The sequence below is a fragment of the Herpailurus yagouaroundi genome, unplaced genomic scaffold, assembly GCF_014898765.1.
Source record: "Herpailurus yagouaroundi ecotype Mexico unplaced genomic scaffold, PumYag 162, whole genome shotgun sequence".
Classification (NCBI taxonomy): Eukaryota; Metazoa; Chordata; class Mammalia; order Carnivora; family Felidae; genus Herpailurus; species Herpailurus yagouaroundi.
The window spans coordinates 59,395,130-59,456,077 of record NW_024412403.1 but is presented as its reverse complement, the minus strand read 5'-3'; the positions used below and the strand labels follow the sequence as shown (position 1 = coordinate 59,456,077).

Sequence of the window (60,948 nt, the reverse complement as noted above, 5' to 3'; positions counted from 1 at the left end):
TTAAATCCTTCTCCATTAAAGTTACTCATTACATTCTACAAAGTACAAACACACTAAGATTTACATTTGACATGTAAAAAATAAAGAGGAAGAAGGGAAATTCACCTATTTTGCTAGTTTAAGGAACTATCCTCAAAATGGCACACCAAGTTTACAATAAATGCACCCTCTAGTTAAATAAGAAAGCAAATTCACATTTTCCAGAGTCCTGGATCTCAAAAAGACCAAGGCAAATCTGGCCTGACACGCACATTTGGACACAACCCCATATACAATAGCCCCTCATACTGATGTCCACCCACAGCCAATTTAACTGAGACACGGGGGCTAAGACTCTTATTATATGATCACAACACTCTCTCTTGGAAAGTTTCCAGCAAATCAATTTTCCCCACAAAACAAATACTGTGCTTCCTCATGCTAGGCAATTCTGTACCCACAGATGATCAACACAGTCACTAATGCTCCCCTCAGCCTGCAAACAAGTTGGCATTAAGCCTCCAACAGTTTCTTTCCAACAGAGAGTTGGAAATTGCTTCAAACCATCTTCAATAAGATAAACCATCATTGCCTGAAGACACGGAGTTTTATAGGAAGGCCAGTAACATTGGACAATAAAAATCCCGGGCGTAGTATCTACAGCACAGGGCTAGGCAGCCTTAATGTTTCTCGGGTGGAAGTGTGACAAACTGTAAATTGGCAAAACTATCCCAAACGATAGCTGTGTGTTCAAACCCCAAGCTTATAGGGACCCACTTTCCAAAAGTGGGGTTCAGGAGTCACGGGAGCAATAAGAAGACGGGAAATAAACACGTGTGGTATTTCCGTAGCCATACATAACACAGCGATAGCGGATAATGTGGCCAAGGCCGGTTTGCAGGTCACGAAATAGACACAGAACTCTGCCGCTCTGGTCTTGTCCAGTGCCTTCCTCACAGTCTTGCTTGGAGGTAGATCAAATATCACATCGGGAGTGGGGGAATGGGAGGGGATTTCAGAGAGCGAGGGGCTCAGTTGTCCCTCACCCCTGCCTACCTACTGTGTTCTCTTTCCACCTGAGGAGATCCCGCCTCAAAGGTCACCTTTGCACTAAAGAGAAAGTGTCCACATGTGGGTGGGGGCAACTAGTGCTCCAAGAATAGCAGTAGCCCTACGTGGCAAGCTCCGCCCACCTACCCCGTTACCCCCCACCCCACCCCACCCCCAACCCCACTGCGGGCTTCCTGCCTCTGTCAAGGCTGAACCCAGCCGCAGTAGCTCGCAGGTGCTGTTTTGCTGGAGACGGAGCCAGACCTCATAAACGCAGAATGGGGGGGAGAGGCCATTGCCAGTCCTTCCACGTTAATTCACAGGATCCCTTCTGGAAAATGACATGAATTCTCTCATCCCCAAACTCAGTGGAGCACTGCTTTCAGATACAGACTGGTATCCACCGCTTCATTCTGAAAAGAAAATACAAACGGAAGTCATTAATTTTTTTAAATCATGATTATTGTACAGATTTATGCTTTCATTTTATTTCACTGGGTTCGAAAATAAACTCTTATGTAAACTTGAAATGCCTATAAATCCCTAACAGAGGAAGTTTTCTCTTCAGTCAATACACACATGTATCTCTGAATGCTTTTCTTTCGTTTTTTTTTTTTTCTTAAATTTTTATTTTTATTTGATTTTGAGAGAGAGATAGCCCCGAAGTTGGGGAGGGGCAGAGAGAGAGAGAGAGAGAGAGAGAGAGATCCCAAGCAGGCTCCACACCATCAGCATGAGCCGGTTGCAGGGCTCGAACTCACCAACCAGGAGATCATGACCTGAGCCAAAATCAAGAGTGGGACCTCAACTGACTGAGCCACCCACGTGCCCTAGAATGCTTTTCAAAACGCAGATAACCCGTTGCTCATTTGGGTATGATTCACGATAACATTTTGTTGAAGCCTTTTGGATGCTGAGGACATTTAAATGATGTCCGTTTTCATAATCTATTAGCCTCTAGCTAATAGATATCTACTAGCCTCTAAATTTTCAGTGTGTTAAATGGTATACAATAGACTGTGAGCAAGTCTGATGAGGGAAATGGTGTGGACCTGGCCTGACCAAGGTGGAGATGCCCATGCAAGGACCTGAGGACCATCACATGGAGGGTCCGTGCACTGCCACAGGGTCCTCACAGTTGACATTTGGGGCTGGACAAATCTTTGCAGTAGTGTAGCAGGATTCTCTCACAGAGTCGTGACACTGAGGCTTTTCTTTCCAGGAAGCAACTTCACCCATGCCGGCGCCGCTTAGCTGGGTTCGTACCCGAAGCACTGAGCCCCGAAAGGCAGGTAGCGTAGTTTTTTATATACATTTTCTATTTCTTTGTCTCCCTATATGGTCACACACAAACATGCAGCCTGATTGAGTGGTCTCATGCTATAGGGTCAGGAGGGATGTTGTCACGCATGCGTCTAGCCAGGTTGCCTTGAGGTTTTGATTTTTTTGTTTTTCTCCCCCACAGGGGAAAAACCTCTACCACAGTAGAGAGGGGCCCTGTGCCTTGTAAGATGGTCAGATGCTGGTATCTAGATGCTAGATGCTAGTATCTCATATACGCACCCAGTCGTGACAACTAAAAACATCGGCAGACATTACCAGCTACCCCGAGGGGGCGGTGGAGGGGCAAAACTGTCCCCACTTGAGAATTAGTGCCTCTTGGCTAAACTTTCCAAGATTCCTGGAAAATCAATACACAACCTAAGTGATTTTCCTAGATACCAAGCAGTCCTGTCAAAACCGGAACGCACACGTTGGCTCCTCTGCCGGCAGCCAGCTCATCAGTTTACCCCCAAAATGTGCAAACAGGATTCACTCTTCTCACTGCCTGCAGCGTTTTCCTCTTTTCTCTCACACAAATCTGGCTTTTGCCTTCATTTAGTCTAGCTGAGTCCTTCACATATGCGAAAACAGTACAAAATAACTACCCCAGGTCAAGATGTCTAAAATAACTCGTGCTGCCATTTTACATTTGTAAAACAGACTGACCCCCGCCCCATCCCCAGGCCCCCAAACACCCATAAAGTGAAGGAGCTCAAAAATAGCGGAAGGGGGAGGTGAGATCTAGTAAAGCAGTTCCCTTACCCTTGAGGGCGGCATGCTATGTGACCAAAGTCAGACGGAGAAAGGCAAAATGTTGCACAATCTCACTTACACGTGGAATCTAGGAAAAACAAACTCATAGAAAAAGAGACCAGATGGGATGCAGAGGGAGAGGGCCGGGTGAAGGTGGTCAAAAGGCACAAACTTCCAATTGTAAAATAAATAAGTTCTGGGGGTGGAATGTACAGCATGAGGGCTAGAGTTAACACTGCTGTGTGGTACCTTTGGAAGTTGCTAAGGGAATCAATCCTAAAAGCTCTTATTACGTGGGAAAATATTTTTTTAAGTTTACATATTTTGTGAGAGAGAGAGAGAGAGAGAGAGAGAGAGAGAGAGACTGGGGAAGGGGCAGAGAGAGAGGGAAAGAGAGAGAATTCCAAGTAGGCTCTGCACTGACAGTGCAGGGCTTGAACTCACGAACTGTGAGATCATGACCTGAGCCAAAATCAAGAAGTCAGACACTTCACCAACTGAGCCATCCAGGCGCCCCTGGAAAAAGAATTTTAAGAATCATTGTTCTTTGGAGTGGCTGGGTGGCCCAGTCAGTTAAGTCCTGGCTTCAGCTCAGGTCATGATCTCACAATCCGTGAGTTCGAGCCCCCCATCAGGCTCCACACTGTGCAGAGCCTACTTGGGATTCTCTCTCTCTCTTACTCTCTCTCTCAAAATAAATAAACTTTAAAAAAAGAAGAAGAAGAAGAATCATTGCTCTTTGCAGAATTGGAACAGCATCTCTGTGGGAAACTGGTTGCCCAGAGGATCACGGGAGGCAGGTGGGGTAACCCTCAGACCCACAGTGCGGTGAACATGGAAAACTGGTCTAAGAACACATGGGGTCTCACTGGGTCCCTCCCAGGGGCCTCTGCTCAGCCAACCTATCCCTGACTGAGTTCGTCCCCTCCCTTAGCCTGCCTGCCTTTTCGGGGTCTCTCTTCTTCCTTCCTCACTCTTCTCAAATGGTCACTGCGTTGTCTCCCATTGGACTGATACACTCCTGAGGGTATCAAATGGCTCAAACACTGCACATGCATGCTCTAGAAAGTGGACGCGGGGTCATAGAAACCCCCCACCCCCAGCAGAAAGGTCTGAGAGGAACAATGATACAATCTCCTGCTTACTCCTGGCTGCATCCTTTGGGCACCTGCCGCCGTCTGGCCCCGGGGATATGTCTCTAAGGCCATCTGTCTGAGCTCAAATTCTTCCCAAGCTCTCCCCAGGCTCACAAGCCACTGCCCTCTGAGTGGCCCTCCCACCCTTATAACCCTCTCAATTTTTTCTCACCCTCCTCTTCTACTTTCCCTGCCTACCTTTGGAAAGAGCTGGTAACCACCAAAGTACAGAGGGGGCTCGGAAAATCGAGATCACTCATGACACAGCAACGGCCACCAGATGCATCTCAGGCAGCTGCACCTCCCTTCTCTCACCTCTTCATACAGCAGGGGGTTGAAGGGTTTCCTCCCTTCCTTCCTTCCTTGCCTCCCTTCTTTCCTTCCTCCCTTCTCTCTCTCTCTCCCTTTCTAAAATTCCTGTTGAGGGGTGCATAACCTCTTCACCCTACACTTGGATGCTCTCTGTCTGGCCCACAGACACACTTTACTTATTCAGGTAAGTAAAACTGCTCTGTGAGGAAGCAATTCATTCTCAGTGAGCTTAAATTTGGCCCTCTGAATATCATTCATTCTACTTATTTGGGAAAAAGCAAGCTTTAAGAACTGCTTTATATAACTCTACACGGTCTTAAACAAGGATTAGCCTACTTTCACTTCCCGTCATCAGGAAATGCCAGTAGAATAAACACCCCTTCTCATACTATGTAGGAACAGGAGTACTTGCCAATCTGTCCTGCTCTTCTGATTCTAGGCTGGCTGGCACCGTGCCTGGTGCTAACTACATCTCCTAATTTGCCTTTTTCACTCATTTAACTGGCATTTACTACTACCGGTGTGCAGAAAGTATTTCCGGCGGATCGCAGATGATGAAATATACAAGATGGTCGGCATTATGGGCTAACTAACAAGGGCCCGGGCCCCTCCAAGCGAGGGATCAGGGTGGGAAGTGAGACCAGAGGTCAGGCCGAAGCTCCCAGTGCAGACGCAATGGAGGCGCGTCTCCAAGGCTTGTGGTTACTTCTCCTCCCCACCTTCCTTTTCACCGGGTTTTGTGCAAAGTCTTAAAAATTCTCAGGTTCTGACAAGCAGGGTGTTTTCCGTGCTGATGAAAAGTAACATACCAATGTTCTCATTCCACTCTTGGTTTCAAAAGTAGATGAGTAAGTTGATTAACTTTCCAAAGAGACTGATTTGCCCTTTCATGCCCCTCTGTTAATGTAATAGACTCAGTGGCCTTCAACAGAAAAAGGAGATCGGTTTCTCATACTGAGATAATCTTTCAATGATTTAGCGGTATCATTCGTTCCAAATTCAATACTTCTCTTGTGAAACCGTGGCATTTTCATGAAGCTCACTAATGATGTTGCAAAGTGGGATATGGGACTCCAAATGTGGGTGAGCTACAACAGGGAAACATTTAGCCTCATCTTTACAATTTAATTATTTTTTCCCACCTACTCTGTCTGCTCATGGAGGCAGGACCGTGTAACCTCCTCCATGGAGCGTGAACATCACTTGCGCAGAAATCAAACCAAACCAGCTGCCCTCCATCTGGTTCACTTACTGAAGGTCACAACTCTGCCTTCCTGACTTCTTCGACTTACCGTAGAGCAAGAGGGATGCTGGATCAAGCCCCAAAGTCTCACAACCGGACACTCTCTGATCATGGAGATCCTGTAGTAAAATGCCCAGCACCAACTCTTTATTCATCATATACTTCATAAAACTGTCATCTTCTGAAGGAACCCCAAATTGCAGGTGGTAGGCTACGGTGGCATTTTCACTGCTGAAAGGCACGCCAAACAGACACAGCAACACAGATCAACAGCATCACACTGCAACCCAGGAAGCTGACTTTAGCAGGACCCTCTTTCTAGTTCCTCATGTTCCTCCAGTACAAAAAGGCAAAGGGCACACTGTCCTAGAAGAACCCTCTTCTGTAATCTCGCTGCAGAAAGTTGAGATGACCCTAACCTCTTCCTTCCACCTAAAACCCATCCTCTAGGAGACCCCTGGGAGAGGCCCTTGAAGGGAGAGTCGCCCTCCAGCTATTGTCAAGGACGATCCAAGGGCTGGCCCATCCTCTGCCCCAATACCAACCTTTTATCCCCTGAGGCAGGGAAGCCCTGTTCTCCTCTTGTATTCCCTTCTCCACATCCTCACGCTCCACACTCTCCCTGCCCCAAGTGACTGCCACAGCTGTTTGGTTTAACCAGTTCATTCCTTAACCTACAAAACGTCTGAGGTAGGACGCAAAGCTCCCTGCCACCAGCTGGCTCCAAAATTCCCGAATTCCCACCGGCTGCCCTGTGTAGCGGCAGCATATCACAGCTCCAAAGTGAGACCTGTTTTCTGTCCAGTTTCCACCTCCCGAGCCTCTCAGCTTTGCAACTCTCAGGAAAGGGACCTAAGGAAAAGGGGTCTTCATCTTCCTGGAACATTTTTCCAGTCCCAAAATGAAAATAATCATAGGGCTATCTTCGGTTAATTAGTAGCTTACCCTGGCTGGTTAAATGCTACCTCGACATACAGGTTTTTCAAAGTTATCCGCATACTTTGGTTCAAGAAGGCCCCGATTAAGAGCCTGCAATAAAATAATTAAGAGGTGGCCACATCTGAGACTCTCACCCTAGGGCAGTTTTTGACTGACCTGCCTGCCGCTCCCGGGAGCCTGGATCAGAACGCTGGTCCTGCTAAGGACGGGGAATGAGCCCCCTCTTGTGGCCAGAGGTCACATAGGCCACTATTCTCGTATTCATGTGGCTGCCGGTTTATAACCCGTGACAGCCAAGCAGTGTGCCAAACTCCGCAGTTCGGATGAACAAAATACCATCAAGACTGTGGAGAACCTCTCGGTTTACGCGTGCTGCTACGGATGGGCTGCAAAATGCATGTTCAGGCTCTCGGCCAGAGACACAAGTGTGCAGGTGTCATTACTTGTTCCCCGTGCTCCACCTGCCAGTTACTGCTATCCATGGTCAACATCAAGGTTGACCATTGATAGCACATCAAGCTGCACATCAAGGCGTACAGCCACCCTGCACTCCCACAGGTGGGCAAGGTCTCAGGCTGGCTAATGGAAAGGATCACAGGCTGACTTTCAGAAGACTAGACCAGAAGTTTTTGAAAGAGAGGGTTGCCCTGCCTAACCCAGCCTGGCTAGCCCAACCTAGTCCCACCACATCAGGTCACCCACTGGGGGAGTTTACATTAAGGCTAGATCTTGAGGGGAAAGGAGGGATTTTCAGGAAAAACAGAGCCATGTGGGCTTCGCCTCAGCTGCCCACTATTAGAGTGCGCCTGGCAACTGACGAACCAAAGGCCATTTTCGCAGGTTCCTGTTGGGCTGGGGCAGGACTGAGGTCACTATCCCGTGTAGACACAAACCTGGCTGCCAGGGGTCTCTGGCTGTCTCCTGCCCGCTAGCGGCAGCACCTTTTGGGGGACAATGGTTTTTGTTTCTTACTCATCCCAACACTGTTAAAACGCTGCCTGGACCTCTTAAAATGCAACAAAAGTGCTTCCCGTACAGAGCTCCTCTACCCAAAATCCTAAAGTCTTAGATTTTTCTTTCAAATAACTCGTAAAAACAAATTCTCTAACATTTAATCTTCAGATTTCTAGCCACATTTGGTTCAACCTTCTAATGTTTTTGTTTTGTTCCCTCCAATGTCTACCCCAGCCCATTATGCAGCCCCACCTCCTCTAAACCCATAATATGGGGGCTGGATTCTCAGAAAGACCCTTCAGGCTGAGTGTCTTTCCTTTCTCAGCTCTGTCTTTAAATTGCAAGTCGGGGCTAGTATATAGAGGAAAATGTGCTGGGCTTTTTTATCGGCATTTTAATACCAGTAATTTGTGATTAAAACGAGCAATGTCAAAGATGTAACCGTAAGGTGATATGCACAGTGGGGGGTCCATAAAGAAAGAGGGATGGAGTTGTCAAGGCAACCCGCCACTGTATGCAGTTTCAGACTTCAGGTCCCTTTTGGCCCTATCCCGTTGTGCTATCACCTCGGTAGCTTCCCCCCTGTACTAATGCTTCCCCCCCTGTACTAAGATTATGGCCTGGGAAATTTATAGTTTGAGAAGCAGGAATCCCAATATAATACTATCTCTTTTTTAAGGTAATACTATCTGTGATGGTCACATTCCAGAGATATCTTAAGAATAGTGGATAAGAAAGCTTTGTCATGTAAATCTTCTCCTAACGATACAAAAAAATAATCAGATGACACCCCTACACACATACACCTTTTATCTAGGTTCTATAGATAGAGACAAAAATATTTAGGATTAAGAGATATATAAAGAAAAACTATATATATGCATGTATTTACTATACATGTATAATATATAAAGTATATATGGTAAGTACATGAATAGAAGAAATCACACCAAACTGTTGATGGCAGCCCGTTCAGTAGAAGGGAGCAGAACATACCATGTGTATGGAATTGACTAGAACATGCAATATCCAGGGGTAGTAGGTGGGGTGGAAGGAAACGGTAGACTTTTCCTGTATGAGATGTCTTTATATTTTTAATATTGTATAAGGAGCATAGACTCCTGTATTCCTTGTGTTCCTCAAAAGCAAAAGCTAGTATCTGGATTATACCATTTACATCACGTCACTATCTGAGATCTATTTCTATTCCTACCCCTAGCTTATTGGAACATCTGCAGGAATGGTTTACCTGGGAGTGGCTTCTCCTCTCTTCCATGCGACCCTGTTGAGTCATATAATTAATCAGGGCTTCACTTCGCTCCTTTGTAAAATCAGGGAGTTGAGCTAGTAAGTTTCCAAAAACCCTTCCAAAGCCAAAGCCATCACATCCCATCATCAGTTCCTTTTGTGCTTTGACACTCAGGAAGTCCTTCTAGACAAATGGTGATGGGGGTTGCTTTCCAGAGAAAGAGCAACGTGGCACGCTTCACATTCTTACCTGAAGTCCGTAATTTCCACTGAAGTAAAGTAACGACTCAGAGACGGGGATGAACTGTACACATCTGTGAGCTAAAAAAAACAGGAACAAGGAAAACAACCACACGCGTTACAGATGGATCATATTGCGTCTGTATCACCTGACAAAGCAAAACCCCCATAGACAGAGATTCCACACTAGGTAGGAATTCACTTATCCAGAGGCTCCGGACCGAGAAACAGGAAGGTGTGGGCCTACCCCAACTGAAACTCAAGCTAACACTCATTTAAAAGGAGCAAGTGGCCAGGCTGGGATTTTCAACATCTCTTACGTGTTGTGCTGACCCCTGTAGCCTTCACGCTGGGAGTGGTCTGCAGCCAGAGCCCAACAAACCCCAAGACCCCAGGCAGGAGACAACACGGCAGGGGCTGGGACGGTGGCAGAACAGGCCACCCGGGGCCTGGCACAACACTGGACAAGGGCTTCTTCTCTCCTTTCCGCAGAGCTTTACTGTGAGGAGAAACAGCCACGGAAGCCACAGGAATAGCACCTTCCCCTGGGTAATGGGACCAAATGGAGCTGGCCTCAAATTGCAAAGATACAGAGTCCTCGTTTTATGCATGAAATACTGCAATCGCACACAAAAAATGGCAGCTGTGTTCCCAATACCCAGGTTTCGTGACTTCACATTTTCCTGTACTTAGTTCAGCCCTTTATTTCAAAAACAAAACAAAGCTAAACCGCCTCCTACACACTATTTTTCCTCCCTCCCTTCCCCAGTACGAATCATTGTCCACAAGTCGGCGCGTATCCTTTTCACGCCATGTTTTTCCAAATGTAATAGTTCCTTGCGTAACATAACAATTCATAATTACTTTGTGTTTTTATGCAAATAAAAGGTGCCATAGTCTACACGTTCTTCTTTTTTTCACTCCAAATTACATTTGATAACTCCCCATGATGGTACGTAGAGACGGAGGTCATTCACGCTAACTCCTAACTCTTGCGGAGTCACCACTGACTGAATGGTCACTGAATGGTCACACCGACCCTTCCATCCCCCTATGATGGCCATGTGCACTGTTGGCACGAATCTCCTCTTATCACAAACCATGCCCAAGCAATCACCCTTGAACATTTCTGCGCCACTCTTCTTGTACGTGTAAAAGTTTCCCTTGAGTCTGCTCTCCATCCCAGCAAGTGTGTTACATTTCCCGCGGCCTTGCTGGCACTTAGCGTTACCAGGTTTCGGGGTTTTTAATTATTGCCAATCTAAGGGGTACAAAATGGTTTTCCATATGCATTTTTACTAGTGGGATTGGAGAATCTTTTCATGTGTGTTTACGAACTCTGGGATTTCTCACCTTTGAATTAGTATCGGTTTCCTGTCTTTCTCTTGGGTTGCCTGTTCCTTGGCGGTATCTGCAACTTCTGGATCTGGAATGTTTGGTGTTATAGTCTAAACGCTAGCTGGTGTTACATTACAAATGCCTTCTCCAAGCCTTTGATTAGCCTTTTCCTCACATTTCAGACATAGGAATCCTAGCCTAAAAGCAGTGCCCTGAGGGGAGCTCCGCTCGTTTTGTCTCCCACCTACTTCCCAACAGAATCTCCAGGCGCTTACATTTCCACAAACGTGCCCACTGAATTCACCTGGTGCCAATTCAATCTCCTGAAGGTGGAGCGGGGGGGATCAGAGCACCTACAGTTTGTATGCCTCCAATCTTGTCACTTTTGCCGTGCTCTTTACAAGAACCTGACATAAGAGGCATTACTACCTCTTCCCCTTTCATTAATAAAGGACACAGCTTTCGGAAAGGTCATGAAACCTGCCCAAGGCCACTCTGCTCACAAAGAATCCAGTCCTAGGTGTTACAGACACTAAATCCCCTCCTCCTCACATGTTACCACACTACCCAGTGAGGATGAAGCAAGAAGGAAAGTGTCCTGAATACCAAGGAGGAAAGAAGCATAAAGTGATAAGAACTTCAGAAAAAAATGACTAGGTCATCTTACAGTTGTTGAGCCTCAGAGAAAAGAAAGCTGCCAACAGGTCCATGCAAGAAGTAAGAAGGTGGCTCTCACAGGGTTGCACAGAACAACAGGAAGGAGGAAGAGGAGGAGGAGAAAGAGGAGGAGGAGAAGGGGGGGGAAATGCTAGCGATGGTGTTCTTTCCACGCACTTCCTTACATACACACACACACACACACACACACACGTATTATGGAAGAGATTATGTCCTTCCAGCCTTCTCTGTTTCCTCTCTCCTCTTCCTTTTTAATCCTTAGGGCCTAGTACTATTTTGCATATAGTAGACTCTCAGAAAAAATGTCATTTAAATAAATACATTTATTTTTGTTTATTTTTTAAAATGTTTATTCATTTTTGACAGAGAAAGAGAGAGAGAGAGAGAGAGAATGAGTAGGGGAGGGGCAGAGAGAGAGGGAGACACAGAATCCGAAGCAGGCTCCAGGCTCTGAGCTGTCAGCACAGAGCCCAACGTGGGGCTCGAACTCACCAACTGTAAGATCATGACCTGAGCTGCAGATGGATACTCAACAAACTGAGCCACCCAAGCACCCTTTATTTATTTACTTTTAAATGTTTATTTTTGAGAAAGACAGGGGAGGGGCAGAGAGGCAGGGAGAGAGAGAATCCCAAGTAGGGCTCCTTGCCGTCAGTGCATAGCCCCATGCGGGGCTTGAACTCACAACCGTGAGACCATGACCTGAGCCAAAACCAAGAATCAGACACTTAACCAACTGAGCCACTCAGGGGTCCCCTCAGAAAAAAATTTTAAGCTAAAATTTTATGTTAAGAGCTGAAATGGTATATCAGATCCCTTTTAGTGTCCGCTCTATGATTCTGATTCTTTTTGGTGACACGTCCCCTGCTGTCATTAGGACATGTTCACATATCTAGGAGCCGTTAACCACATTACTTTGGCCCAAAGAAGTGAAATGAGGGACCTCTCACCCCTTGCTCTGGTGTCCCACGCTGTGCCTATGAGGCTGGGTGCACCCTGAGCGAGGCGCCCAGTGAGCTACCAGAATTGGGCAGAGTCGCTAATTCGGGACCAGGGAGACAGCTTCCCTGTGTTACTGGAGAAGCCACTGTTAACCCCTGCATCAAGCACACAGGCCAGGGTTAACACGACATGCACGTAACAGGCTGGCTTAAGCAGAATCAGGGCCCCACCTGCAAGAGAAGAAAACTCTGGCAGTAGGATAAGCGAGAGGCTAGGAAAATTGTTTAGAGAAGCAAGACAATAAAGCAAAAGCGAGGACATGGTGTTCCACTGTTCATTCTCATTTACCTTCCGTATCCGGAAACTTCCAGAAGTTGGCCTGAGTGAATGAAAGGAGTTTTTGACCTAACAGTAAGACTAACATCTCATGGGGCAGCTGGGTGGCTCAGTCAGGTAAGTGTCCAACTCTTGATTTCAGCTCAGGTCATCATCTCATGGTTGTGAGATCGAGCCCCACGTCAAACCCCACAATGAACCCCACATCAGGCTCCCCGGTGCTGGGTGCATGGAGCCTGCTTAAGATTCTTTCTCTTCCTGCCCGGCTGGTGTGCCCTCTCTCTTTCTCAAAAAAAAAAAAAAAAAAAAAAAAGACTAATATCTATAAGTTGCTCACTTTTGTTCCTGGACATATTTGGTTGGGACACCAGAAGGCAGTAGCTTTTTCACTTCACTGTGCCTTAACTTGTATCATCTTGCAAACCAGATAGCTCTTTTTTTAAAAAAAAAATGTTTTACAGAGATGGTGCCTGGGTGGCTCAGTAGGTTAAGCGTCTGACTTCGGCTCAGGTCATGATCTTCTGGTTCTTGAGTTTGAGCCCTGCTGTTTCCCTCTCTCTGTCCTGCTCATGCTCTTTCTCTCTCTCTCTCTTTCTCTCTCTCTCTCTCTCAAAATTAAACATTAAAAAAAGCTTTTTTTAATGTTTTACGGAGTTGTTTATACGCATCTCATATGCACCTGTGGGTATACAGGGAATGTATAATGATTTCCACTGATCCCAGAAGGAACCAGCTCAAACTGGCCTGTAAACTTGCCCCAGGGATCACGCCAGTCCCTGTTCTGGCACTACACAGTGATGAGCTAAAAATACCTGCAGAGGGGCGCCTGGGTGGCGCAGTCGGTTAAGCGTCCGACTTCAGCCAGGTCACGATCTCGCGGTCCGTGAGTTCGAGCCCCGTGTCGGGCTCTGGGCTGATGGCTCAGAGCCTGGAGCCTGTTTCCGATTCTGTGTCTCCCTCTCTCTCTGCCCCTCCCCTGTTCATGCTCTGCCTCTCTCTGTCCCAAAAATAAATAAACGTTGAAAAAAAAAATTAAAAAAAAAATAAAATAAATAAATAAATAAAAATACCTGCAGAATCTGCTCATGTCTGGCTCTGTGCCAGAGATATGGCTCTAAGGTGAATGATTAATATCCATTTCCCTTTGACATCAAGAATTCAGTCTGTAACACGTGACATGTGCAGATGCTGAATCATTTCATTTCTGCTCGGCAAATGCAAAACCCCTTGATGAAAAAAACAGTCAAGAGGAAAAAGGCAGGAGGCTATTCACTTGGCCACTTGCTCTGGAATCAGGTGGAAGAAAAGGAGGGAAGGGGGCTTGCAGGTAAGATTTAAACAAGGGAAAGAAGGAAGAAGAGAAGCCCAGATAATCATCCCAGAGCACAAACTCCTGTGACCAAAGGCGCAATCAAATATCATGCACCTCAGTACCCAGAAACGAAGTCGGGGGTGACCGAGAAGGAATCTCTTCCTGTGGGAGCCTTCCTAGGAATCAAAGGGAAACCAAAGGAGGGTGACTCACACCATTCAACCTATCAACTGCAGATAAGCATGTAATGCGTGCCAGGCTGGTCTTGCTTACACTCTCTTAGCCTATACTTTCCTGGGTCTGGCTGTGAACCCAACCAACCCTCCAGTGTTTCTCCATCACCACACACAAGGGCTCAAATGAAAGGTTGACCATGTCAGCGAACGTTAAAAATTTTCAGTGCCTGGGAATGCAAGCTGGTGCAGCCACTCTGGAAAACAGTATGGAGGTTCCTCAAAAAACTAAAAACAGAACTACCCTACGACCCAGCAATTGCACTACTAGGCATTTATCCACGGGATAAAGGTGTGCTGTTTCGAAGGGACACATGTACCCCTGTGTTTATAGCAGCACTATCAACAATAGCCAAAGTATGGGAAGAGTCCACATGTCCATCGATGGATGAATGGATAAAGAAGATGTGGTATGTGTGTGTGTATGTATATATATATATATATATATATATATATATATGGCGTGTGTGTGTATATATATATATATATATACACACACATACATACAATGGAGTATTACTCAGCAATCAAAAAGAATGAAATATTGACATTTGCAACAACGTGGTTGGAACTAGAGGGTAATATGCTAAGTGAAATTAGAGAAAGACAAAAATCATATGACTTCACTCATATGAGGACTTTCAGAGACAAAACAGATGAACATAAGGGAAGGGAAACAAAAAGAATATAAAAACAGGGAGGGGGACAAAAACAGAAGAGACTCATAAATATGGAGAACCAACTGAGGGTTACGGGAGGGGTTGTGGGAGGGGGGACGGGATAAATGGGTAAGGGGCACTAAGGAATCTACTCCTGAAATCATTGTTGCACTAGACGCTACCTAACTTGGATGTAAATTTAAAAAAAACAATAATCAAACAAGGTAAAAAAAAATCCTACTTCTGTTACGGTTTCAAAAGACACTGAAAATCAATACGTACATAGTGACTCAATTTGTAAGGTCTGTGAATAGATACAAAACAAAATAAATTTTGGATACTTTGAGGGAAAAAAAAATTTTTTTTCCGGTGCCTTGCCAAAGAATAAGAAAACCACACCTCGCCTCTGCAAATCCCCACCACATGCTGCTGTGCAGTGTTCTCCACTCTTTTATCTAGAACACTCCTGCCTCATATTTCAAGACTCATCCCGAGTATCACCTCCTCCAAGAGGCCCTCCAAGCCTTCATCCTCACCTCAGGTAGTTTAGAGGCCCCTCCTTTGTGCCTTTAAAATATTCTATATGCATCTCCACGATAGAACATATCGCCCTGTTTTAGAACTATTGAATTGCTTCCTCTTTTTGGACTGTGAACCCCCACTGAGGGCACAGACCTTATGGCTCTGACACTTGGCAAGCTGTCTAGCACATCAAAGACCCTCAGTGACACTACAGGTTGAATCAAATGTAAGACCAGAGTGAGGAAACGGAACACTGTCCTCCAGGACGCATTTAGCTGGAGACCAGAGCTCTTCTGTCGGGCTTTACACTACAGAAAACCCATTTCTAAGCATCAGTTTCTGCCAAAACCCAGACAAAGAATCCAAGCCTGAAGCTACTTACTTGAGAGCCCAATGCCAGCTCTTCTCCAAGAACCCACATTCTAATGCTAAGGACTCTGTAAATAATGCTTAAGATATAATTACCCTTTTCCTGAGCTGGTGAGGCAACTCCTCCTCGGTAACACAGTCCTCTGGAATCTTTAGCTCGACCAAGAATGTTTTATTTGATGATAATTCAAGTATTTCGTTTTCATCTTCATCGATGTAAGTTGCTAAAGAGGGCGGGGATTAAAAAGTAAAAGTAAACACAAGCTTAACATAATAAATTGTTCCACCGGCCGCTGCAGAAAGCCAGGAGCATTCATCAAGGATAAAGCCCAGACACCGTAAGCAGGCACAACCAGAAGTGCTGTGTCTTCTTGGTAATATCAAAATCTCAAATGGAGGGGACTTGCCTCCATTATGACAAAAATTTTGTTTGTGTGTTTTACAGCAGAAGAGGTCCCAGATTCCATCGAATACAAACAGGGCAAAGCCGGTGGGGGTGAGTGGGAAGAAAATGAATTCCTTTGTTAAACTGAACCTGCAGCCTTAGCTATGTACGTGGGTGTCCAGGCAGGTGCTGGAAGGGGGTCTGCCGGGTAAACGGTGGGTGATGGGGGACAGGGATTGGCAGCAAGGAACTTCAGTGAGTCCCCTCCATTCTGGGCTGTCAAGGACCATGCTGAGAAAGGGACATCACATCATGGACCAGAACAGCGCAGGCCCTAGACATGAGCCGGGTCTTGACATCACCCAGGATGACAAAAGGTGGGCACGAAGCCATCACTCTGCAGTCTGTCCCACCCAAGAGAAAGGTCGACGCATTCTGTTTGTAGAAGGGAGGCAAAGTGTACTCAGAGCCTCAGGGCCTTGCATCCTGGCCAAACGTGTGACTGCCTGCACTCTAATGACGGTGAGCTAATTGATTTTGAAGCAGTTAAAGCCAAAGGAAAAACACACAAAGCCAGGCGCCAGGAGCTAGAAGCTGTCACTCATGGTGCTGCCTCTGCTCCCCGGGCTCCGCGTGGGCCTCACCACTGGGCCCACGAAGGAACCACCCCTCTGGCCCTGAGAAAGGCGTGGGCGGTAGAAACGTGTGTCTGCGCTGCCTCAGACCGTCCTCTCAGATCCCAAAGTGCAGACATAACAGAAGTGGCCTCTTTTACTGGACTCTGAAAAGGCCATCAGTGTATGATGGAAGGGCCGGTGAGAAGAAGTAAGAATCCTGATATTTACTCCCTGACGGAGTTGAGGAAACGGGAGGCACGAGGAACGAGGGAACGTGCAGAAAAGAGATCACGTGGCCCGAGATGACCAGCTGAGAAAGGCCTGCTCACGCTGGCCCCTCACTGGCCTCTGGGAACCTGGATGTGGGAAGGGTTCCCACCTTTCCCTCTGAAGAGGGGCTCACCGTGCCTCAAACGGTTGGTACAAACAGTGTGGCTTATGCTGAACACCTCCTTTCCTTCTGGGCATCTAGAATTTTGGTAGGTACCAGGCAAAGGCTGCCTATGGGAACAACCCCAATAAAAACCCTGGGCACTGGAGCCTCTAATGAGCTTCCCGGGTAGACAACACTTCACGTGTGTTGTTACATCTCATTGCTAGAGCATGTAAGTGTGTCTGTCCTGAGGTTTGTGCCTAGTTTCCTCTGGATTTTGCTTTATACCATTTTGCCATGATAAGTCGTAATCATCTCTATGACTGTATGCTGAGTCCCATGAGTTCTCCCGGCAAATCACTGGATCTAGGCGTCATCTTGAGGGCCCCCAACACAAGGAATTATCTCTGCACCCTTGTTTGTTGTAAGTCATTACATTCATTTGTCTGACAATAAAGTTATGTCTTCATAGCTGCAAACTTGCCAAGTACAGGAAATTGTAGCAAAACAAGAAAAAAATTACAAATAACCCCTTAATCAACAACTCTTCCCCCCATATTTTATTTAAAAAAAATTTTTTTAATGTTTATTTATTTTTGAGCGAGAAAGAGAGACAGCGTGAGAGGAGGAGGGGCAGAGAGAGAGGAAGACACAGAATCCGAAGCAGGTTCCAGGCTCTGAGCTCTCAGCAGAGCCCGACATGGGGCACGAACCCAAGAGCTTTGAGATCATGACCTAAGCCGAAGTCAGAAGCTCAACCAACTGACAGCCACCCAGGCGCCTTCCCCCCCATATTTTATATAACATATTTTAAGTCTCCATGAGAAGACTATTGCTTATTTGTCTTGATTCCGTTGTTAGTTGTTGTTGTTAACGTAACAAAAGCCGTTTCCCCTGGTGTCTGGAATTCTTGCCAAAGACTATTCTAATGGCTGCATAATGTTCATAATTGGCTCACCATTTCCTTACATCATATTTTTAGCATTTTCACTTTCCACTGTAATAATGCTGTGATGGGTACCTTTGATCTCCACAACCACCAGGTTACGTTTCCATAGCAGATATCACTGCCCTGGAAAGGACCAGGGAAAGCCAGAAAATGAATTCAGGATTCACACAACTGCTGAATTCAAAGACTCTTAAGAAGAGACACCAAAAGAGGTCTCTAATCGGAGCTCCAATGACATACACGTATATGATCCAAATAATGAATCTGTATCAACACCTGGCTAAAATAGTTGTGTCTGTTAAAATAACAATACTAACAATGGACTTATCCAGTCAGGAGAGTTTTTATGCCACTACTGAGACTTCATCTGGACAGAGAAAAAGTGTTTAAAAAAAAAAAAAATCACAAAATAAGGACACCTGGGTGGCTCTGTCCGTTAAGCATCCAACTCTCAGTTTCAGCTCAGGTCAGTTTCGTGAGTTCGAGAACCACATCAGGCTGTGCACTTGACGGTGCGGAGCCTGCTTGGGATTTTCTCTCTCTCCCTCTCTCTCTGCCCCTCCCCTACTCACACTGTCTCTGTATCTCTCAAAATAAATAAATAAACTTCAAAAAAAGTCACAAAACATACAAAGAATGCTGGAGACACACAAAACAGCTCTTTGTCTGGAATATAAGAAATGAGGCTTCAGAGGGAGGCCCTAAACGCCAGATGTCTTCAGGAGATGATGGAGGTTGTTAAACGTCTCCCAGGAAGAAGTGGAGGAAAATCTGATGATGGATGGGAAGAAAGGGAACTGGGAGGGCCGAGGCAGACAGGCCACTAAACACAAGATTGGGAGAGATTGATTTTGACTGCAGGCAGTGGAACTCAGAAGGAAGGAGGGAGGGAAGGAGAAAGCCTGAGATGGAGGAGACGGAGCTGGCTTTAATGGTAGCCAGACTTAGTTTGAACCTTGGTGTTGGCCAATATTTATTACTCATGAGACCCGAGTCAGTCACGTAAAATCTCTGAAGCTGTTTTCTCAGCAGAAATATCAACCGCTCCATTGTGGGAAATGGGAAAGATGGAAATCAACACATACAAAGGACCCACCGCAGCAGCCTGCAGGAAGTGGACAGTCACTGATAAAGGCACTTGCCAGTGCATTATCAAGGCACTGCCAAGGAATGACCGGATGAGACTGGGTAAGATTTGACTACTCCCTTTGGGGCGCCTTGGTGGCTCAGTCGGTTAGGCGGCCGACTTCGGCTCGGGTCATGATCTCGCAGTCCGTGAGTTCGAGCCCCGCGTCAGGCTCTGTGCTGACCGCTCGGAGCCTGGAGCCTGCTTCGGATTCTGTGTCTCCCTCTCTCTGACCCTCCCCTGTTCGTGCTCTGTCTCTCCCTGTCTCAAAAATAAATAAAACGTTAAAAGAAATTAAAAAAAAAAAAAAAAAGATTTGACTACTCCCTGGACGCAGGAGAGACGAAGAGATCAAAAAACAGTTCCAAGATATCAAGCCCAGACAACAGAAAGAATAGCTACTGTACTAACCATTACCTACACTCAGCTGCACACTTGCAGCTTTAATTCTCATGTAATTCTCAAATCGACCTTATGAGTTAAATATTAATGTTTTCATTTTATTTATTTTTTTAAAGTTTTTATTTATTTTGAGAGAGAGAGAGAGAGACAAAGCATGCACGCGAATGGGGAAGGCGCAGAGAGAATCCCAAGCAGACTCCACCCTGTCAACCCCAGAACCTGATGTGAGGTTCAATCCCACGAACCACAAGATCATGACCTGAGTTGAAATCAAGAGTTGGACACTTAACTGACTGAGCCACCCGGGCGCCCCTAATGTTTTCATTTTAAAATGAAGACACTGGGGGCACCCGGGTGGCTCAGTCGGTTGAGCATCTGCCTTCGGCTCAGGTCTTGATCTCACAGCTTGTGAGTTCAAGCCCCGAGTCGGGCTCTGTGCTGACAGCTCAGAGCCTGGAGCCTGCCTCGGATTCTGTGTCTCCCTCTCTCTCTGCCCCTCCCCCGCTCATGCTCTGTCTCTCAAAAATGAGTAAGTATTAAAAAAATTTTTTAAAGGAAGACATTGAAGCTTAGAGAAAATCCATAATTTGTTCAGGTCAGGTTGAGCTAGTAAGCAGTAGTATCAGGATCCACTTATAGACTCAGATTCAGAAATCATTTAGATCTTACAAATGTGGAAACTGAGGCTAAGAAGGTTGAAGAATTTGCCTGAAGTTGCACAAATGGATGGTAGCAGAGCTGGAATAAACAGGGTCTCATGAAACCATAGAGGGCGCTAACGGGGGAAGGGGACACAAACGAATAGTGGTTTCGTGTAATGATGGAGACAATCAGGCGGAGATCTTTCCAGCCGAGAGTATGACTCAAATTCAGGAAAAGAGTGTGGATGCAGATCTAGGAGTCAGCTCCAAGAGGGGTGGCTGCCGCCTTGGGAGTAAATGAATTCCTCAAGGGAAAGGATGCAGAGTGTGAAAAGTAAGAAGGTTGAAGACAAGCCTCAAGTACCACATGTGGAGGCCAAAGGCAGAAACAGCAGGAGACACGAGGCCCAGGAGTTCTGTAGACCCACAAGAGCACAACGCACTCAAATAGGCTACAAATAGGGCAGAGATGGGGGAAAGGCCACTGGGCTTCATGATCAAGCAATTACAGGTAACCTTGGGAAGAAGGAACCAATGGGTTAGGAGCAATCAGGAGGCAAGATCCAAATGCAGACCCCTATTTCTAGAAGTCTGCCAGTGAAAAAAGAGAACGAGAAAAAAAATCCTAAAATGAAGCAGCAAGATTCTGAGGGAAGAAAATTTTGAAAGACAGACAATGCCAACACATTTGAAGAGGCTCAGGTTGAAAAAACCCTGAAGATGCTTAGGCAGACATGGAGCTATCTAAAGATCCATGGGTTAGGAGAAGCTGGAGAGGATCCCATGGAGAGCATAAGTGAAGCGGTTGGTGTTGGGAAGGTGGAGAAACATATGAGATTTGAGGGAAAGAGAAAGAGGTGAAAACACAAAGAAACTTCAAGGGACTGGGCCTACAGATTTGCCACTAAGTTCCTGCCCCCAAAAGCCTTGCTGGTTTATAACTTGCCAATGCTGTCTGTCTAGGATTTTCCCATCAGTCAGCCTGCACCGGGGAGCACTGCCCTGTGCAACCTGTCTGCCGACACATTGCGACAGTGTAAAATGTGGCTCTTATACCCAACTCAAAGGCAAAGCAATTCATTCAACAAAACATTCAACACACGCCACTTCTGCTGAAGTCTCTGCTTACATCTTTGACAATTACCTAGATATAGGAGAGAAGAAGGGATCAAAAACAGTTTCAAGACATCAAGCCTGGACAACAGGAAGAATGGCTACTATATACTAAGCATCATGTACAGACACTCGGCTATGCCTCGGTAGGTGTAATTCTCATGTAATTCTCAAACCAACCCTATGAGTTAAATACTAATGTTTTCATTAAAAAAATTTTTTTAATGTTTATTTATTTTTGAGAGAGAGAGAGAGAGCCAGCAGACAGGGGACAGAGAGGGAGGAGACACAGAATCTGAAGCAGGCTCCAGGATCTGAGCCGTCTCACAGAGCCTGACGCGGGGCTTTAACTCAAGAACTGTGAGGTCATGAGCCAAAGTCAGACACTTAACCGACTGAGCCACCCAGGCGCCCCAAATGTTTTCATTTTAAGATGAAGACATCGAACCTTGGAGAAAATGCATAATTTGTTCAGGTCAGGTTGAGTTAGTATCTTGGAACCACAGCATTCCTACTCACGGAAAAGCCTGTATGTAAAGAGAACAAAGAAGTCAGGCAGAAATCCGTGATGCTGGAGGATATCACATAAAGGTCCCCACAGTGTTAAATCTGATCACCTTTAAAGTATATTTCCGGGGCGCCTGGGTGGCGCAGTCGGTTGAGCGTCCGACTTCAGCCAGGTCACGATCTCACGGTCCATGAGTTCGAGCCCCGCGTCAGGCTCTGGGCTGATGGCTCAGAGCCTGGAGCCTGTTTCCGATTCTGTGTCTCCCTCTCTCTCTGCCCCTCCCCTGTTCATGCTCTGTCTCTCTCTGTCCCAAAAATAAATAAATGTTGAAAAAAAAAAATTAAAAAAAAAAAATTAAAAAAAATAAAGTATATTTCCAAGTGTCCACCTACCTGTCACAGTTTGGCTTTTGTAACATTTAAAATACTTTGCCCAACCCAGAGTGTCATTCGTAGGGTGTTCTTCAGGTCTCTCCCCTCCCTGGCTGGGGCAAATCAAAGAGAACCCTGGAGGGTGCTTAAATGATCCTCCAAATTATCCAGAAAGAAGATGACTTTGAGCCCGGGGTGGGGGGGGGGGAGGGGGAAGGGGGGAGCCTCCCCCCCCTTTACCATTTATATCAAGGAACTTACAATTCTTTAGAGAGAAGAAAAGAATCCATCATTATCTCTTCCCTCAAGAGCTAAGACAAAACCAAGCCTCCAGACGCAACACAATTCCCTGGGCTCTGCTCCCAAACGCGGCCACTTAAAAAGATTTCACTGTTTACCATAAGCCTGGCAGAGTGCTAGCCTCTTCTGCACAGTGTGTGGGCAGCCCCGGCTCAGTGCTATAAGCAGAGCCATGACCCTGAATTTGCCACCACTTCAATGGCAGGGCAAAGGCAAAGTGGCTGGACAGCCCACCTGAGGGGCAGGCAGTAAAGGGTGCACAACCTGCAGAAAATTAACAAGAACAAAACAGACCATAGTTGATGGTCATTCTTAACAACGTTAGTGACAAGGTACACCTCCACAGTGGACACCTCTCCGTGGGTACCCCACTGTGCCCTCCTCAGGTAGTTACCCCTTCCATCGTGGGACCTGCTTCGTGTCCACTTCTGTGTCCACTCCGGCTCCACAGTCATTAACACCTCTGCCTCTGAGCCTCAGTCTGTGTACTACGGAGCCCTGAGACAGGACACTGAGGAGTAGGAGAAAGGGAAGAAGGAGGCAAAAAAATGGCAAAAGCAGCTCAGGAGGAACCTCGCTTTTTTTTTTTTTTTCCAAAAAAGCTTTTAATGTGTATTTATTTATTTTGAGAGAGACAGAGAGAGAGCAGGGGAAGGGGCAGAGAGAGAGGGAGAGAGAATCCCCAAGCAGGCTCAGTGCTGTCAGCAACAGAGCCCCACACGGGGCTCGATCTCGAGAACCATGAGATCATGAACCACGAGATTGTGACCGGAGCTGAAACCAAGAGTCTGACACTCATTCACCTGAGCCACCCAGGGGCCCCTGAGGAACCTCACTTCTTTTTTTTTTTTTTTTTTTTAACGTTTATTTATTTTTTTGGGACAGAGAGAGACAGAGCATGAACGGGGGAGGGGCAGAGAGAGAGGGAGACACAGAATCAGAAACAGGCTCCAGGCTCTGAGCCATCAGCCCAGAGCCCGACGCGGGGCTCGAACTCACGGACTGCGAGATCATGACCTGGCTGAAGTCGGACGCCCAACCGACTGCGCCACCCAGGTGCCCCGGAACCTCACTTCTTAATGAAGCCAGACAGCCATATGTGCAGCCCTTGACTCTCCTAACACTGTGCTTTTCCAAGCGGGAGTATTTTCCACACAGAGCCCAGAAGTTCTATGAATTTGATTCCTTTGCTGGGGCTTGGCAATTAGGCAATGACCAATTCTTAATACTGTCATCCCAGAAGTACCTACAGAGCTCGCTCTGGGTGAGGCCGGGGCCGTCATGGAGGGAGCCCTGTCCCTGCCCCTTTTCCCTATTGCAAACTCCCACCGTCACCTATTATGACTCTCCCCAAAGGCCCAAACCCCTGAGGGCTGAGGTGCCAAGTAAAGTAAAAGTAGGGCTCTGATTTAAAACATGTGAAAGTTTGCAAATCTCTCTACAGCATTAACATTTTTAAATACGATTTTACAACCACACTGAGAATGAAGCTTGCACTACACGTAGTATAAAGCTCCTCCCTGAATATTATCCTATAACTCACGTGTCCCCTGAGAAACTGTGGAGGGAAGTGCAATCCCTGCCTCTGCAGATCACTGTTTGTGAGTTGAAGAGATTGGATGATTTTTGAGAATGGAAGACAGCTCTTGGGTCTTGTGCTTTAGAATCCTGAATATTAAACCAACTGGACCTGAAGCATCATCCTTTGCTAGAGGCCCCAGATGCCAAGAGACAAATCGGCCAACATTCAGGGTAGCACCACCTAATTGTGATGGGACAAGGCTGCATGGCTCAACCTCAGTTCAACATCCACGTGTGGGAGTTAATGGGAAGAGGGCATATGAAGGCCCACCCCAAAACTGCTGTCCTCAGCATGATGGAAGGGGTGTAGCACCTACCTCAAAACCAGCCCATGGCCTCCAAGGATCACCCATCCCACCTCAACTGTGCCATAAGTAACTAAGCAAACATGGTGCCTGCCTGAGAAACATGCTGGAGGTTGGCATATATCTTTCAGCTTTCCTATTCCTTCAGGGACTTTAAACCCTTGAGACAGGAGAGGAGGAGGTCGGGAAGAGGAACATGAGGTGAAGGGCAAGTGGAGTTCCTGAAGAAAATCCCAGGACGCCTTCTGGAGAGACTCAGGGGATCCTCAATCTTGCTCTCACCCAAGACTGGGTTTACTAAGAAGAACCCAACTCAACCCAAATCCTTGTGGAAACCAGATCACCCTCAAGAGTATCCCAACTCCAAAAATCTCCCCAAAAACAAGAGTCCAGGACCAGATGGCTTTCCAAGGGAATTCTACCAAACATTTAAGAAAGAGTTAACACCTATTCTCTTGAAACTGTTCCAAAAAATAGAAATGGAAGGAAAACTTCCACATTCTTTCTATGAGGCCAGCATTACCTTGATTCCAAAACCAGACAGAGACCCCACTAAAAAGGAGAACTATAGACCAATTTCCCCGATGAACATGGATGCAAAAATCCTCAACAAGATATTAGCCAACAGGATCCAATAATACATTAAAAAAATTATTCACCACGACCAAATGGGATTTATACCTGGGATGCAGGGCTGGTTCAATATCCACAAAACAATTAACATGATTCATCACATCAATAAAAGAAAGGACAAGAACCATATGATCCTCTCAACAGATGCAGAGAAAGCATTTGACAAAATACAGCATCCTTTCTTGATAAAAACCCTCAAGAAAGTAGGGCTAGAAGGAGCATACCTCGACATCATAAAAGCCGTATACGAATGACCTAACACTAATATCATCCTCAATGGGGAAAAACTGAGAGCTTTCCCCCTAAGGTCAGGAACAAGACAGGGATGTCCACTCTCGCCACTGTTATTCAACATAGTATTGGAAGTCTTAGCCTCAGCAATCAGGCAACACAAAGAAATAAAAGGCATCCAAATCAGCCAGGAGGAGGTCAAACTTTCAACTTCGCAGATGACATGATACTCTATGTGGAAAACGTAAAAGATTCCACCAAAAAACTGCTAGAACTGATTCATGAATTCAGCAAAGTTGCAGGATACAAGAGTATCCCAACTCCAGAAGAAGTATCCCAACTCCCTGCCCCTGCAATCATCCCCACTTACAAATAAAAACAATTTTCTTCTTTCCTATTTTAAAACTGAAATGATTGTCCACTGGAGGGTCCTATATTTATGCATCATGAAAACCTTAATATCAATAATCATAAAAAATTAGCAACTATTTAAAAACACTTTAAAATGGTGTGGAAGACTACATCACACACAGTAATTTTAAAAAAGTGTTCATAAATAATTTCTTTTCTTTTTAATGTTTACTGATTTTTGAGAGAGAGATAGTGCACGAGTGGGGGAGGAGTAGACAGAGAGAGGGGCAGAAGATCCAAAGTGAGCCCTGTGCTGACAGCAGAGAGTCTGATGCGGGGCTGAAACTCACCAACCATGAGATCATGACCCAAGCTGAAGTCAGATGCTCAACTGACTGAGCCACCCAGGCGCCCCTCACAAATAATTTCTAATGAATTGGCAAAATGGTCTCAACATGGCACTAAAAATCCTAAAGGTAGGCCACAAGATGATTAAAAAAAATCTTTATCTCAAATTATTTTAAAAATGCGAGAAAAGGATAGAAGAAAGTATAATGAAATATTAATAATATAGATGGGCTTCATGGGTAACTGCATATGGATTATTTTCATTTTCATAATAAATAATAACTAAAATAATGTATGTAAAGGATATAGTTAGCACCATGTAAGTTTTGTTTTGTAAACACATATAACACAAATATAATAAACAGTTATTTCCAAAATAAATTCATGACATTTTATACATTCATGGTTCTGTTGAAGTTTTAAAGATGCTTTCAAATGGGCTATTCATTATTTATCATTATAATAATGTCCCAGGTATATCAGATGAAGTACAATAATTATTTTAGCAAACAAATGATAAGGAAAAATATTCAAACAGCAGGTGCAGAGACACAATGAAATATAAGTTAGTGTTTAAATTAACACTTGAGAAATTTTCAAGATCCGGTGGGCAGAGTTTAAAGTAAAATGTTGGTCTCCACCCTTCTTTCAGAGCTTATAAAACAAACCACAAAAAAAAAAAAAATATGAAATAAAGCAAACAAAGAAACATGTATAGCTGCCACTCATACCAAATCCCAAACCAGTTTTAAATTCATATTATAAAGAAACAGCAATCAGCACATCTTTCATATCAGAAACAAGTGTAAGTCATAAACATTACATAAGTTCTTAAAATGCATCAACTTAGTCCTACTTAAGTCCTCTTACCTCCAATAAGACATAAGCTTATGATGATCACTACAATGAGACCTAGGAAAACAGAGGCAATGACCATCCACAGTTTGCACTTTCCAATCAATTTCTTATTACAGGAGCTCCAAGGGTTCTCCTTGTTAGCCTGGAAAGCAGAGGGACACTGTGAGGCAGTCACTGGTCTCAACAAGCATTTCTGAATGCTTACCAAGGGCCAGTGATACAGAAATGAAGGCAGTGGGATCCTGCCCTCCAGGGGGCTCCCCTCCACGAAGTCAGGTTTACAAAGAAGCAGAATGGAACCTCACACAGAAGTGAGGGAGAAGACACCCAGAGGGCCCTGAGGTGGGGAGGTTAGGCAGGATTCGGAAGGACAGACAGAGAAAGGCATTCCAAAGCCAGGAGAGAGCAAGCATCCTTCGTGTGGGTTGGTGACGGACCCGGCCAAGAGCCTCAGCTAACAGAAATGTGGCAAGTAGTAACAGCTAAGATTAGAGAGAGTGAAAGGCTGGAGGCAATCTGAGAGGGCTCTGAATGTGGTCAGAGCAGTTTGGACTTAATTTGGTGTGAGCTGGGGACCTGTGGAAGGTTTTGAAGCATAAGAGTAGACTTAAGATTCAGAGCAAAATGGTGTGTGCAAAAGCTAAGAGGCTACTGCTGTGACCTGTAATGTGTAATTAGGGCCTGCGAAGGGAAATGAAAGGAAGGACATGAGACACAGCAGGAAATAAGCAGCAGTGAGGCAGCCACTGCCATGGCTTATTGATCACCAACACCAATTCATTGCATGCTAACAGCCCCGCAGGGGGGCCACTGGCCCATCTCCCAGAGGCAGAGGCAGGTACAGAGAGCAGCCAGGGCTGATGCCCGCTGTGTGTCCCTACAAAGCTGGCACCTTTTGTCCATGGCCCCCCGTGCCATCGTGCAGAGCTCCAGGTTACGAGTGGGCCTGGCTGCCACGGTGCTTCCACTCAGGGCCACCACCTGCCCCTACAAGGTCCCAGGACTCTTCTGCTTCCCACTGAGCCATTGGGTAATTCCCACACAGAGACCAAGGACTGCGATGGGGAAAAGGTGTGTTTCTGCATCGGGATTCCCCTCCCACACTTAAAAGCAGAGCGACGCCCTCATTCAGCAAGCTACTGAAGCTCACCAGCCCCGACATCCTCAACTGTAAAAATAACAAGTGTAGCGCACAGGGCTGTGGTAGAAACCAGAGATCGCGTGCACGAGAGATCGCGCACACGAAGCCCCTGCTAAACAAAGATTAGCAATTCAACAAATGACAGCAATCGTTGCTCAGTGTTCTCGTCTCACAAAGCAGCAGCAGGCATTTCTGGAGTCTCGCTCCTGAACAGGCACCTTGTTTACTGTCTCTCCCATCATGACGGTGCTGGTGGCCAGCAGAAAAGGAAATCGTTCACTTTAGGACTACAGTTCAGACTTTCTCAGTGACAGGTTCCCAAGCCTGGCCGGCGGCACATCAGGAATTTAAACTACACACCCCGAGGCCGTACCTGGACACAGGGGACCAGATTGCCACGAGGTGAGGGCAGGCCCCCGTCTGTAATTTTGAGCCTCCCGGACTGAATCAGTTGCTCTATCAGGGTTGAGACTTCTGTCCTGAAGCCTCATCACTCTTCAGGAGCCAAGTCAGATCTCTCCTTTTGTGGAGGCCTCCCTGCCACGTCGCCCAAGGACAGAGCCCCCCAGAACGTGAGCTGTCCACACAGCTCATCTGCCCCTGCTTTGTCTGGTTTCATGTTCAAGATACCAGCTTATCTTCCAAGGTAAACTGAAACCAGATAGAAGGAGGGGTGGTTCTTGAACTTCCTTGTTGTTACATCCTACACTTGTGCCTCAGTCGGCAGTAGGCACGTAACACATGGGTGTGGCTTCGTTGTAGAGGGTTCTACAATTTGTAAGAAGGTACTTGGAGAAAGTCTGGAGTAGAGCTCACGTTGTGGAGCCCCTGAGTGCACTTTACATTGGCTCCTCTGGTTGGGTATGAAGGACCAATAAAGGGAACGTCTGGACAGAAGAAAACGCTCTTGAGGTAAGTATGCTTCTGGAGTTCAAGGACAGTGCCAGCCAAAAATTGAAAACTGCTCCAAAGCCACCAAAGCCAAGGGCTCAATAAGGCATGGGGAAAAAGAAGTCTCAGTATAAGGAACCTTTAACTTCTCAGGGAACAGGACTATATCTTCCTTATGGAGCCCCTGAGAACAAAATGACCCCATGCCATTTTCAGTCCTTTTTTTTTTCTTCTAAGTTTATTTATTTATTTTGAGAGAAAGACAGAGAGACAGTGGGGGAGGGGCAGAGAGAGGGGAAGAGAGAATACCAAGCAGGCCCTGCACTGCAAGCACAAAGCTTGCCATGGGGATCGAACCCATGAAATGAGAGATCGTGACCTGAGCTGAAACCAAGAGTCGGATGCTTAGCCAACTGAGCCACCCATATGCCCTGCCATTTTCAGTCCTTCTACAAGAAGCAGCCAGGAGCATAAGATTAGTACAAAATGAAATGGGCTGAAGTCTCAAAGGAACCACAGAATGAGGGTCAATGCATCTCTCTGGCCTCTTGTTGCCTTCACTGATGTTTTCCCTTACAGATAATAAACTAGGACCCTGGTGGTATGAAGGGCCCACTACTCTGACTTCAGAGGGGAAGTCAGCTCAGAATTACACAGCCCTCACCTGTACAAAATGCCTCTTCGTGTCCAGCCCAAAGCTGTCAACACACAGCCAGTTCACTGTCCTGCCGTCAGCCCTCGGGGAGAGATACCATCCTTTGCAAAATTAACCTTCACAGACTCTAAGCCATTATAAAGTAGTCGGTCAGCTACTCCCAACCCAAAAATAAATGACAGTGCTTCTCAGCTCTCTGCACATTAGCATCAACCAAGACTTGTGTATCCTTTAGAAGGTCCCCCTCACCCCCACTCCCACCCCCAAGATTCCACGGTGCCCTGAGGGTGAAGACACTCTGATACAGCAGGTGAGTGCCCCCTGCGCTGAGACTCCCCTAAAAACCAGGTCACAAAGACATACTGCCTCCTTCACTGGCATCTTCATTCTCTCACGCCCAAATTCTAGGCCAGGAGGAGAAACCACAGGCAGGTTTTTCTGCAGGGTGCTTTCCAGAGACTTTTGCAAACTGCATCTTACATTCTATGATCTGCATTTTATGGCTCAAGAATTTTTGTAGCTTCCCTCTAAACATTCCCCCAGATAGTCACATCCAAACACATGACATAAGGCCCTGCCACAATGGCAAGACTATCTCTTGGATACAAACAGCTTTTCTTCTCTTTGGTGCAATTAGGAGCAGATAATGTACGTATCTGGAAAATTTTTCTTAGCGCGTAGGAAAATCTGTGCTTTGTAATCTCATTGTGGGATTTAATTCACTTGTCCACACATAAAAAAATCTAGCTGATTCTTGTCCTAAATTCTGAACAATGCATAGCAATGGGGCTAATTTTGAAGTCTTGCCTACTTCAAAACTATCAACTTATTGCATTATTAATGATGCTGTCCCTTAAAATGTCTCTGGGACTTCTATTTGGGAACCGAGGTCAGATCCCATGTGATGAGCCATAAAAAGAAAACCAATCTCCATCTATTACCCATAACTTCATTTTCATTTCTGACCCAACTATATTACTATGTTTACAGTGACAACAGGCAAAGTAAACTCAGTGGCTTACATTCCTTTCCCTCAAGCTCCAAGAAGGGGAAAGAATTTCTTTCCACTGCCTCTGTATCCCCTCCCAGATCAGACCTTCCAATAGGAAGATACCCTAGACACGGGGTGTCTTCTTCCCAACTGTCCCAAAACTGTCCCCTCCTCTTCACCCATCCACCTGCAACTCCCTCCTCATTCCAGATATGCTACGCAAATACTCATATTTCACTTAAGTGCCCAAACTTACTGAAATTAGGAACATATAATTTAGGCAATTATACATAAGTGAGTATAAATTACACATATATTTTCTCTCCCTAATTATCAATAAAATAAACCCATAAAAACAGCGTTGTTTGAGACCTAAAAAGCCTGAGTTCAAATCTCAGAGCCACCATTGAGTGAACCTGAGTATTGTGGTAACTTCTCTGAGCCTCAGTCTTCCAGTTTCTTCATCTGTCAAATCAGAACACTGACACCTTCCTCTTAAGTTTGTTGGGGGTAATTAGAAGCATTTATGTATGGGAAGTATGTGGCACATGATACGTACAAAGCATATGGTGACTAAAAATACGTGGGCTTAAAAAATAATAAAATAAAATAACAAATAAAAATACATGGGCTTAAGCTGCATTTCAAAATTGGAAATCTTAGCATAGAGTTGAAGGAGACCCTACACACAAAATTCTCAGATGCCTGGCACGCCCAAGCACTTTACAGGATTGTACAGTAGTTGACTTTTCAATTTAAAATACACTTCAGGGGCGCCTGGGTGGCTCAGTCGGTTGAGCGTGCGACTTCAGCTCAGGTCACGATCTCGCGGTCTGTGAGTTCGAGCCCCGCGTCGGACTTTGGGCTGATGGCTCAGAGCCTGGAGCCTGCTTCCGATTCTGTGTCTCCCTTTCTCTCTGCCCCTCCCCCGTTCATGCTCTGTCTCTCTCTGTCCCAAAAATAAATAAACGTTAAAAAAAAATTTTTTTTTAAATACACTTCAGGGGGAGCCTGGGTGGCTCAGCAGGTTAAGCGTCCGACTCTGGATTTCAGCTCAGGTCACGCTCTCATGGTTCGTCAGTTCGAGCCCCGCATGGGCTCTGTGCTGACTGCATGGAGCCTGCTTGGGATTCTCTTTCTCCCTCTCTCTCTCTCTCTCTCTCTCTCTCTCTCTCTCTCCCTCTCTCTCTCTCTCTGCCCCTCCCCCATGTGCTCTCTCTCTCACTCTCTCTCTCAAAATAAATAAACTTTTAGTAAAATAAAATACACTTTAACTTATTCTACAGAACCAAAGAGAATGATTAACACATTACAGGAGGATTTTCTCATTTTTTGATATTTCCTGTTCAAATTTTTGAATGCCCTCCGAGTGCTCAGGTAACCCTTCACCTCCACACCATTCTGTCAACCACCATAGCTCTTACTATTTGGTGACCTACAAAGCTAATTCACAAGGAAGTCTAGGCTCTCCGTGTATACCCGGCTGATGAGGAAGTAATTAGAACACGAAAGAGCAATCTCTCCTGGGTACTAAATAAACAATTATAGAATACGGATGCCCTACGTGAGTGTGGCTTCTACTCATCTGTTTTCAGCAAGGCATTCCCAGGCCTCCCAGAGAAGCCCAGTTAACCACATTACATTACCATTTGACCCTTGGGAACACAGACCTTGGCACCTTGCCTCAGGGCACACCTTTTAGTGTTGAAGTTGTCACCAAAACTCCTATCTCTGGATTCAGTCCCTGGAGTCACTGGGAGTCCTGGATCTATCTAACATGTGGCAAGTATTCCCAAATCCATTCCTGGACCCTGCCATGGAGGTCTGAGGCAGAAGCCCATGGTGGCAGCCACTTGCACAGATATCAGACCATCTTTCTTTCAACCCTCATTCTTCTGTGGTATTCATCTCTCATTCATAAAATCCCCCAAATCACTCCCCGGGGTATCGATAGGTCCTTCTAAAAGCAGAGTGGACAGTGTTTCCAGGAACCCATGCAAAAGCAATGCTTTCACCGTTTGATTTCCTTGCTTATCCCTGAAATCAACAGCTGAGAGTAGTCAAAGGCGAGGCGTGGGAGTGGAGAAGTGAGATCTAAAAAAGATCAAGTTGGAGCCATATACATGGGGAGTTCCAAGCGCTCTGTAAACCTCAAGCCAGTCTTAGGGTTCATCAGACGGCAGATGGCTGTGAATTCAAAGCCTCTGCTATTTTACGAGTATTTGATGAGAATGAATCATGTTCCTGTCACTGCTAGGGCTGGAGCAGAAAAGAGGTCCTTTAGAGATTGAAAGGAGGCCCAAGCAAATGAGCCATTAGTCTAGTTCTTCGGGACAAGAACTTTGAAATCACTTCCCATCAACTGGGCAGGGCAAGTTCACTCCCCTGTCCCCTGTCTTCAGGAGAAATTAAAGTCTGGGAAAAGAACAAGTGTGTGTCTGAGGGATGTGAGCCGGCTGGGGGATGATGCGCAGAGGGGGAGGGTGGAGGGTGGGTGGAAGTGGCAAGGCAGTAAAGGTAAGGCCAGGAGACGCCCATGAAAGAAAGGGAGAAGACTCCATCTATCACTCGAGTTCTCCTTACTTGGAAAACACAACACACACACACACACACACACACACACACACACACACACTGAATTTAAAGTTACCGAACCTTTTTAAACCACCTCTATCCTTGGGGATTCTCTCTCTGAAGAGAGGAGCCACACACCTCCGGGGTAGGATTCCTCAAGTTCCATGGCGGTCGGAGGGGCCAGAGGGGTCGCAGGGACTCCGGCCGGCTCCGGCTAGAGCGCACTCCGGAATCCGCTCCATTCAGAAGATCCCAGGGCGCACCACCAGCGCCCCGCGTCCGCGATGCGGGGAGAGGTGGCTGGAAACGCGCAACTGGGAGGGTGCCAGCCGGGGTCCGGGCCCACAGCCGGGCTCAGAGCGCGCTCCGACACCGCCCCGGGAGCCCAGCAGGCCTTACCTGGGCCGCGCGGGGCTCCTCGACCGAGAGAGGGATGACCTGGACGGTTCCGTTGAGAGGCTTCTGCTCGTCGGGCTGCCCCCCGAGCACCGAGAGCTCCAGCTCTTCCCCCGTCGATGGGGATCCGGCCCCTTCCATGGGCAGGCAGAGGACGGCTGACACGCGGGAAGTAGGGCGCACACACGTAGGGGTGCAGAGTCCAGAGCGGCCTCCCGGCGAGCTCACACTCCGCCCCCCGCGGGCGCGGCGGGACAGACCTCGGGCGGCGGGCGGGGCGGGGCGGCACTGGCGAAGGGGAGGCGCCCCTGGCCCCCGCCGGGGTAGAGCCGCCGCGCCTACGTGGGCTCGCGAGCAGAGCAGAAGAGGGCTGTTTTTCTGGTTTGTTCAGGGCGCTGCCGGCTCTGCCTTTCCCTGTTCGCACAGATCCGAAGCAGAAGCTGAGCCCAGGGCCCGTTGGGTGGCAGCTGCGGCCCGGATGGATCCGGACCGCCGTGCCACGGAGGAAAGGTAGCATTCCACCTCCAGGAGCTGTCTGCTGCCGGGCTTGCCCCAGCGTTCTCTGCCTAGCGCAAGTTCATTCATCGAATCAACAAGCAACTGGGAAGGCAGTAGGCACTCGCGCAGAACGTCTAGTTCGGGGAGCCTGGGATTTTGTTTGCTAAGCAAGGTGTGTGTTGATCATCTCGAGCTTCTGTTCAGAGCGGGCTTGCCCTCAGCACACGTATTAAGACCAGTTTGAGTTGTGGACAGGATGCATGTAAATAAGCTTCACTTCAGAAGAGGTCGACCTGTGTCCAAAAGCCTGCCTACTGTTCAGACACTTCCTCAATATTGGGTCTCTAGTTGTCAGTTGCCTGGTACCAGATCGTCTGGACTCCATCTGCCTGCTGGAGGGGGTCATGCTGACCGCAGCTGCTCAGCTGCCGGTCTGCACTGACTTCTGCTTTCTTCGCTCTAGCTGGCACATTCTGCAGGAATCAGGCTGCATTCACACAGCTGGGATTTTTCGAAAAAGCTTTTCAACAAAGGATCAAGGGTTAAGAGAACCAAGAAGGGGTGCTAGGGCACCCAAGGACAAGCGATAGTAGAAAGCCATCATTACCCGCGGGCCTAAAAGGGACTGGAGCCTTGAAGGAGGGCACTCCCGATGGGCTCTATGGTCACAAAAAAGTTGCAGCCACTTCCAGGACTGTAGCCCAGCAAGGAGGAGACAGACGGGAATAAATACTGTGAACTTTCTCCCTACCTGCCACTCTCCTCTCCGTGACTCCCACCAGAAACTGGTGACAGAAGTCAGGGGTCAGCCTCCTAAAGCTCAGAGAAGAAAATGAATCTGGGGCGCCAAGGGAAAGGGAGCCTGCACCCTGTCTTTTCCCTACGGTAACTGACATCTTGTCTTCCTTCTCAGACATTCGATAGTCTGGTCTGGTCACATTCCTCTTCCGGGCTGGCCCTCACATATCCCATTCTATTGCCACCCCCACGTCTTTGTATATGATGTTCCCTTTGCTTGCAGTGTTTTTCCTACCCACCTTCTGCACGGACGATTCCCATCCATCTCTAAATTCTAGCTAATGCATACTTTTAGCACCAAACCTTCCCTGACTTGCGTGCTCCCCCGGAAGTTTTCCACGCTCTTCTCTGTTACCAGTACGTGCTATACTGTGCCGAATGGGGCACAGATTCAGTCCACTTTAATTCAACAAACAGCACTGAGTGCTTGCTATATGTCAGATGTTCTTCTGGATGCTTGGGGTATGTCTGAAGAAGTAGCTAAATAAAACAAGATCACTGCCATGGCGATCACTTCTATTTAATGAGGGAAAGAAACTTACACAACATTTCTAGAATATTAGAAATGATGTGTGCTGTGGAGAAAAATAAGGCAGATTAAGGGAGCTGGAGTGTCAAGTGGTGAAGGGGAAAGAGGAGGTGCAATTGTAAATAGGGCCATCAACTCAGGCCTCAGCCAGAAGGTGGGATACGTAGGACCTGGGGGTACAGCGTCCAGCACGGTGACTGCAGTGTAGCATGTGTCTTGTGTACATGAAAGTTGCTAAGAGGGGCACCTGGGTGGCTCAGTCGGTTAAGCATCCGACTTCGGCTCAGGTCATGATCTCAAGGTTGGTGAGTTCCAGCCCCGCGTCGGGCTCTGTGCTAACAGCTCAGAGCCTGGAGCCTGCTTCAGATTCTGTGTCCCCCCCTCTCTCTACCCCTCCCCTGCTCATGCTCTCTCTCTGTGTGTATCTCAAAAATAAATAAATGTTAAAAAAAAATTTTTTTAATAAATAAGAGAAATAAAAATTAAAAAAAAAGAAAGTTGCTAAGACAGTAGATCTTAAAAGTTCTCATCAGGAGACAAAGAACGATAGCTTTGTGTGAGGATGGACGTTGTAGACTTATTGTGATCGTTTACACAGATATCAAATCACTATGTTGGTACACCTGTAACCAAATTAGTCCTTCATTTTTTAGAAAGTGAAACTTGAACAAAGAGTTAAAGGTGGTAAGGACAGTAGCTGTGCTGTGCTGAAAGAAGAGGGACATTCAAGACAGGGACCTGAAACTGAAGCCTGTTGGACTTTTCCTGTCTGAGAATCAGCAAAGCGGCCAGAATAGCTAACATGAAGCATGAGTCATTTTTTTCTCTTGTGTACCTCCTCTGTTGCTTAAGCTCCTTGAGGTATCAATGTATCCCCAGTACTTAGCTCTGGATTTAGCACAGTGCCCTCTATAAATGTTGATTAGTTTGATATTCTCAGCAGTGCTGGTTTGCTAGGCCCAGGCTCTGAGACCCCAAATAGGATCAGCAAGACATCTCAAATCCCAGCTCTCATCCTTACCGGGGGGCCCAGACAACCTTCCCCACGGCCCTGCAGTTTACAGAAGATCAGTTTCACTGGAAGACCCTCTCCCCATGTCAGATGAGTTGTAGCTGTCTCCCAAGCCCAGTTTCTCCATGAATAGGTATTTATAAGCTCCTTTACGCACCAGAGGATCAAAAAGCTACTGTTCACCGTCACAAACACACTCTAAGTCAGATCTCCTAGTGCCTTCTGAGTTCTGCAAAGCAGGGTTTCTGTATTCTCTAATCTAGACTAGGGTGCATTTCTAGAATTCCACTAACCTAACTCTTGCATATAGTTGGCATCCCTATGGAAATATAAGCTTTGAAGACAAACAGATTTCGCACTCTCACTACTGTGTGTACTTTGGCAAGTTGTTTAATATGAGCTTCTTTCCTCATTATAAAATGGTTTCTACCGAGTAAAGACGATTAAATGAAGTGATTAGAATAAAGCCTTTATTCCTAGGCCTGACAAATAGCAGGGTCTCAGTAAATATCCCTTACTTTCTGTAATTATCTTTATAATTAATATGCACCCACCTCCAACCCTTAGCAGCCAGGAATAATTCTTGATTCAATATATTTTCTTTTGACATTGATTTGTGTTCCTGTCCTGTCACATTTTCTTTCTTCCTTCCTTTCTTCCTTTTTCCTTTCTTCCTCTCTAATTTTAGAGAGAAAGAGAGCATGAGCAGAGGACAGGGGCAGGGGAAAGAGAGAGAATCTTTTTTAAAAAATATTTATTTATTTATTGGGGGGGGTGGCAGAGAGAGAGAGAGAGAGAGAGAGAGAGAGAAAGAGAGTCCCAAGCTGGTTCCACGCTGTCAGTGCGGAGCCTGATGTGGGACTCAAACTCACAAACCATGAGATCATGACCTGAGTTGAAATTAAGAGCCCAACCTACTGAGTCACCCAGGCCCCCAGAAAGAGAGAGAATCTTAAGCAGACTCTACGCTCAGCACAGAGCCCAACATGGGGCTTGATCCCACATTCTTGGGATCATGACCTGAGCCAAAATGAAGGGTCAGACACTTAACCGACTGAGCCACCCAGGTACCCCCGTCCTGTCACATTTTCTCGACCACCGACACTTGTTGGCACCTCCCAATATTACCTGAACTACTTAAATTCTTACTTGAAACTTACTCCTGATTTCTGGTAACTGCAAATTTCTTACTCTCCAGAGAGCTGACCTAGAATGACGAGAAGGGTCCCAATCTCTTCTTGAGGACTTTTTCATCCTGTCAGTCAGTCTGACTCGAAACTAAGGATTCAGAGTGAGTTAGAAAGAAATGTTTCTCCCTTGAGGTACAACCAAATTTAGATTAAACAATTATTTTTTTTTTTTAACATTTATTCATTTTTGAGAGACAGAGAGAGACAGTGTGAGTGAGGGAGGGGCAGAGAGAGAGGGAGACACAGAATCCGAAGCAGGCTCCAGGCTCTGAGCTGTCAGCACAAAGCCTGACGGGGGGCTGGAACTCACGGACTGTGAGATCACGACCTGAGCTGAAGTCGGGCGTTCAACTGACTGAGCCACCCAGGCACCCCTAGATCAAACAATTCTTGACAGAAGTTAGGTATTTGTGAATGAGAACCCAAATTCTACATGGATTTGTTTTTCCCATTTCTTCAAAATCCCCTTCTATACAGGTAGATTTTTAAAGGGTATTGTTCTTTCGTAAAGTTATGCCAACGTGTTTTTTTCAAGTATACTCTTCTTGAGCGAATAGTTCTTTGTAATATAATTTCAAATTATTAGTCACTCAATTGTTTCAGTTTGTTCAAGGAGTAAAATGTAAATAAATTAAAAACTTAAAACATACTTGTTGCCAAGACTCACTGACCTGTACAACATTTTCAGTTTTGCTTTTCTTATCATACACATTCTTCTTCCTTCATGTCTCCTTTGAGAGCAAATATTTTCCCAAATGATAGTATAAACTGAAAAATAAAGTCACATCATCCAAGTGAGATCACCAAAGTGCCAAAGCATCTCGTAACCTTCAAACAGGTCGGTGCCACTTGAAGACACAACAATACGTATCCATATGTTGTCTGGTGACAAACACTACGACTCTGTGAACAGCAGCAAAGGGCTCAGCCACTCAGACTAATCAAGCAGAAAACAACTGAGAAACATTTGGTTTGTGACGCTGCATTTTGCCGATTTCAAGACACCGTGAAGGAGGCCAAGAGTCCCCAGTAGTCTGATACACAGAAATGCTCCTGTCTTGATTTCCAGAGGCCGTTCCACTCTGCCAACCAGACCAGAATTTGGATTTGCCTCTATTTACCCTTTGGCAAGAGTGAAGTGACATCATCCAGGCATTTGGGCATGAAAGAGCCAAGGGAGTTAGGCTGGTGTGTCTGAACCTTCTCCCCGCCCACCCCTGCACTACTGAGAAACACGGGACACTCACATTTGTGCAAGCAAGTGCTTAGAGGGGTAGCATGGACATGTGGTTTGAAAAACTCCCTGTGATGAATCTGATAGATTGTGCTGGCCCTCCATCTCCTAACTGAGACCACAAACTGACTCAAGGTGGGCGTATACTGTTGAATAGCAAATCTCCTTAGAACTGACCATAAATACAAAGTACAGGGGCACCTGGGTGGCTCAGTCAGTCAAGCATACAACTTTTTTTTTTTTAATTTTTTTTTTTCAACGTTTATTTATTTTTGGGACAGAGAGAGACAGAGCATGAACGGGGGAGGGGCAGAGAGAGAGGGAGACACAGAATCGGAAACAGGCTCCAGGCTCTGAGCCATCAGCCCAGAGCCCGACGCGGGGCTCGAACTCACGGACCGCGAGATCGTGACCTGGCTGAAGTCGGACGCTTAACCGACTGCGCCACCCAGGCGCCCCAAGTCAAGCATACAACTTTTGATTTAGGCTCAGGTCATGACCTCATGGTTTGTGGGTTCAAGCCTCGCATCCGACTCTGCGCTGACAGCACAGAGCCTGCTTGAGATTCTCTCTCACCCGCTCTCTCTGCCCCTCCCCTGCTCACGTGCTCCTTCTCTCTCTCAAAATAAATAAATAAACTTAAAAAAATGTTAAAAAAAAAAAAGTACAATTCACCTTCTGCCTAGGTCATAGCAATCCCAGACAAAATAAACCTAGGTTTTAAGAAGCAGCAGCCTGATTCGTTCTTCTACACAGTGGATTTAGGAACTAAGTCCCACTTTGTGAATTAAGTGGTGCACTCTGAATTGTCCTGTGCCCTAGCTTGTTTACTGAATCCTTGGGGACCTATTCAGAAAGGTATTATGGGGTGCCTGGGTGGCTCAGTCGGTTAAGCATCTGACTTCAGCTCAGGTCATGATCTCATGGTTTGTGAGTTCGAACCCTGCTGACAGCTCAGAGCCTAGAGCCTGCTTCGGATTCTGTGTCTCCCTCTCTCTCTGCCCCTCCCCTGCTTGTGGTCTCTCTATCTCTCAAAACAAAATAAACATGAAAGAAAGAAAGAAAGAAAGAAAGAAAGAAAGAAAGAAAGAGAAAAAGAAAGAAAAAGAAAGAAAGAAAGAAAGAAAGAAAGAAAGAAAGAAAGAAAGAAAGAAAGAATTAAAATGCAGTGTCAGGGCACCTGAGTGGCTTAGTTGGTTGAGTGTCTGACTCTTGATTTCAGCTCAGGTCATGACCTCACAGTCATGGGATCGAGCCTTGTGTCAGGCTCTACACTGTGAAGCCTGCTTAAGATTCTTTCTCTGCCTCTGCCCCTCCCCAACTTGTACTCTTTCTGTCTCTCTCCAAATAAATAAATAAATAAATAAATAAATAGAACGTTGTGTCTTTTATCTGAGGAAAATGGTCTTTTAGCAAATCAAAATATGTTCTGTGAACTGGAATACATTCACTATTTCAGGGAAATTAAATCCACATTTCAGGTTTTCTATCTGATCTGGGGGGATGACCCCTTTTGCTCTCTCTCTGTCTCTCTCTGTCTCTCTCTCTCTGTCTCTCTCCAGTAAGATCTCCTGAGGCCCCATGAAAACTATTTTCATTATTCTGGACGCTACTTAACAGTAGTATTGTTATGACTTCTTTGACTGTCCCTGGGGACAACAACTGATACAATTCTCCTTCCTGCTGTTTTCACCTTTCAGTGGTATTGTTCAGTCTGGCCTCTGTTAGTGGAAAGCCTATTCCCAGATCAAGTATGAGACCCTCTAAACCAAGATCAACTAAATCAATAACTATGACGTACTGAACGTGTCCTACAGGTTTACAACTACACTAGGTACTGTGAGGCCCTGAAAGTGAAAGTAAGTCCTGGTCATTGGAATTTTATAAAAAAAAAAAAATCAGAAGCCAGATGGTGATATTTCTGAAAACTTTAACTTTAAAAACAATCATCTAAAAATTCCCTTATCGTTCAACTGTTGACCAGCATTATCACAAATCCTTAAATCCCATGGATTTATTTTCATTCAAACTACCATGATGCTTCATTCCATGATTTTAGCAAAGATTACTGTCAGCTTTGTTGGTTGGTTGGTTGGTTTCTCTGTATACAATATTACCACGTGTCAGGGCTGAAGAAACTCCATTATGATGTGTTTAGATAAAATTAGATTGGAAAACAACAATAAAGGTACTTCTTTTGTCAATAACTGAGCTTATGTCTATGTGCATTTATAAAGAAGACATTTTTGTGCATTTAATTTTATTAGAACACTGAAATCAGGCATTTTTAATGGAATTTTTTATTTTAATAAATCAGATTTGCCTAAATCCTTATAAATATCTATACCTTGAATAGAAACATAAATTAAAGAATGAATTCCTGAGCATCTCACCCATTTCTTATCTTATTTTTTAAAATTTGTTTATTTATTTTGAGAGAGAAAGAGAGAGAGCACGCCTGCAAGCCAGCAGGGGAGGGGCAGAGAGAGAGAGAGAGAGAGAATCCCAGGCAGACTCTGACAGCATGGAGCCTGATGCAGGGCTTGATCCCACGACCATGAAATCATGACCTATAGAAATCTAGAGTCAGAGGCCTCAACTGACTGAGCCACCCAGGTGCCCCTCCTATCACTTTACCTTTCTTCCATTCCTGAATAAATGGCCCTTTGATGCTTAAGAATGAATAAAGCTCAGGGGCGCCTGGGTGACTCAGTCAGTTAAGTATCTGACTTTCGCTCAGGTCATGATCTCGTAGCTCCTGAGTTTGAGCCCCACATTGGGCTCTGTGCTGACAGTATGGAGCCTGCTTGGGATTCTCTCTCTCTCTGTCTCTCTCTCTCTCTCTTCCCCCCTCTCCCTGCCCCTCCTCATGCTTTCTCTTTGTCTCAAAATAAATTAAAATATTTAAAAATAATGCATACAGCTATGGGGCGTGTCAGTGGCTCGGCCGGTTAAGCTCATGTCTCGATCCCAGGTTCTTGAGATCAAGCCCCACGTGCAGCCCAGCATGGAGCCCCATGTCGGGCTTGGAGCCTGCTTAAGATCCCCCCTCTCTACCCCTCCCCTACTAGCTGTCTCTCTCTCTCTCTGTCAAATAAAGAAATAAATAAATACAGCTCTATCCTTGAGGCAATTTTTCATGGAATAAAATACATATTAATTTCTTTGTCTTCAATAAATACCAAGTGTATGTAATCTGAAATTTACAGAAGAAAAAAATTAGGTCTCATTTTATTGATAATTAGTACATTCTTTTTAAAAGAATCTGTCACAGGGGCCCCTGGGTGGCGCAGTCGGTTAAGCGTCCGACTTCAGCCAGGTCACGATCTCGCGGTCCGTGAGTTCGAGCCCCACATCAGGCTCTGGACTGATGGCTCAGAGCCTGGAGCCTGTTTCCGATTCTGTGTCTCCCTCTCTCTCTGCCCCTCCCCCGTTCATGCTCTGTCTCTCTCTGTCCCAAAAATAAATAAACGTTGAAAAAAAAAATAAAGAAAGAAAATAATCTGTCACAGAAATTATAGTCAAAACCCCAACTTGTACTTTTACGAAAGAGAAGGGACATATTTACGGATCCAGGAAACAAAGTTTGACACTCTTGTGTAAACACCAGGGAAGTCTGGTCTTCCACATCCATGTCCCCAGCTAACGATGCCAGTCAAAATCCATTTTCCATCACTTTTTCTTCGACAAGATAAAGGTCCACCCGAATCTCCCTACATGAGAAAATAATATAAGTACGAAGCGCATATGTCCCATGATCATCAATTTTGTCATTGATACGTCTAATGGACTGTATTCAAAACTCTTCGTTTCGGAAAGTTTTCACTTGGTTAATTATTACATAGTTTGGGGAAGAGTCAGGAAATAACGTGAAGCTGCTAATGTCATTCTGGAATTATTCTCCCTAAAATCAAACACTGCATTTACTGTAAGAAACTTAAATCTTTAGGCCAAGAATATCTTTAGAATTTTCTTAAGAGCAGGGGTGGGCGCCTCGGTGTCGTGAAATGGAGCCCTGTGTTAAGCTCTGTGCTGGACGGGGAGTCTGCTTAAGATTCTCTCCCTCTCCCTCTGCCCCTTCCCTGTTCTCTCTCTCTCTCTCAAGAAAAACCAAATTAATTAAAAAAAATTTTTTTTTGTAGGGGAAACAACTCTCACATACTCCAAAGAACAAACAAACCTCAATAGTCGTGGAAATAGCTTTAGTAGCAGCAGCAGCAGCAGCAGTCATTGTAGTAACGTAATAATGGCTAACGTTTATTTAGAGTAACGTGCCAAGCACTACGTTTGGTCATTTAGCCCTGACAGCAACCTCGTGAGCCATGGCTATCTTGGGAAGTGGACCTCTGCCTCTGGGCCATGAAAATCCATGGTTAGCTGGTGATTCTGACAATGAAAGACGAAGAGGTCCTGTCTGGTTAGCTAAGCCCCACGACCCGAGGCAAAACTCTAAGGAACACTGGCCCTCAGCCCTCGCAGACAAATCGCCCCCATTTGAGAGTCCCTTCTGATATCTCAACTCCACAAAGCAAAGACCAAAATAAGTCAAAGTTTAAACACCATTCCTACAGTATCCATCCTTTAAATTATGACATCTGGGTGGGGCGCCTGGGTGGCGCAGTCGGTTAAGCATCCGACTTCAGCCAGGTCACGATCTCGCGGTCCGTGAGTTCGAGCCCCGCGTCAGGCTCTGGGCTGATGGCTCAGAGCCTGGAGCCTGTTTCCGATTCTGTGTCTCCCTCTCTCTCTGCCCCTCCCCCGTTCATGCTCTGTCTCTCTCTGTCCCAAAAATAAACGTTGAAAAAAAATTTTTTAAATTATGACGTCTGGGCTTAATTTGTGTAGTCTGGAGGACAGGCAAAGTTGCAACTCAGCCAGAAGCAAAGACAAAAAAGCATTCCAACTTCACCCCTGAATCCCACCCCCTAATTCTAGCCGTGATTAGGTCAATTCTGACTAGTAGGGAAAGTGGGCTGTTTTTATTTTAATTGTCACCGTATCAACTCTACTCAGTCTAATTTAACCTGTAAGCTCTGGTGGCCTGTGGAACAGGTCATATCAGGAAGCAGCCAAAACACAGCAGCTTTAGCATTAGAGAGAGAAGGGTTCACATTCCAGCTCAGGCCTTTGCTTACCAGCTGTGTGACCTTGGGTAATTTTCTCACCCTCTCTGTGCTCCAGCTTCCTCTACTGTACAATGGGCATGAAAGAATGATTTGAATGGATTTATGTAAAGGATCTAGCACAGTGCTTGCCACAAAAAAAAGGAGCTCAGGAGGCAAATTCATTATTATAATAAGATGAGTTTTTGTGGCCTGACGGCTAAGGTCGTGGAGAGACGTAGGAACGGCTGCCACCACCCTCTTCATCCTTTGACCCAGCTGTACACTTTCTGGCAATCGTATAGCTCCACATCTGTGTAGATTGGAATCTGAGACTCAGAGAAACGTCTCTGTGAAGATGAACTCCTACTTTGCCACCTAACCAGAGGCAGACAAATGAATGGCCTCTGTCACCTCTCCTGCCCCTCTTTCCCATCCCCCCGCCTATGCATCAATGGAGCAAGTGAATAAAACCCTGGAATGTTAGAAGGTAAGTGGCCCTTAAGGACCCTAAAACACCGCGAGCCATCGAGGGAGCGTGAGGCAGAGAGAGGGAGAACTGCTTTGTTGTTTAGTTTTCGGTTATAAGAAAATAAATCACGGCAGAATGATAAATCCTAACCTCATTTTCTAAATGTTGCAGGAAAATACACAGGAACTAGAAAACTGAGTTTTCTAGACCTAATCATTTAACCACGTTTCCCTGATCTTAGCCAACGAGATTATAATTAATATCTGAATTAAGGGACATACCTGCCCTAGCTCTTTCCCCGTGTCACGTAAATGAAACGTGAAAGCATTTGTGGAAAGTGCAACCTCTTAGGCACAAGAAAGGTAACATGGCTTACCCTGCAGGCATCTCTCTTGCCTGACATGACGCCCGCACAGAGCATCCGCGAAGTGATGATCCCATAGGTGGAAACACAGAGCGTTTGGTCAATGAGCTCCACCTCCGCTTGCTGCAAAACAGGGGAGCCTTTATTGTCTGGAAAACACATTGGAAGTGGAAATCATGGTGATGATTACAGTTATTCAGGGTTTTATCAGACCATTTATTCACATTATCTCCTTTTATCCTCACGGCGATTCTTTACATAAATTCTTTTATACGCCCCATTTTTGCTGAGGAAGAAAGAGAGGGACTGGGCCAATGGCACACAACTAGGAGGTAACAGGCCAGGATTCTGACCCAAGGTCTGACTCCATCATCTGCGCCCCTGAACCACGTACTTCCTGCTTTCGGTAGAACTGTGAGTCACAGCAGTTACCAATACTCGCCAGGCGAGAGGCCCACCCCTTAAGTGGAGCAACATAAACTGTTCTATGGGAGACTCCCGGGAACCATAAATCACATCAGTTTGGCTATAGCCCTTTCACTTCCTTTTTAACCTGTCTAAGATGATTCAGAAAAATAAACATGGGCACACTCACGCTTATAAAGAAAATGTCTCATGATAAGCTGGTTGAATAGACTCTTTCCTCCTGCGGTACAGAATAATATGGTTGAGGCCCTGAGCACAGTCCTGATAGGTTGTAGGTGTTCGAGCCAGAGTTAGCTGCCCTCCCTCATTAGGACCCTGAGATCCCAGCAGGCTACTGTGACCACATTAACTAAATGAAGGCAGTTGAGCCCTTGAGAAGCTGCCCACAGTGCATCTTTGGAGAGTGTCAAGACAAGGCCAAGGGTAAGATCCAACATTTGGAAATGGCTGCCTAGGAATCAGATGTGTGGGAGATAAGGGAAAGCGTCAGCACTAACCTCTGGGGAGGTGCTCACAAAGCTGTGGCTTCTTCCCCTCACTACATATTCAGAATCAACCATAAAGCCTAGACCACGAGAAGCCTTGGCCAGAGCAGATGCAGGGACTTTCCTACCAGTCTGACCTTTGTGCATAATGATAAAGATGCCTGCTCCAGGGAAGGAATTGTAAAGAGGCAGACCCTCTGGGTGGACCGATTCTAGGCTGATGTAACCCTCAGGACCGAATGTGCCGTCTGGGGAGCTGAAGGCAGGCTGGGTTTCAGCCCTGACTCTCATCTACCTGGAAGGCTTACCTTTGTGAAGGACATATTTGCATAGTCCTCAAGATAGTCCTCCGTGAGTTGACACAATAGGGTGGAGGGAGGGTGGAGGTGTGGGTGTGGGTGTCCTTCTCTTCTTTAAGAAAAGGAATCACTTCTTTGGATGAAAGGGAACCTCAAGGTAAAGAGGAGTTGCTCTTCTGTAGTGGAAAACCTAACAAACCCCTCAAAGTTTGAAAAGGACCCATGTTATCGATCCAATCTTGCCTTGTTTATAGACCACCCCCCTCATGAGGTGGGTCTTGCTTCTTTTGGGGATAAGGGAAGAATATCACCAAAAAGGAATAGTAACACCTTCCTCCATTCTACTTCTCAGAATCATCAGGAGGCTCAAGTGAGACCATATACAAAAACCGTCTCCGTGGAGCACCTGGGTGGCTCAGTCAGTTAAGCGTCTGACTCTTGATCTCAGCTCAGGTCGTGATCTCATGGTTCATGGGTTCGAGCCTCGCATCGAGCTCTGCACTCATGGCGAGGAGCCTGCATGGGGTTCTGTCTCTCCTCTCTGTCCCTCACCTGCTTGTGTTTTCTCTCTCTCTCTCTCAAAATAAATAAATAAACTTTATTAAAAAAAAAAAAAAAAACTCTCTGTGAACCCCATAGCACTACATCAGCAAAAGTTAGTATTATCTGGAAGGGGAGGGTATGACCATTCATTCATACACACACCTGCTTCGTGCCTTCGGCCCCAGCCAGTTACCCAGCACTTCTCCCCACCGCGCACTTTCTGGCCAGCAGGAGGAATGCATATTGGCTGAATGAGTTGTTTCAGGGTCTCAGGCCAGGCCGTACTGAGCTGTAGCAGGGCAATATCATAGTCGAAGGTCTGACTATTATAGTACTCATGGACCACGATTCTCTTCACCGGGGAGACAAACTTGGCATTCCCCTGCACATACATCCCAAGGTGAGCAGTCCATGGCGTGGGGTCTGACAGCCTGGTGGGAAAGGAATGGAGCACGAAGTCAGTGGCTTGAAGAGCCATACATGGTTTGGATAGAAGCCACCTGCAGACAGATGAGGGCTGAGGAAAGGAGGCCTGCCTTTGAGTTCCTACTGTAGTCCCTGGCCCTGTCCACCGACATGGTGAAAAGCACAACTTTTCTCAGCCTCCCTGGTCTCCTAGTAAAACAAGAGATGAAGTAAGATGTCACAGGGGTGGTGCATGGTCTCTGTATTCCAGACAATCCCCTCACTCATCCTAAGAAATTGCTGGAAATTCTGTTGTTGCCCCTGATATCTCATGAACCGCACACAGGTCAAGAATGTGAGTGATTGGAATTAATTTGTGACATTCTTCCTCTTCATGCTGACAAAGGCATTTGATGGGGACAGACAGGGCCCGTAAGACAGCCGTCTGGGGATCTTTTTGCCAAATTCAAATGATATGAATTCCAAAATAGTTTAGAAATCAAAGTGCTATAAGCAGGAATGTAATGAAATTCCTTCTTGTCATCTGCCAGAAGCCTTAAAGGTCACTGCTATAACTGCTCAAGCATGGCCATTCCCAAGGGGCCCCACTCTTTGTCAGCCCTTCCAGAATTCGAATTCTGAACAAATTCACCTGCACTTACCTTTAAAAACCTTCATGGCTGGTATGAGGGAGACAAGAGACAGGAGGGTTATTGTGTAGGATGACTTTCACTATCACTAATGGAATCACTGCTGTCTCTTGGCGCAACGGAATCTTTTTCTGCATGGGGGCCATTGTATATGCTGACTACAGTACATATTAATATACTCTTGTCATCTACCGTATTTAATGTAACTGGCAATAAGGCAGCAGAGGAAAGGGTCTATATCTGCAGGCAGCCTGGCCTAGAATGAAGCAAAGCATTCTCAAGCTTCCTCTTGTATGCAAAAGCAAAGGACTGTCCACAGGTGTTTTGAAGTGACAAAAAAATACACCAGTGCCAGTTGTGGGCACCGTCCAACGTTCTGAAAAATCACTGTTTTCTACCAAACACCTCAGCCTGAGACGGAGCATCTGAGCCTGGGAGATGATTACCCACAATCCCACAGAGAAAGAGGGAGGCAGAGAGAAAAAAAACCATTGGCTCAGTTGTGATCATGTGATGTTTGGCATCACGTACTACTCACTACTCATATTGCGAGACATTGCTCATTTATCAAGTTACAATTTATTAGAGGGCCACCTGGGTGGCTCAGTTGGTTAAGTGCCCGACTTCATCTCAGGTCATGATCTCGAGGTTCATGAGTTTCAGCCCTGCATTGGGCTGTCAGGGCAGAGCCCGCTTGGGATTCTCTGCCCCCTTCTCTCTCTGCCCCACCCCTGCTCATGCGCAAGTTCTCAAGCTCGTGCTCTCTCTCTCTCTCTCTCTCTCTCTCTCAAAAATCAATAAACATTAGGGGAACCCGGGTGACTCAGTCGGTTAAGCATCCAACTTCAGCTCAGCTCATGAGCTCATGGTTCGTCAGTTTGACCCCGCATCGGGCTCTGTGCTCAGAGCCTGGAGCCTGCTTCAGATTCTGTGTCTCCCTCTCTCTGCCTCTCCCCTACTCATGCTCTGTCTCTCTTTCTCAAATATAAATAAACATTAAAAATTTTTTCTAAAAACAAATAGACATTAAAAAAATTTTAATGGTAAATCAAAAAAAAATTCTTAGAAATGTTTTCTTGTCTTGCAGAACACTTGCAGAGCAAGTTACCCGCCATCCAAGGTTTTACTGTATTTGGTCTTCATCTCATTTTGGCACAGAACTAAAAACCCTTGGAGTTTCCTAAGTGACTAGAGTCACAAAGCTGTCTTTTGTTACGCTGTTACGTTAATGAGTGACTTTTGGACCCCACCTTAAGGCTGGGGGCTGGTTGCCAGGAGAACCAACACTGTGATTGAGGGTTGGAGCCTTCAGTCCCACTTGCTGACCTCTGAGGAGGGGAGAGGAGCTGGAGGTGGAATCCATCGCCAATGGCCAACGGTTTAGTCAATCGTGCCTTTGTAATGAACCCAAAAGGACAGGGTTCAGAGAGCTTCCGGGTTGGTGAACGCGTGGAGATTCAGGGAGAGCGGTGCACCTGGAGGGGGCGTGAAAGCTCCTTGCCCTTTCCCTAAACCTTGCCCTGTGCCTCTCTTCCAACCTGCTTGTTCCTGAACTATACCCTTTTACAATAAACCAGTGATCTAGAAAGTAAAATGTTCCTCTGAGTTCTATGAACTGCTCTAGCAAATCAATCAAACCGAGGAACGGATGGTTGGAGTCACCAATCTATAGCCAGTGGGCCAGAAGGATTGGTGACAGCCTGGACTTACCACTGGCTGAAGTAGGGAAGGAAGGACAGTCTTCCAGGTCCTACCAGGTTTAATCTGACCCTATCTAACACGTAGATAGGGTCAAACTTGAGTCAAATTGTAAGACAGTCAACTGGTGTCAGAGAATTGCTTGGTGGTGTGGGAACCCTCCTGCCAACCACCACATTGGAAATTGGGTGCAGAATCTCTACTGTTCCACTCTAAATACAAGTCCGGTGCCCATTCCCCACTCCTACACACACACACACACACACACACACACACACACACACACCATTTGAACTAATGGAATGTCTCCAAGGGCAGCTTCCTTCCACAACTTGAGGGCAGATGCGTGGTCTGTGATGAGAGAGGGTGCCATCATAGAGTAAGAATTGAGATACCCTACCTGTTTCCATGGAAACAATGGGCCGCAGAAAGAAGCCACTCCCTGGAGATGACCGAGGCTCCGCAGTAGGCAGATCCCACAAAGTGGAGGCTGACCTGCCAAGGCCAACCCCCTTCCTGGGTGTCGGTTCCCCCAATGATGCGGTGGTGGGTGGAGAGACTCCTGCTACAGCCTTTAGGAAAGAAGGCTCACATGATTTTAAAGCAGACTTGGAAGAAACACTGGAAACTAATCCAGGTTTCAAGCTACATTGGGAACTGACATACCAGGCAAGCAACTTGAAACCTCTTGTTTATCTAGAGAAAAGGCACCAATAAACCACTCGCTCCGAAAACAGGCCAGGACTGAGAGTCTCCATATAATAAAGCGCATGACAGGAGGAGGGGACTTATTAGCAACAGATGCCCTGATATGAACAGTAGCTTTTTATTAGAGAGGAAAAGATTAGTTTGAAAAGCAATAGAATTTGAGAGCGTCTTTGGAGTGGTGCTGATTTGAGAGGAAGCATTTGAGAGAGAATTTCTAAGTCCAAGACAAATGAAAATGTACTAAGAAAAACTAGTTATCAGAGCAATTATTTTCCAGTGTAAATAGTATTGACAACAATGCATAGTTAACAAGTTGCCACCTGGACAATTAGAGACCACATAACATGTCGCAGATTACAGTTCTCAGGTGATAGTTAAAGAAAGAAGCAGCCCTTGGCATTGATCATAACATAAGGCCTAAATAACAGTCATCTGCTGTGTTCCCATATCTGTATCTTTTCTAATGGATTTTTTTTTTTATTTACGAACTTCTCCCTTAATTAGAATTATTAGAATGTGGAAGTTCTCATTACAAACATCAGGTGCTTTAATGCTTGTTATCAAAAAAGCAGATAGAATCCATTCTAGAACTTTTTTTAGCTTATTTATTTATTTATTTATTTAGAGAGTATGTGAGAGAGCATTTGCGAGTGGGGCAGGGACAGTGGGGGAGAGAAAGAGAGAGAGAATCCCAAACAGGCTATGTGCTGTCTGAGCAGAGCCTGATGTGGGGCTCGATCCCACAAACCGTGAGATCATGACCTGAGCCAAAATCAAGAGTCTGAGGCTTCGCCGACTAAGCCACCTAGGCACCCCCAGAATTTTTAATTTTGAGAAACCATTTCAGATGCAGTTCACCAATATTTACTATTCTTCCCTGAACCCGTGGCAACTTTTGCCAGGGCGATTTACACTAAGAAGGGAATGCAAATGAAAAACTGGTGAACTGAGGAAGGAATACAGGGAGTCAGAAGGAACATATTTCTACTCACTGCAGCCTTGTTCATCGCTTCCATCTGGGCAGTCCACAGTCCCATCACATTGTGCGTTTTGTTTCCTGAAGCAAATATCATTGCCACACTTAAAAGTTCTGTTGTTACATGGAATGCCTAAAAAATGAACAGAAGAGGGAAGAAGTTTTTCCTGCCCAGAAACAGACTTGATTGAATGACACTCAGCTCCATCCTGCAAGAGTGGTGTAGACATAGCATCGGTATTTGTTGCTCCGGGAAGCCTGGCTGAGGGCGATGCAGCAACCTTAACCGTGACCAGTCCCCTCACCTCAGTAGAAGAAGGCAGGTGCACCTGTTGAGAAGCAATCAGATGGTCTCTCCTTTCTTCCACTAGAGGTGAGATGAAAAGAAGGTCGCTATATCGGTAGCTTTAGGCCACGGCCTCTTTGCTATTAATTATTTTGTCTTGGGGCGCTTGGGTGGCTCAATCGGTTGAGCATCTGACATCGGCTCAGGTCATGATCTCATGTTTCATGGGTTCAAGTCCTGCGTCGGGCTCTGTGCTGACAGCTCAGAGCCCGGAGCCTGCTTCAGATTCTGTGTCTCCCTCTCACACTCTGCCCCTCCCCCGCTTGCACTCTGTCTCTCTCTCTCTCAAACATAAATATTAAGAAAAAAAAGTTACTTTGTCTTGTACTCCAAGAAAAGTTGGAACAAAAATCAATACCATATTCAATCCTTTTATACCAGTAGGGGGGAAAATGGGCGGGCTCTGTGAATCACAGCACATTTATTCACATCCCCTGTGGTATGTGTTTCTGTAGGGGCTAGAATAGGACATGTCCTATCATGGTACCTGGCAAGTCCCACCATATCACATCCTCAGGATCTGTTAGTCTCGAACAGCATTAAAAGCAAGTAAGCAATGAAAATCTTCCAGTATTCACATGGACACATACACACACAATACACATACTCCACCCAAGTTAGAGTGACCAACCGTCCCCTTTATCCTGGGGCCAAAAGGATTCCTCGGGAGCAGGGGAAGTCCTGGGAAAATTGGGGCAAGTCAGTTGCCCAACCCTGCAGAGGTATTTCGGTTCTGACTTAGAAGAATGTACAGGAAACACATCAAAGTGCAGAGGACGCTCCCTCACTTTGAGTGCAGTTCTGCTCATCCCGGCCATCCTCACAGTCCCTGAAGCCGTCACAGACCAGAGGGCCATGCTGCCTGAGGGAGCTGGTGTTGCAAGCAGGTTTAAGAGTCACTGGAATGAGAACAGACAGAAAGCTCATGAGCCTGAAACATCAGCCGGCCTCTGAGACCCAGCAGCGCCCCTCCGACGCGGCAGATGGTTAAGATGACTTACATAAAATAAAAAGCGTGTTTTCGTCAAACTGACACCTGCATGAGAAAAGCAGAGGTTGAAACTTTGCTGTAATTCCCAGTGCTTTGAGATTGTCAAATCGGATTTTTGCTTTTGCATAAATCTATTAAACTCTGGCAATTTGTTTACCTAATTACAATTAAATGCATCGTGAGATTTTCCTTGAAGGAAAACAAAAAGTCATAAGCTGTTATCTAAATGGAACTTCTCTACCTTTCTAAACAAAATGGGAGTGTCCTTAGATTGAGGGTTTTTGTTGTGTTCATCTCTGCACCTCAAGTCCCTGAGTACAAAGTAGGTGCTCATTAAAGGTTTGCTACCTAGATTAACAAATGTGAGATCTTAAAAGACTGTGTGTAAGGAAAACTCTTGTTAAAATCATTTTGCCCTGGGGCACCTGGGTGGCTCAGTCAGTTGAGCATCTGACTTTTGATTTCCATCGTTGATTTCAGCTCAGGTCATGACTCTGGGGAGTCATGAGCGTCGAGCCTGCTTAAGATTCTCTCTCTCTCTCTCTCTCTCTCTCTCTCTCTCTGTCTCTCTGTCTCTAACCCTCCCCTGCTCATGCTTTCTCTCGCTGTCTCTAAAATTAAAAACAAAAAAACTGATTTTGCCCCAAGGAATCCATTTCCTGAATTAGGAAACAGCATTGTAAATTTACCACAAATGTTCTTTGGAATATTTTCATGAACTGCCTTTGGACAAGTGACAGGCACAGTTATATTAGCAAGCACTCTTTGAAGGTATGATTCCTTAGACATTTCTGGTTTTGTGAAGAGTGATCATTTTTGTTATCTGCTCCTGTTTCTCCAGCGGCATCTCTTGTTGGGGGCTGAGGGTAGCAAAGGTTTGATATTGCTACCCTGAAATAGCTCACTGAGCTTCCAGGAGTACCTAGCTGACTCCTAGAGAATTGTTTCCAAAATGGCACAATGATAAATAATCATTGCGATGATTATGATAATCACATGTGATAAATGATTACCAGAAACAGTCCTTCTTATAAAGTAACAATAATCACTTTTGTTTGGAGCATCATAGCAGGAAATGATAATAGTGTAAAAAATACCAGCAACCTCAGTCACTGTATAATGGCCAGTATTTATTTTCTTAAACAACAGAAAATGCAGTAGATTGAAAAGGTCAATGAGCCATAAGTTAAGAGATTTTTATTCTGTTTTGCCAAAAACAAAATAAAGGTGTGGAACCATAGGTTATTTTTCATGACTAGAATTGTTTTCAGTTAGTTATGTTATATTAACCATAACATTTCTCCAAGAATATGAAAGAAATTAAATAGCTTCACACATTGTATTTGAAGAAATTAAATAGCATCACAATTGTATTTGAATTAAACTCCAGATCTTTAGGAGAAAGTGTTGCCAATCGTGTCATATGGTCCAGTGAACTATCCTCTCCATATTCTCCCTGAAACCGGAGGTAGACTCAAGAATGATGTGCAAATAGTAATGAAAAACCAGAAGGAGAATCTCTATCCAAAATAAGAATATCCAATACCCCACCCTTTAGTCATTGCAGATGCAATGTTGATGCAAACTACACTGGTAATTATAGCAATAATAATAATTCTTTCATTCACAATGACTATGTTCCATAAATGAACATGCTCAAGGAGTTTACTCTCTGCAGATTCTGAGCTTCTCTCTAGATAAAAGATCTATTCTTTAAAATAGGATAGTTAGTTTAAGATTGTGGTTGGTTGCATTATTAGCCACAAATTCTCACTCCCTGTGGTAGTATTATACACTCCCAATCCTTGCCATGCCCCCAGAGTGTGCAGTATAAACTTCCTTGACCCTTGACTATGGCCTTAGCTATATGACTCACTTTGACTGATGGAATATAACATAAGTGATGGTGTGCCAATTCCAAGCCCAGAACCTAAGAAGAACCATGTATTTTTGCACGCCCTTCCTTTACCTCTACCCTGTCATGGCTAGCCCAACAGTTCAACGAGGAAAAGAGCATAAGGAGTAGACCTGACCCCAACCTGGAAAGAACCATGTTTATGGGGATCTGCTGCTTAAAGCAGAGCCACCCAGCTGAGCCCAGGCTAGATGTGTCATATCTTAAACAACCCTTGGATGCATGGCCCAGAATAAATGGTTGTTGTAAGCCACTGAGTTTTGGGGTCGCTTGTTATGCAGCAATAGATAACAGCTACAAAGACCCATATATATGCTGGTAGATACCACGGCCCAGAAAAGTTATTTCTTCATAAGAAAGCCATAGTAAATTTTGAATACCCACCACAGAAAAGCTCATCACTTTCATCAAAGCAGTCATTTACTCCATCACATCGCTGGGTCTGAGGGACACACAAACCAGAGGAGCATCTAAAAGATCCAACAGGACAGGCTAGAGATGATAAAACACAGAAAATCTTGTGTGAGTACCTAAAAGTCATCAGACCACACTAAAAAAGAATGACGACATGTTAGGTGATCAAGGAATTGGCAATATAGTGATAGTAATTACACAATTGCTCCATCAGACCAAGCTATAGGTGGTAACTGAAAGACGAAAAAGATGAATTTAGGAGAGCAAAGAAAGTAAACTAACCCACCAGAAGCTCTGAGTCGGCATTGCATCCAGGTCACATGTCCAGTCAAACTTCTACTACCTCTTTCATTGACTCAGCAAATCGGCTTTGTCATTGACTTGGAGAAAGTGAAAGCTGGAAGATACTTTAGAGAGTCCAGCATGCTTGATGTGCAGTCTTTAGACTCCCCAGGGAATTATAAATGGCCTTCTGGTGCCTCTGAGTCCCGTACAATCAGATGCATTACTCTGAGGAGTCTGCTTCTAATTCCATTATCAAGCGACTTCTGTCCTCAAATATATTAGTAACCACTGATCTTAGACACATGGACCTACAGAGATTAGCGACTGTCCTTAAAACTCCGGACTCCTGCCTTCTACCTCCCACTCCACTTCAACCAGGCTACTCATCAAAGATCCATTCCCTGCCTGATAAATCCTGGGCTTATAGCTAAATATATTAGGAACAATAAATCCTTCTTCATTGCTATGGTCTGAATGTTTGTGGTCCCCACAAATTCCTATGTTGATAACCCAGTGTCCATTGTGATGATATTAGGAAGTAGGGCCTTAGGGAGGTGATTAAGTGATGAAGGCAGAGGCCTCATCAATAAGATGAATGCCTTTATAAAAAAGGCCCCGCAGAGGTCCCACAAAAGAGGCCCCACAGAGCTCCCACACTGCTTCCGCACATGAGGATACAAGTCTGTGACCCAAAGACAGCCTTCACCTGACCATGCTGGCATCTTGATCTCAGATTTCCAGCCTCCAGAACTGTAAGAAATAAGTTTCTGTTTTTTACAAGCTACCCAGTCTGTGGTAGAATAGCCCAAATTGACGAAGACACTCCCCTTGGGCAAAAGAATGGGGAAAAATGCATGGGCAGGTCGACCACTATCTCATTGGCACAAGATGGAGAGTTTCTAGAAAATATTCATGGTTTGGGGCACCTGGGTGGCTCAGTAGGTTAAGCGTCTGACTTTAGTTCAGGTCATGATCTCGAGGTCCGTGAGTTTGAGCCCTGCGTCAGGCTCTGTGCTGACAGCTCAGAGCCCGGAGCCTGTTTCAGATTCTGTGTCTCCTCTCTCTCTGCCCCTCTCCCACTCACGTTCTGTCTCTCAAAAATAAATAAATGTTTTTAAAAAAATTACAAAACATATATTCATAGTTTGAAGAAACAATTAAAAGTAAGATGGCTCATGGGGCACCTGGGTGGCTCAGTGGGTTAAGCGCCCAACTTCAGCTCAGGTCATGATCTCGCAGTTCACAAGTTCGAGCCTTGCATGTTGACAGCTCATAGCCTGGAGCCTGCTTCAGATTCTGTGTCTCCCTCTTTCTCTGCCTCTCCCCTGCTCATGCTCTCTCTCTCTTTCAAAAATAAATAAACATTAAAAATTAAAATAGATAAAATGGCTCACTATTCACCTAAATTCTTGCTGAAAATTGTAATATTCTGATATTCAGAAGTGTAATACTTCAGATCCAGAAGCAGGTATATTGGCAAAGAAGAAAGGTTCTAAATGAGCTTTCTGTCAGTCTTATCCTTATGCCCTTCTAAATGGTTAGCCCTTACTTGCCCCCTTTTAAAATGGGTGGAGAATTTCCTGAGTCAATATCTACTCTCTCCAGCTCTAAAGACTTCCCTCAAACACTGCTTTTCCTACTGGCCACTTCCTGGCTACTGTTCCAGTGGTTTTCGGTGTGAAGGGCAACATTTTGAGGGCTGATCAGCTGTCCCTATGGATCATGGGCCAAAGTGAGTCACAACAGTTGCCCTGTGATCCACCAAATGTTTTATAAACATATTTACAAAGATTTATGAATAGCAAAAATAATAAATCAAGAAATGGATTTGTTCCCATTTGAAAAAAGGAGGGGGGGTGCTCCTGGGTGGCTCATTCCGTTGAGTTTCTGGCTCTTGATTTTGGCTCAGGTCATGATCTTACAGTTCATGAATTCGAGCCCCACATGGGTCTCTTTGTTGATGACGCAGAGCCTGCTTGGAATTCTCTCTCTCCTTTCTCTCTATCTGCCCCTCCCCTGCTTGTGTGCGCATGTGCTCTCTCGCGCTCTCTCTCTCTCTCTCTCAAAATAAATAAACATTAAAAAAAAAGAGATGAGCTTGTCTCATATTTCAGAAATTATGTAAGAAACTATTTTTCAACTGTAACAAATAATTCTATTATTTCTTCTATAATTTAAACTGTAGCAATAATAAATACAGAATTGTATGTATTATTTATTACACATTTTTATATAACACATATTTATAATATATTTATTTATGTATTATTATAAAATATAATAGTAAATAGCAGAAATAAATCCATTTTTAAAGTTTGTTTATTGATTGATTGATAGATTGATTTTGAGAGAAAGAGAGAGTGAGTGGGAGAGGGGCAGAGAGAGAATCCCAAGCAGGCTCCACACTGTCAGTGCAGAACCTGACGTGGGGCTCGGCCCCACGACCCATTAGATCATGACCTGAGCTGAAGTCGGACACTTACCCACCCAAGCGCCCCATAAATAAATGAGTTTTTATTCCATAATTTCTCAAGTTTTAGAGTTATAAAGTATTAGCCTCTGTTTAACCATGTACTAAGATTTTCTAAAGAGCCAATCCCAGGCTTACGTTGACTAATGTTGTAACTGCCATATTCCACCAACAGTGGCTTGTCGGAAAGCCTTGAACTGCAGTGCAGCTGAATGTGAGCGAGCGAGCTGGGCACTCGGAAAATCGTCTGGTGATCCACGTAGGAGCCACAGTACCTGAGGAGACAAGAGTCAGGGAAGAGGGTCTCCCAGCTGCATTTCCACTGACCGCGAACTCACTAATACTTTGGTACTTGGGGCTTCGTAAGCAGAGATGCTTATGGCAGAGCTAACAGTAGTTGTCCATTCTATCTAAGCCTCTGTGATTGGGTAACTTCTGTCCCCTCGATTTTCTACTCTGCTAAATACAGCTGCGGTACTATTGACTGCTACCTGTTGTTTTGCTCACAAACACTTATAAACAGAAGAAGTATGGGTCTTCTCTTTTTTTCTGCATAAATAACCACGTAAGAGTAAGAAGTGGAATCCATGAGCTGAGGCTGAAAATATGCAAAGAATCCCAGAAACACTTAAAGTAAAGCACATGCAATATTTTTTCAAACTAAAGTGAAAACTGAGGTGTGCTCTGAGGCTTGTCGTTGGCAAAATTTCAAAGTAGTAATGTCTGGCTGCAATATTTCCTTACCTTGACTTTTCTTACCTTTTGTCCTAAGAGGAAATGTCTCTCCTGTTAGGAATTCTAATTATATGAACACTGTGGTTAGTAGAACATGAAATATTATTACCCTGGGGGCCTATGATAAGTTAGATCTTTGCTCTGTGTAGGCAAAGTTCTTTCCAGGGTGAAACCTGCAAGGTCGCAAAGGGAAACAGCAAACACACGGGTTGAGGAGTGGAATCTGTGAATGCCAATCACTCCTAGCTGCCAAAACACGTGGGAACCACAAAAGTTCCAGGGATCAGACGCTGGCATTCTGCCGGAGGACCACAGAGGTAACCCATGACTTTAAGGTTCAAAAGAGGAAAGTATTCATTTATATTTCAGGAAGAATCTTTTGCAGTTAGTTAAATTTCAGGCCCTGATGGGCTGGTAGACTAGCTCCTGGAACAGAGGAAGAGATAACAGCCATAGGTAGGTGGTCACTTTGCCAAATGGGAGCCAGGCTCTGATAGGCACCTGGCATCCACGTTAACTTTTTGGGGCCAGATTCTACTCCAGCTGGTCATCTTGGGATCAGATTCCTGTGTTCTGAAAACATGATTATTGTTATTGGTGTCTCATAGTGATTTTATTTGTGCTCTCCATTAGCATTTACTAGAGCTTTCTCGCGAAGATCAATCTTACCGGGATGTTAAGGAGGAGTCAAGGACTCTTTGAACACATGTTTTGGCTGGAGTTTAGAGAGGAACAGTACGGAATGGAGCACAGTGGTAGCTAAGGGAACCAAAGTTAACAACAACAACAAAAAAAGTGAGAAATTGGAGAAACCCAACAAGAGTCAGTTTACAGGTACAGGCACATGACAGGTAAGAAAACCAAGAAGTAAATAAGTGAAGTAACGTGTTAAAGTTCGAAAGAGCAAGAAAGTGGAAGCAGGATTAGGACACAAGTCCCCCTGGTATTAAATCTAAAGATTAACCCTCCCAAGTTTTCTTCATAACTGTCTTGACATTTTTGGGTTGTACTGTTCTGTTCATTTTCTTTTGCTTTGTTTTTTGCTTGTTTCTTGTTTGTTAAGACCATTACATATGATTTTGTTTTGCTTGTAAAAATAAATAAATAAATAAACCCTGGTACTTTCTAGTGCACCAACAGCTTTCCCTTCGTGAACTTTGCTCTGCAAAACTTCATCGAAAGGACATCCATTCCTTTAGGGTCATATGTTGCATTGTAGCTGCCCTGAGCGGCTACACCCTATTCCCATGTTCTCTGAACTCACAATCACTGGGCATCCTGGTGGCGGCATTACTTTTTTCTGCTTCCCCTTTACAAACCCAATGCCTTTAGGCAACTTTTCAGCAAGGTGTCAGAAGTTAGTTCAATTACAGCCTTTCCTTTTTAGATGAAAAGAACTGATAATGGGAAGGGCTGGCATTTTAAATCCTAAGGGTGCAACTAACATCAAAAGAATCTGATAGGATTTCAGCCAGGCAAACTTCAGTCAAACTGAAGAGCCAGCCCTTCAGGGAAAGTATTTAAGCAGAGAGAGTTCTTGATTCTGATTCCTTGTTAGAAAATCCTGCTCATACTTTGACAGCAACCCTTCCTAGGTGGTAGCAGTTGTTACTTAGAAGGAAAAAAAAATAGTATCTAGTTCTGAATTATAGCTCTATCTTACCCATACAACTTTATTAAAGAATTGTAAAGAGTTGTTTTTTCAACCTCTATCTAATTAAGTATCAAAATGCAGCATTCATAAAATTTGGTGGGGGGGGGGGGCATTTTTTATTATTTTTTCCCCATCAAAAGAAATTTCCAAGGCAATTTTTTTTGACACGCGATGTTGCAATAGTTTCAGGTGTATAACATAGTGATTCAACAACTATCCCAAACAATCTCAGTCATCATAATAATGACTAATATTTTCTTTTGGTGTGTGGTATGCATTAGCTCATTGAATCCTTACCAAAAAGATCCCACCTTAACAAGTAAGAATTATTACCTCATTTACAGACTGAAAATCAAAGAGGTTAAGTAATTTGTCCTAGTTAATATAGGTACTAAATTACAGAGCTCAAATTTGAACCCAGGTTTTCTGTCTCCTGCACAATAGACCCTGATTCAAAATCATTTCCAATAGGAATACAAGGCACATCTAATAATGGTCCAAGAATGCTCTTAAATCAGATAGGATATATTCCAGTGAAGGCAGAACCCATGACTGCATAGCACATAATCCGAGCGTCTAAAGGAAATGAAAGCAGGTGGTTCAGGAAAATCATTTAGAAAAGGAAAGTTTCATTCATGGATTAACAGTGAGCAAAGAATTAGCAGGCAAATCCCTTAGGCTAACCTCACAAAAATTCTTCCTTCAAAGTCAACTTAGAAGCTATTCTGCTACAAAGACAGGACATTCTCTATTTTTAAATACAAGACCTAGTACAACTTTAGAAGCAAATAAACAATAAAAATAACTAAGACGCAAATTAAGGGTGAGAGTGAGGAGATCCTGGGTCAGTTCGGGAAGCTCAGACACCTCGACTTCTCTAATCAGCCTCAACCCATGCGCCAGGATACAGCCAGACTGACCCAACCTGTCCTACTGCACACAATTGGCTAATGGTTTTTAATTTTTGTATCACCAGGACTCCTATTTACTATTTCCTCCAGGGCTCCAATGGTTTGAAAGACTTTATCTGCCAAGCTATTTTTGTAAAGTATAGAGGGTGCACACCCATAGCCCAGCAGCAAAGAGCAGTGGCCCAGCCAGGACTTGGGAGCCATAAAACATGGATTTGAATCCTGGCTTAATCACATATGAGCTGAGTGACCTTGAGCAAGTTATTTAACTCCTGTATCCCTCAATTTCCCTCTCTGTAAATCGTTAAGTGCAAACTCTTTGGGGACAAGGGATCCAAGGCTTTGAACCTTTAGGTGAGGCCTTTCATCAGATTCTTTACATATGGAACCCACTTACATTTGTTCATTAATTTCCCACCATCCATGGTCACAGCCTTTCACGCTCTTCTTGGTTATTGAATAATTATGGAATTTCAGTGCTACGCCAAGTGTTGATAAGGAAGTCTGTGAAAAACAAACATTGAGTCAGAAA

The 60,948-nt window shown here is 45.2% G+C and overlaps 2 protein-coding genes across 3 annotated transcripts in view; both read right to left on the bottom strand.

The window, feature by feature from the left end:
• Positions 1–1,214: 1,214 nt before the first annotated feature.
• CUNH3orf52 (chromosome unknown C3orf52 homolog) lies at positions 1,215–33,545 on the bottom strand. Of its 2 annotated transcripts, none has more exons than XM_040484483.1 (6): positions 33,310–33,545; positions 26,671–26,800; positions 15,663–15,790; positions 9,188–9,258; positions 5,846–6,024; positions 1,215–1,442 (listed from the first exon to the last, which is right to left on the bottom strand). In XM_040484483.1, exons 1-6 carry the CDS (start codon positions 33,445–33,447, stop codon positions 1,438–1,440), a joined length of 651 nt encoding a protein of 216 aa, XP_040340417.1. In that variant the 5' UTR covers positions 33,448–33,545; the 3' UTR covers positions 1,215–1,437. The 2 variants fall into 2 exon arrangements, with proteins under 2 accessions (XP_040340417.1, XP_040340416.1); XM_040484482.1 differs by having other exon boundaries at positions 5,846–6,027; positions 33,310–33,535.
• An 8,528-nt stretch (positions 33,546–42,073) lies between these two features.
• TMPRSS7 (transmembrane serine protease 7) overlaps positions 42,074–60,948 on the bottom strand; it is a 35,629-nt gene continuing 16,754 nt past the window's right edge. The window contains exons 8-16 of the mRNA XM_040484481.1: positions 60,814–60,920; positions 57,255–57,391; positions 54,332–54,439; positions 51,830–51,940; positions 50,712–50,828; positions 49,412–49,583; positions 46,421–46,689; positions 44,518–44,654; positions 42,074–42,280 (exon numbers count right to left, since the gene is read on the bottom strand). Coding sequence (XP_040340415.1) covers positions 42,110–42,280; positions 44,518–44,654; positions 46,421–46,689; positions 49,412–49,583; positions 50,712–50,828; positions 51,830–51,940; positions 54,332–54,439; positions 57,255–57,391; positions 60,814–60,920 — 1,329 coding nt within the window. The 3' untranslated portion in view covers positions 42,074–42,109. The remainder of the gene's footprint in view (positions 42,281–44,517; positions 44,655–46,420; positions 46,690–49,411; positions 49,584–50,711; positions 50,829–51,829; positions 51,941–54,331; positions 54,440–57,254; positions 57,392–60,813; positions 60,921–60,948) is intronic.

What these genes read in the sequence shown, in the direction of transcription:
- CUNH3orf52 (XM_040484482.1), bottom strand. Translation starts at nt 33,447, where the DNA reads ATGGAAGGGGCCGGATCCCCATCGACGGGGGAAGAGCTGGAGCTCTCG. An exon ending in AGGAGCCCCGCGCGGCCCAG is followed by an intron (nt 26,801 to 33,309) that starts GTAAGGCCTGCT and finishes TCTGCTTTCCAG; the next exon opens with GCTAACAAGGAGAACCCTTG. An exon ending in CTCACCAGCTCAGGAAAAGG is followed by an intron (nt 9,259 to 15,662) that starts GTAATTATATCT and finishes TGTTTTTTTTAG; the next exon opens with CTCACAGATGTGTACAGTTC.